This window comes from Zophobas morio, unplaced genomic scaffold, assembly GCF_036711695.1.
Source record: "Zophobas morio isolate AGI-343-1 ecotype UQ-CSIRO unplaced genomic scaffold, CSIRO_AGI_Zmor_V1 ptg000375l, whole genome shotgun sequence".
Classification (NCBI taxonomy): Eukaryota; Metazoa; Arthropoda; class Insecta; order Coleoptera; family Tenebrionidae; genus Zophobas; species Zophobas morio.
This window is the reverse complement of record NW_026972479.1, coordinates 15,490-82,474: the sequence shown is the minus strand read 5'-3', so window position 1 is coordinate 82,474 and position 66,985 is coordinate 15,490. Positions and strand designations below refer to the sequence as shown.

At 31.5% G+C, this 66,985-nt stretch overlaps 9 protein-coding genes and 4 long non-coding RNA genes across 18 annotated transcripts in view; 6 read left to right on the top strand and 7 right to left on the bottom strand.

The window, feature by feature from the left end:
- Positions 1–3,527: 3,527 nt before the first annotated feature.
- Positions 3,528–7,266, bottom strand: LOC135120324 (uncharacterized). Its single transcript, XM_064044636.1, has 9 exons — positions 7,256–7,266; positions 7,063–7,129; positions 6,885–7,002; positions 6,194–6,258; positions 5,875–5,997; positions 5,252–5,409; positions 3,934–3,994; positions 3,719–3,878; positions 3,528–3,655 (listed from the first exon to the last, which is right to left on the bottom strand). The coding sequence occupies exons 2-9, from the start codon at positions 7,126–7,128 to the stop codon at positions 3,528–3,530; spliced, it is 879 nt and encodes a 292-aa protein (XP_063900706.1). The 5' UTR covers position 7,129; positions 7,256–7,266.
- A 3,319-nt stretch (positions 7,267–10,585) lies between these two features.
- On the bottom strand, positions 10,586–11,085 carry LOC135120327 (uncharacterized). The gene is made up of 3 exons (XR_010278571.1): positions 10,991–11,085; positions 10,786–10,899; positions 10,586–10,725 (listed from the first exon to the last, which is right to left on the bottom strand). It is a non-coding gene; the product is annotated as an uncharacterized LOC135120327 (long non-coding RNA).
- A 365-nt stretch (positions 11,086–11,450) lies between these two features.
- On the bottom strand, positions 11,451–12,147 carry LOC135120328 (uncharacterized). Its single transcript, XR_010278572.1, has 4 exons — positions 12,078–12,147; positions 11,875–12,003; positions 11,694–11,776; positions 11,451–11,531 (listed from the first exon to the last, which is right to left on the bottom strand). It is a non-coding gene; the product is annotated as an uncharacterized LOC135120328 (long non-coding RNA).
- Positions 12,148–23,279: 11,132 nt separating this feature from the next.
- Positions 23,280–24,170, top strand: LOC135120322 (uncharacterized). 2 transcript variants are annotated; one of them, XM_064044633.1, is made up of 6 exons: positions 23,280–23,437; positions 23,510–23,591; positions 23,644–23,775; positions 23,844–23,901; positions 23,969–24,003; positions 24,063–24,170. In XM_064044633.1, the coding sequence occupies exons 1-6, from the start codon at positions 23,331–23,333 to the stop codon at positions 24,135–24,137; spliced, it is 489 nt and encodes a 162-aa protein (XP_063900703.1). In that variant the 5' UTR covers positions 23,280–23,330; the 3' UTR covers positions 24,138–24,170. The 2 variants fall into 2 exon arrangements, with proteins under 2 accessions (XP_063900703.1, XP_063900704.1); XM_064044634.1 differs by having other exon boundaries at positions 23,280–23,459; positions 23,518–23,591.
- A 1-nt stretch (position 24,171) lies between these two features.
- LOC135120321 (uncharacterized) lies at positions 24,172–26,433 on the top strand. The gene is made up of 4 exons (XM_064044631.1): positions 24,172–24,209; positions 24,284–25,805; positions 25,865–26,237; positions 26,350–26,433. The coding sequence occupies exons 2-4, from the start codon at positions 24,613–24,615 to the stop codon at positions 26,392–26,394; spliced, it is 1,611 nt and encodes a 536-aa protein (XP_063900701.1). The 5' UTR covers positions 24,172–24,209; positions 24,284–24,612; the 3' UTR covers positions 26,395–26,433.
- Positions 26,434–27,899: 1,466 nt separating this feature from the next.
- On the bottom strand, positions 27,900–29,003 carry LOC135120326 (uncharacterized). The gene is made up of 6 exons (XR_010278570.1): positions 28,914–29,003; positions 28,689–28,806; positions 28,460–28,515; positions 28,324–28,401; positions 28,126–28,229; positions 27,900–28,033 (listed from the first exon to the last, which is right to left on the bottom strand). It is a non-coding gene; the product is annotated as an uncharacterized LOC135120326 (long non-coding RNA).
- A 1,296-nt stretch (positions 29,004–30,299) lies between these two features.
- On the top strand, positions 30,300–35,852 carry LOC135120323 (uncharacterized). The gene is made up of 8 exons (XM_064044635.1): positions 30,300–30,329; positions 30,906–31,073; positions 31,150–31,394; positions 31,591–31,666; positions 31,721–31,807; positions 34,590–34,682; positions 34,753–34,868; positions 35,714–35,852. The coding sequence occupies exons 3-8, from the start codon at positions 31,162–31,164 to the stop codon at positions 35,850–35,852; spliced, it is 744 nt and encodes a 247-aa protein (XP_063900705.1). The 5' UTR covers positions 30,300–30,329; positions 30,906–31,073; positions 31,150–31,161.
- Positions 35,853–36,722: 870 nt separating this feature from the next.
- On the top strand, positions 36,723–38,455 carry LOC135120312 (COP9 signalosome complex subunit 5-like). Its single transcript, XM_064044614.1, has 10 exons — positions 36,723–36,836; positions 36,924–37,003; positions 37,160–37,304; positions 37,366–37,438; positions 37,495–37,620; positions 37,690–37,755; positions 37,814–37,881; positions 37,947–38,058; positions 38,120–38,241; positions 38,308–38,455. The coding sequence occupies exons 2-10, from the start codon at positions 37,000–37,002 to the stop codon at positions 38,453–38,455; spliced, it is 864 nt and encodes a 287-aa protein (XP_063900684.1). The 5' UTR covers positions 36,723–36,836; positions 36,924–36,999.
- Positions 37,378–38,208, bottom strand: LOC135120314 (uncharacterized). Its single transcript, XR_010278566.1, has 4 exons — positions 38,153–38,208; positions 37,954–38,104; positions 37,528–37,889; positions 37,378–37,475 (listed from the first exon to the last, which is right to left on the bottom strand). It is a non-coding gene; the product is annotated as an uncharacterized LOC135120314 (long non-coding RNA).
- Positions 38,262–41,779, bottom strand: LOC135120311 (uncharacterized). Its single transcript, XM_064044613.1, has 17 exons — positions 41,601–41,779; positions 41,411–41,551; positions 41,210–41,309; positions 41,055–41,142; positions 40,917–41,004; positions 40,587–40,654; positions 40,412–40,525; positions 40,228–40,361; positions 40,052–40,162; positions 39,836–39,981; positions 39,525–39,767; positions 39,402–39,468; positions 39,091–39,323; positions 38,950–39,030; positions 38,757–38,899; positions 38,592–38,692; positions 38,262–38,527 (listed from the first exon to the last, which is right to left on the bottom strand). Exons 1-17 carry the CDS (start codon positions 41,763–41,765, stop codon positions 38,412–38,414), a joined length of 2,139 nt encoding a protein of 712 aa, XP_063900683.1. The 5' UTR covers positions 41,766–41,779; the 3' UTR covers positions 38,262–38,411.
- Positions 41,780–45,294: 3,515 nt separating this feature from the next.
- On the top strand, positions 45,295–48,893 carry LOC135120310 (aconitate hydratase, mitochondrial-like). The gene is made up of 23 exons (XM_064044612.1): positions 45,295–45,359; positions 45,418–45,493; positions 45,581–45,650; positions 45,703–45,774; positions 45,826–45,919; positions 45,967–46,046; positions 46,103–46,169; positions 46,221–46,262; positions 46,322–46,462; positions 46,532–46,630; positions 46,689–46,844; positions 46,895–47,013; positions 47,073–47,175; positions 47,225–47,298; positions 47,358–47,491; positions 47,559–47,644; positions 47,704–47,814; positions 47,875–48,058; positions 48,115–48,196; positions 48,261–48,372; positions 48,437–48,547; positions 48,609–48,731; positions 48,784–48,893. Exons 1-23 carry the CDS (start codon positions 45,350–45,352, stop codon positions 48,891–48,893), a joined length of 2,256 nt encoding a protein of 751 aa, XP_063900682.1. The 5' UTR covers positions 45,295–45,349.
- A 9,511-nt stretch (positions 48,894–58,404) lies between these two features.
- LOC135120317 (uncharacterized) lies at positions 58,405–61,299 on the bottom strand. Of its 5 annotated transcripts, none has more exons than XM_064044617.1 (21): positions 61,263–61,299; positions 61,031–61,152; positions 60,903–60,970; positions 60,792–60,822; positions 60,592–60,731; positions 60,391–60,531; positions 60,266–60,334; positions 60,110–60,176; positions 59,945–60,050; positions 59,839–59,893; positions 59,703–59,767; positions 59,616–59,653; positions 59,487–59,550; positions 59,372–59,430; positions 59,273–59,322; positions 59,149–59,202; positions 59,001–59,086; positions 58,873–58,938; positions 58,722–58,815; positions 58,576–58,665; positions 58,405–58,523 (listed from the first exon to the last, which is right to left on the bottom strand). In XM_064044617.1, the coding sequence occupies exons 2-21, from the start codon at positions 61,096–61,098 to the stop codon at positions 58,435–58,437; spliced, it is 1,500 nt and encodes a 499-aa protein (XP_063900687.1). In that variant the 5' UTR covers positions 61,099–61,152; positions 61,263–61,299; the 3' UTR covers positions 58,405–58,434. The 5 variants fall into 5 exon arrangements, with proteins under 5 accessions (XP_063900687.1, XP_063900689.1, XP_063900690.1 ...); XM_064044619.1 differs by having other exon boundaries at positions 59,001–59,059; XM_064044621.1 differs by lacking the exon at positions 58,405–58,523 and having other exon boundaries at positions 58,576–58,670.
- Positions 61,300–66,236: 4,937 nt separating this feature from the next.
- The window catches only part of LOC135120316 (ribonucleoside-diphosphate reductase subunit M2-like), a 1,202-nt gene continuing 453 nt past the window's right edge, over positions 66,237–66,985 (top strand). The window contains exons 1-4 of the mRNA XM_064044616.1: positions 66,237–66,346; positions 66,422–66,548; positions 66,608–66,907; positions 66,966–66,985. The exon at positions 66,966–66,985 is cut by the window's right edge and continues 453 nt beyond it. Of these exons, the coding sequence (XP_063900686.1) occupies positions 66,266–66,346; positions 66,422–66,548; positions 66,608–66,907; positions 66,966–66,985 (528 nt within the window). The 5' untranslated portion in view covers positions 66,237–66,265. The remainder of the gene's footprint in view (positions 66,347–66,421; positions 66,549–66,607; positions 66,908–66,965) is intronic.

The window sequence follows — 66,985 nt, the reverse complement described above, 5'->3', positions numbered from 1 at the left end:
AATAATTGGCACATTGGCCATTTCTACCTCTTTCTTTAAGATTTCATTGAAGCGAAAGTATAACCAATGTTTTTCACTCTTAGGTACTATTACTAATACGAGAAGCAAAGGGGTTCTGTTCTAATTATATTTTCTCATTCTGATAACTTCAGTGGGATGGAAGCCTTGATATCTCAGTTCTCTTTTAACACCTTTTATATTTATTTTAAGGAATATACCGAGAAAAACAACCTTTAGTAGGAGATAAGTGTAATACTCAAAGGTTTCTGAAGCTAAAAGAGGGGTTAAAAGTATGTGGTCTTGCTCACCAGCGATTAAATCCTAATAATGCTTCCAATTATTCGCTTCAGAGATTTCAATGGAGTTTATTTTATTATTAAAGCTACTACTACTAGTACCATTATTATTAGTTGTAATGTCATTATCACTATAGTTATTATTACTTTTGTTTTCGGCTAATAGTATTACTATCACTGGTTTCATTAGTATAGTTATTATTATTAGTATTATTTATGTTTATACATCTGTTATTACTATATTCGTAATTACAGCGGTTATAAGATTTTAAGTTAGTTTCCTTGCTCATAATACTATTTGTAAAAAATTTTTTACTATAAATATGGTTATATTTCTTATTATCATTAGCAGTGTCCACAAGACATCCAACATTTCGTTATCCTCTACTATACTTGTTTCATACGTTTCCAATCTTTCCAAGGTTTGAAGGGAAGTATATGGGTTAGAACCAGTAGTAACTATGTTATTATTTGACTAAGCAGATTCTTCTCGTCCTTAATACATTTTTTATAACCCCTTTATTGCCTTTCAAACAGCCTTAATTTTGTTTTAAAAACTTCTAGCTCCTTTTTAAGTCCCTTGTTTGCGGAAAACAAAGCGGCGGTAAGTTCTTGTTACTCGCTGCGAGTAGAAGTGAGACCCGTGGGAGGAAAAAACTAAGAAAAAAAATAATAAAATAAAATTATTAATATAAAATTAATAAAATAATAATAAAGATATTAATAGCAATATTATTGAATAATAATTGGATAATAGATATATAAATAAATATATGAAAATAATAAAATTAAAGAAAAGCTTTACTGAGGAAGTTGAATGTTTAGGTATAAGTAAAATTTATAGTAAGGCAGGCATTGTGAGTTGCCACTTTAAAAAAAAAAGCGAGTATTATTTCTCAGATTTTATCAAGTTTTTAAAGTATTTACATATATATATATAATAATGATAACTTATGCCTTGAAAAAATTAACTGTTTAAGGCAACTTATTAATTGCTTCAGGTCTTAAAAAAAGTTGTTATCCGTACACCTCTTCGATGCTTACGTCTGAGCGTAGAATGCATTTTTTGTTGTTATTGTTGCGGTTGCTGGTGAGTCGTGTTCGTGTCCAAGAGAGCGATGTACTAGCTTATCGGAGCTTCGTTAAAATAAATGAACGTTTAAAGCATTTTTGGAGCGATTTGGTAGCGTGTTGTAGACCTTTACAGCCGCAATAGTGGATGGTTGTGTACTTCACCGCAAGTTGCATCAGGACCAAAAGCTTATAATAACATGTAATTTAAAATAGTCCTAAACATTTTAATTTTCTAAAGATTTAATCAATTTTAAGTAAAACGGCAATACAAACTTGGAGTAAGGTTAACTCCCTAATTCATTTTATTAACCCTATCCACATTTTAACGCACTGGGAGGCCGCAGAGCAGAAGCTCCCACTACGCCCGAAGGCCTGTCCAATGTGGTTACTTTTCGTAGCTTCTCCACTTTAATCTGAAGATGGAGGACTGTCTTCAACTCTAACAACTTTTGAACCTCGGTATATACTTGCTTTGCGCGTTTACCATTAGTTACATCCTCAGTGTACAGCTGTGCCACACGCAAAGGGAAAACGAAACGCCTGCTTGTGCCCCAAGGCGGGGCATCGTGGTCGCAATTGTCATCGCGAAAAACAAACTGGGAATATGGACAGGTAAAATGTGGTAGCGCTTCATCACGTTTAAAAGATGTGCTTGTCAGTATTCATCTACTATTGTCGTTCCCTTAACCCCTGTTCGTGAACTTCGGGACTCGGCTCCGTTGGCTTGCAAAACACGGCGTTCACTTTAAGCGTGAGGGGATCTCTCATAATGGTACTAGAAGGTTAGACAAAATCTGATGCCTTCTGGACCTTTTAATGCGTCGCGCTTTATTCAAAGTTTAAATTTATAATTATAATTAGGGCTAATTAAGAACTGACAGAAATAAAATTTACTTAATATCTAGTAAAATATTTTCTCTTAATGTCTTTGTTTTAAGCCTGCTTGTATTTTATAAAAAATGTTGCTTATGTGGTACCTATAAGGCCGCATTATCCTCATACGCCGATCCCATCAGACGCGCGTGCGAAATGTGCCGTCAAAAGGAGGTTATTCAAAAGCATCGAAAAGCAAGACACTTTTTAGCACGAGGGAGCTCTCTGCTCGAGCAATGACGCTAGAAATTAGAAGCTCAAGTACTCGAAGTTTTTGGACTCAGCTAAGAATACTCTTTCTATAATCTAATATTTTTTAATTGAGATTTTCTTGTCGGCGAATGCAGAAAAAACCAGATCAGCAAAAAGTATGCATCTTAAGTCAAAACTTTAAAACGTGTAGTAAAGTTAAATGTAAAGCGCGCCCTAAACGTAATAGTAAAAAGACACCGGAGAAGGTTTATTGAACTTTGTTACACGCAAATTAAATAAAAAGTAGTACTTGATTAGGGTACTCATATCTACAAATGCCAATATATTATTACAAGTCGCCCCAAGATTAAAATACATCTTTCTTTTTTGTAGTTGACTTTCATCTTAAGGCAATTTTTGACTGTTTATACTTTGTAATTGGCCTATACATGACATATTTCGCTCTTGTCAAGAGCAGTGACAAAGCTTTATTTTTCTGGCTTATCTACAAATTTTTTCCTTTTACTATGGGTTTAGAGTAGGTAATGGCCTCTCTTTTCTTTTTCTTAATCTGCTATTGTTTGACACTCCACCCTTGCTTGTAAGTAGCTGCGGAAAATTAAAGAGAATCGGCTGTTACTTCGGTAATTTACCAAATTTTGCACTGTTGTAACTGTTGCCATAAACGTTTTGTTTAATAAAAAATGTTTACTTCCTAGCTTTTATGGATCAGATTATCGTATTGCAAACAGTATTAAGCAATTAGGAAAACAAATATGAAAAAATATATTATACTGGCGTAAATATTATAGGTTTATAAAACCATTACTTTTATTCTAAATTTATTGTGTTAGGTACTTAAACTAAACAATTACAAATTGATATATTAACTTTAATCCAATGAGAAGTGATAAATATATAATTGTAATTTAATTAGAAAAAATCTTTAATGGTTATACGAAAAAATAATACTAAATCCTAAACTTAATAGAACAATATATAATTATTTAACACAAGGTATAGTAGATAGATCGATGCTAGTTTTTCAATAAGTAATATAATAAAGTTTATCTTTATTTTAGTAATGGGGCTTCAACAGAACTGATTTTTACTTAAAATGGGGAGTTCGACCTCGATTTGTTGATCCCAAAGTTTTTTTCTGATAGGTCTGGTACGATGCATAAATAAAAGATGTGCCAACTCGTAAGTCTTCATGCGAGCTATTTTAAATAAAACACTAGTTTTTTAACTACCAATAAAAGTGTTAGTAGTATTGTTATAACCATCAAACGTTATATTTCGCGCCCTCAACTCTGCGAGAAGATCGCAGTGCTCCAATTTAAAGCATTCATGATGAATGGATCCAATTTCTTTTGTTTTTTCCCATCTAATTTTATTTTCCAAGTTCACCAGTCGATGTATGTAGCCATAAAGATCTAAGCCCTATAAATATGTAGATTAACGCGAATTCCTTACTATACTATATTTTTTATCACACCTCAAAAGGTCCCTCGTCCCCAAGAAGTTTTAAGCGAGCACGAACTTCGGGGATGGTAACACTAAAAAGTTCATTATTAAATTAAAAATTAAAGTGTGGTTGAGCTTTGTAAATTTTATTAACTAAGCAACGCAAAGGTAGGACCCTCCTTTACCTTAATTTTGATATCAAACGAAGATATTTGGAATATCATGCACTTTTAGTTACCAATCTTTTATAACGTTAGATAATTATAACTTTTACTATTTTTCTATTAAATATATAAATAAGAGGTACTAATAAATAACTAACAAAAAGTCACATTTATATTAGAATTTATGTTAAACTTATAAGCAATCATTCAATGTTTCCTTGTTTAAGGAAAACACACTTTATTAAAAACGTTAACGTTATTGTTAATGTAAGTAATATTTGATTGAAGAAAGTAGGTTATGTGAAAGCAGCTCAATACTAGATTTTCAAATACATAAAACACGTCAATAAGTTAAGATTATAAAAAGCTAAGAAACAGTTATAAAAAACAAGTAACTGTTTAAAGCTTGCCTATTAATCAGCACAATTCTCGTAGTAGGATTTAACACATGATAAAACCTTCAACTCTTTTAATAAACCCAAAAAAAACCTAAGAATTACTATTTTTGAACAAAACAAGTGTGATTAATATACTAAAACCCAGGCTCCCTCGAGCGCTACCACATCCCCCGTAGCCGAAATGAACAATAAAAACCTCAAAACTTCGACCAAACCCAAAAAACTAACAAAAAACACCCGCACTCTTCTGAAAAACGCGAAGAGAAAGGGTGTTTATATACCTTTCGAAAAATACACAATAATGCGAGACGGAATACAAGCATATGCAATCCATATGATTGAATCATAATATTGTACGTAGGTTACGTGATACTTTTTTACTGATAAAACAAACCGCTTAACATTTTTTAACTAAGAAAATTTATTATTCTCCTAGCCTAAAAATAGGGGGTGGAACGGACTACTTATAAATGTTTACAACAATTTTTATCTAAAACTTATATTATTAAGTAATTTATGCGTTTCACGATCTAAATATTATAGTGAACAATAAATAATTTTTGTTTAGTAAAGCCTTATTTAAAAAAAGGAATATGTATTATTAATTTTAATTTTAATGTCTAGTTGATAAAAATAAGTATCACTTTTTAGTTACTAGTTACAAAATAACTATTAAACCATTTATTAGTCGCTGTTAATATTTTCATTAACGCTGCAATACAGAAACAATTTATTTCGAATAATATTATTTATATAAAGTTAATGATTATAATATATATATGCAAACTTCTCTGAATTCAGTCGGACTTGCTCTTTTAAAATTGAGCTTGTGGGCCCCGAAGCCCAAATTTTTAGCCGCGGATTTCTTATGGCCAGATCTTTTTCATAAAGCTCATTGGTTGTTGTAGCAAGCTCTAACATTTTTTCTATTTGTTCTTTATTAAGCTAGATTTTAAAAGTGAATTACAGACTATATATTACATTGTTTATTAATTAAGAAAAGTAAAGCATTATATCTACATAGCTTAAAAAAGTACTTTTTGAACATTTATTGGTATCTTCAATTGTATCTACCGAACAATATTTTTTTTTAAGTAGCTCGCCTTAAAAAACATTTTATAAAACTTTTTTTAACACAATTTACTATTTGAAAAAGTAAAACACTATAATTACTAATTTAGATTTAAAATAAATCCCGAACTTTCAGGAAAGACTTAATGTATTATAATGCATTTAAGATTTTTTTTTTCTTTGTACTCTTTACAGATATAACACAATTTTATTACTTAACAAGTAAAGCACTTTAAAAAATACTTAATTTTAATTAGGGAAATTATGAATTACTAAGTCAATGATGGCTACTATATATAATTTAAAAAATTTTAAATTTATTTTGTAAGTAGAGCCCACCTGATATGTACAAGTTTTATTTTTAAAAATCATTTCACAATCATGCTCGAGCTTTGCAAGAGCCGCCTTGATGGGATACCGGTAGGCGGGGTTCCGCGGTTCGGATAAAAGAAGCTTTGCAGCCTTAATTAGATCAGAGCAATTCTATAAAACAAAGAATAAAAACTGATTTTTATTGGAAATACATATTTTTTTCTTAAATTCATGAAACTTTTTTTATCACATCTTTATATATACAATATTTATTTTAAGTTAGAAATGGTCCTTCATAGGTTAAATCTTTGAACTCCTTGTAAATATATAAAAAAGTCAGTTGTACTTCCAAAGCTGAAGACTTGTGCTTTAGCAATATGGGACCGGGCTCTGGCGAACTTTCAATGCAAGCTGAATATTGTAAAAAATAAATAACTACTAACAAAAAGCGTTTAGTTACCTTTAGAAAATATAATAAACCTTAAAATTTAGTAAAAATTTTGTCTTAAGGCATTATTACGCTGGTAAAAGAGTATATCTAGGCAAATTTAGGCTTAAACTACTAATTTACGGCCTACTTTGGTAGTTATGCAAACAAAATTATAATTATCTTCATATGCTGACAAAAAAGAAGTAAGCCTTTCTGACTATAATAGGCTAGATAATTATAATCTAAGCAAAAATCAAAACTAAATTTTGGTATGAATATATATGCTAAGGCACGTTAATTATTTTATTATTTTTAAGGCTGACTTTATAAAAAAAAAGGTAACTGTTTATTAAAATTAGAGTAAAGAAAAATCAAAAAGCATGTTTTTTGTTCTTACTTATCCAGTGGTTTATTGAAAATAATATTTATATTTTATAACAATTATTTTTTTGTTACGCTATTGTCTCATATAGTATCTGAATTTAGGTTAGTTGAAAGGAAGTTAAAAAGATGGCCCAGAACTGTTAGTACTAAGAAACCTTGCTAAGTAAAACTAAAACAAGTCTTAAAATAATTTTATAATAAACACAAAACACCGATAATATACCTATTACCACACCAAAAGCTTCCACTAATCTTCTTACATCAAAGTTTATAAGAGTATACGTTTCAGCAACTACGTCTTCGATAATTTTTTTTAAACGAGAGCGGACTGAAGCCTCTAGCTGTGGATCAATAGCAAAAGTAGAAAATAGATAATTAAAAATTATAAAAAAGTTTATTACTATATCCTTGAATTTTTTTTCGTCCTTAACACAAGTTAAGCTAATAACCGAAGAGTACGAGCTCATTCTATTAAAAAGATTACAAATGTCATCCGTTAAAAATTTTAAAGTAACTTATTGAATGGATATAAATATTCGTTAGGACATAAACAAACGAATTGTAATGTTTATAAATAATGATACAAAGATTTACCTAAAAATTGACTTTCATTAAACGCATCAAAAGTTAATTAATACACTTATACTTAAATTGGTAAGGCATGTTTTTCTACTTTTGGCATGGTTTAACTTATCAGTTAATTTTATTTTGTTTTTCTTAAAACTGGTTTGACAGTTAAAATAGCAAGGTAACCTAATATTTTGAAAATTTATATAACTAATCATTATACTCTAATATAGGTAGTTTAAAAAATGTAATTAGATAATACTTCAGATGTTTTAGATATTTACACAAAAAATGAAGGGTTATTAACCATATTAGTTACTTAGTTTATATAAATTAAAAATATGGTAAACCGGGTGTTAATGTATACTTATAAATACATTTGTAGAGAAAAAACAGGTTGAAAGTACTTTGGAGTATAAACACTTTTACTTTCATGTACTTATCAATTTTCTTATACTTAAGGCTATTGTATACAGAAATAGTATGTGGTTAAAAACGGCTGGACTGTCTTGTAAGAGCTAACTTTTGTAGCTTTTATTATTGTCTTCACCTGATGAAGCGCATCCATTTTTTTCAGTTAATTATCTAAAGGTGTTATGACTAGTTAAGGTCGATGAAAAGTAGAGTAAACGGCAACTGATTAGAAATTATGACAGTAGTAAGCTATTGCTATAAATTTAAAAAATTAAGCGCTCTGATATTTATTAACCACTGTTCTTTAAACGAAACTTTTATTTAAAAATATGAGCAGTTATATAATATTAATAACTTTTTTAGAAGCACTTTAAAGTTTATTTTATAAGAATAGATCTAATTATTTATTTAAAATACTAAGTATACCACTTAGATAATAACATTTAGGTATGTCAATTGTAGTACTTTTAATTGTGGCTTATATTAGCTTTAATACAATAACTTTTACTTAAGATATGAATAAAATATGATGGGATCGGCATCGTTTACTGAGGTTAGTTTCATATTAGCTAAAGATTTAAGCATGCTAAAGTTTAACTTACTCTAACTTCTTTTTATTATCTACCTGTTACCTTAACTACAACTTGACGGATTACGGCCACTATCCTTTTCTTTTACAGTCATTATAATGTTGAGGCTTATGTCAGCGCGTTGTTACCGCCTTTAACCGTTATTTTAAATTCCTAACTTAATTTTTCAAATTAAATTAAGTAATTTTACCAGATTGTAAAGGCATTCACTTAAAAACTCTAATTTCCTCTCTATAAGTAGGTAGTGTTTTGATGTTAAGGTATTGGATATCTGGTGAACATCTTTTATATTTTTTATTTGATTGTTGTTCTTTATTGATGGGTCAGTGCTGATTTGTAGGTTAGACACCAACCATCTTTACTTCAGCAGAAAGGAGGCAGACTCAGCCTAGCTGGGGATGTGCGAATTTTATACAGAAATTGGTGGGTGTGATAAAGCAGAATCCGTTTTATAAAAGGGGACACAAGCTAATTTTTTATAAGAACGATCAGAGTAGGGAAGAAAACGTTACAATATGCAGATAGTGTTGTGTATAGTTTAAAAGTTTTGGTACGTAATAGGGGAACTTTGTCTTTGATACAGAGCCTTGTTCAGAGGATTAAAATGAATGCCAATTATGAGAAATGTTATGAAACTTGACCTTTCAAAGTAGTTTTATAGGGTAGCGACTTACTAATCTTGTAAAAGTATGGCGTTAAAAGTCCTTATATAAAGATTCAACGTTAAGGTAGATTGTTACTTGAAATTGGGTTGTTGAGGCTTTGTAGCAATTATGGTTGGTATATATAATAATAAGGGGCTAGTAGTTTAACTAGAGCTTGAGAGCGCAAAAAGTGGAATGGCTAAAGTACCGAAAAAACTACTTAATAATGCGCGATGCTTTGCTGGGTTTCAACAAGAAGGTCGTTTTTAAAAAGAAAACATTACCCTAAAGCTATTAATTTAACAGTTAGAGATGACAAGTTATTCTGTATTTTACACCATGTTAGTTTTAGTTGAAAAATCATACTTAAAGATTAGATAAGCTTACAACTAATGATGTCAAAACGCTCTTTGTGTACCGACGAGCCAATCACTGCAATACAAGGGGTATATCCACATGTAGGTTGAAATTGATTTTGAACAGTAAGTTTACCAAAGAAAGTAACGAAATGCAAAAACTTTAAAAGTGGTTTAGTCGATTGTAATTTTGTGAAAAGCATGGTAAAATGGTTGGGCAGTGCGTTAACCGATCCAGTGAGCGGAAGAGTAAAGTTGGAGTACACGTGTTTGAAAAATGAAAAACCTTACACACAAGAATCAGTTAGCATATTTTTACAGTTATATTTATTATCATAATGGTATTTCCTGGTGATCGATTGGGTCAAAAAATCAAAAACAAGCACGAGCTCTCAAAAAGGTAAACAACGTCAAGCTAGATTCAAGCTTATGTAAAAGCAAACCAATATATACATGACTTTTTAATTTTAACCCTAACCCTTAATAATAATAAGGCACAGAGAATAGAGCAATTTGCAGACGTGTTTAAGGGTATAAATAGTAATTATAATTTTAATATTGTTAATAGTGATAATGGTAATAATGAATTAAGGAAGATAACAATTCCGGAAAAAAAAGAAAGTAACTGTTTTCCATAAAAAGCTGTTTCATGCCGGTATAAACAGGTAGGCTGCGTTATTAAAATATAGAGCGGATAAACGAGTATGTAAAATGGGTGAAAATTTACTCGGCGCCGACTTTTGAAAATGTCATCCTTTTGGGAACTGCCTGAAGACCCATCAACGGTTCTGCCATAAATATTAAGGATATGACACGAACGAAGAGGAGGTCTGACATCATAAGTGTTGTATTAACTTATTTAGAGACCTCATATATAGTAGTTGAAATATATGGATTTTTTAAGAGCTGTGATACGAAAAAAGTATTGGTTACAACAGGCCTTGATTAAGCAAATAAAATGGTCGAAAGAGCGTTCTAGGCAATTAGGAAAAGTTATTCAATAGGCGTTTAGGATAGAAGAGTAGGAGAGAAAGAGCGTAAAGCTCATTATACCTACTGTTATAACAGACTGCCACAAATGTGAGGAGTTAACCCATCTAGAGGTTGTTAAAAACATTAATGATCGGTTTTGCTGAAAATTTTTCTTTCTGTATGCAACTCTTTTTAACGTTTAAAATTTAATGGTTATAGCTCTTTATAGAAAAGTCATCTTAGACACTTCTGTGCTGTTCTTCCTGTACATCTATCATTTGTTTATTATACTATAATTTAAAAATGCTTATAATAATAGTAGGCTGCACATTTATTTTCAATTTAAAGAATTTTATTTTAACTCAACTAACTGGGCACGGTACTCCAGGCGATCGATGTGATTTTTAATTTCTTGTCCTTCATGTAAGCTCGTTTTTTCTCGGACATTTCCACAAATGTTAACTCCATAAAAGAGTCTAAAGCATATATCATCGCAGTTGACTGAATTGCGAGTTGCCATACTATATAATAGTTAATTTAGCGCTTTATAGGGAGTATAAAAACTTTGAAAGTAGATTAACCTATAGAAGAAACTGCGGAACGAGCAACAACATAAATAATAAAAACGAGAGTAAGGACAATGGTGCAATATATTAACGATCGAACGTTTGTATAAAAATCAGAAAACTCTGTAGCTAAAAATGTTAGGGGTAAGCGTATTATAAATATTTAGACTTAGTTAATATAGCATATAATTATAAATGTATATCAAAATACTATGCAAACCTGCTCCTCTACATTTGTAAGTGAAGTAGCCGATTGCAATAGAGTAAAAAACCGGTATTATGGACATCGAATATTTTACTTGGACTTTTTCGGCAATTAAGCCTTTTGCTGAATATAAAAGGATATTAAATAAAACTTTGTAAGTGGAATCTCTTATTTTTTTTTTGATGCAAAACTTTTTTTTTTTAATGAAAATATGCATAATAAAAGTGTAAACTAAATATTATATATAAGGGACTATCATAAATTCGTATTAGCAAGTTTTGGTAGAGCTATAGGAGATACATACTAAGTGAAATTGATGAGTGTTATTATAAACATAAATAGTGTAAGTACTTCACAGTATAAAGTTACATTTTAAAAAAACAGGAAGAGTTGCAGCAAGGCAAATTAATAAGTCAACCGCGTAATATTTAAAATGGTTTAGTAGAGGGTGAAGCTTCGGTTTAAGTAAAAGCGAAAATGTTTCATAGATAATTCTCATGCGAATTGCGATAGCCGAAAAGAAATTTATGCACGAAAATGCAAGGAAAATGGCTATCTAAATTAAAGTAGTATATGTTAATATATACTTAATATTATTTTACATAAAAATTGCAAACTCATATCAGGCGAAAAAACGACTTCTATAAAAAAAATATAAACTTATACTATTATTATATGTTGAGCATACTATCCGAACAAGTTGAACTTATTTAATTACTATGTAGCCATCATTTCTTGCTGCTCTAGGTTTTATTTTTAAGACCTCATCGACTTGAGATTTCGTATATAATATAGAGAGTGCTGGTAATAAATAACAAATATATAAGCTAGCTGCAACACATATAATAGTGCCCACAAAAATTGTATAACTGTAATTAAAAGTAAAACTACTATAAAACCTATGGCAAAAATCATCGATAAACCCAAGTGACACAAGAAAAAAGGTCCTCTACTGATTACAGCCCTTGTCTTTCTATGCCATATAATGACAACTATGAGCATGATGAGCAAAAACAGATGAAGAAGTCCTAGAAGTTAAATAATGAAAATTGCAAGCATAGTAATTCAGTATGTTTTCAAAATAATTATATAGATGTGTCACCTAAACCTAAGCACCCATAGTAGACAGACCAAAAGTTACTTTTATTACTTTCTATTAAATTTTCTTTACCTGTTAGTAAAAGAGTAATGAAAGTCACAACCTCACTTCTAAGCCTTATATAAATATGAAGGATACATACTATACTTCACTTGAACGTAAACTGCAAATGGTAAATTCATTATTATAACAAACAAGAGTATTGATAAATAACCAAAAACCCCTGAAAAATTATCTTGTAAGTACTGAACGAAGAATTTATTATTAAGGAAGATATTAAAGATGACAAGCTCTAAAACATTTTAATTTTGCTAATTAAAATATATTTCTGCTTAAACAAGTCATTTTTTTTTGTTGCATTGCTTAGCATATAATCAATTTAATTTGTTAAAACAAAAAAATATAACTCACAAACCGTATTTTTCTCGGTAGCCCCCATAATCGTTTTTGTAAGCAGAAAAACAATCCATTAAAAATATTTTGCTACCTTTGATTATTAATCTATTTAATATAAGTATTAAATAATCCTGTTATAACAATAGTTATTGATAAAGTGGGCATGGAAATATTAACTACCACTGAAATTGCACTAATAAACGTGACTGCTTACAGTACAGTTATATTTCCTATACAGATTATTATTCACCAATAAAACATTATAAACTTGTTTATAATAATAGTAGACCGTCAGATAAGGAAAACATTTTAAGAGCGTTATTTTTGTCAACCATTCAATAATTTTCATTGAACTTATATTTATTAAATGCAATGGGTTGCACGTATTGCCTGAGAATTCCACGATAAAAAGTTTTTGTTTTTCTTAGAGAGATTTGCTATTAAAAGCAATAATATATGTATTGTGGTAAACTATATATTTAACTACGCAATTATAAATTCATAACCAGTTATGTCCGTTTATTTTATTTACAAAACATTTAATCGTAACACTATACTTTTTTTTTTATCCTTGGTGAAAAAAAAAATATTCCTTAGTATTCATTTAGCCTAATTTTAGAAATTCCATTAAGATAAGAAGGAATAAATTTGTAATCAACTAAAGTATTGTCTTATAGCTTAAGGCCGGTACTTACTCACAAAAGTTAACTTTTCTTCTCAAACTATAAAATAACTATTATTCATATTGTAGCAAAAAACTTTATGGCTGGTTTTTTTAACTCCTAGTTTACAACTTTATATAATTATAAGCTCATTTACATAAACTTGTAGGGCTAAAAGATGCGAAATTTATGAAAGTATAGCGTACAAAACTTTTGCTAGGAGTTCTTTAGGGTGACCAATAGTAAAAGGAAATTTCTCATTATGGCGCTCAGCACTTCTTACTGCTCTCTATTAAAAAAGATTTCGTTAACCTTTATTACATTTTTGTTAAATAAATCATATTGACAAATTTATATCTATTTATTCCAATGACAGAAGCAGCCATTATTAAATGTGCGGACGGAGATAGTTAGGGGTCCTATCTAATGACTGTGATATAATACTGAGTTCATTAGCAGTAGCTTTAGCAACTTTTCTGGCATAATGAATTAGTTGATCTAGATACGTTGTGGAGCTTACGATTGTTTATCAATGAAAAAAAAACTTTTTATCACCTACTTAGTGCTTTACATACGGCCACATATTTTATATTAAGTTTCCAGTGAAGTTAGTGGTGGCTAGTCCTTTTTTTGTAAAAAAAAAATTTATGCCACCTGTAGATAACCCTGCATAGCCTTAGGAAATGATTATCCAATGCATGAAATCCTCTCCGTAACGCACATTTTCCTATATTTTTATCATTCTCTGATAATTTGTTTACTATATATACTACCTCGCCTAAATCATCAAAGCAAAATATTCATGTACGTGAACTTTTGCTGCGTGTTTTACCCATTTTTACTACAAAAATGTCTTTCTAATAAGAGAAATCCTTCGTCTGTAAACAATTATCGATAACTCTCTGGGGTGCTTTGCTTTACTAAAGCAGACGTTTTGTGTTGTCTTACAAGGTTAATGGTTTCTTGATGTCGTTTTAGTGGAACGCCGAATCCTATAAACAATTTATGTGTTAAAAAATTAAGTTTACTAACTGATCTGACTTGCGCTTGGCGAAACATTTCTGTAGCAGTTGTCTAATTTAAATTATCGGGCTATTTTTTCATTAATTTCTTTTTTATATTTTTAAAAATTGTTTACGACACTATATAACACTGTGCGCTTTTACCTGCCCTTTAAATGTCAACACGTTTTTGTTGAACTTACTGTTATCCTCTAAAAAGTAATTACGAGAATTTTGTTTTATCTAGGTTGTACTTTTACCCTGCGAAGCTAGCTTCATTACTTAAACACGCAGCTCCACTCAATTCAAATTATAAAACCTCCCTTATTTATTTTAAAAGTGAATGTAAGTTTGTACAAAGAGCGCTGTAATAGAGCGATTTGAAAACCTTTATAAAATATGTGTGTAAGAATTTTATTAGTTTACAAATCCATTAAAATTATTTATTGGCTGTAAGCTAAATAAATTTTTTTATAGTCAACAATGAAGCTTAAGGCCCAAAGTAATTGCATATACGAATTTCTTACAACACTAAGAAGTATCTAAGTAGAAAACTCGCTCAAACTTGCTTTTTTTTTAATTTTCACTCTTATCGGTCAATTAGCGAGCCGTGGAAGGATAGTCTTTTAATAGAAAAAGAATAAACTTTAGGAACTTTTATTAAGAAAAAGTTCGGATACGATATACTTGCTTTGCAACCAATTTAATTTGGACTAGAAATAACGTAATGATGCAAAAATAGGTCTTACTATTTTAAATTTTTTAAAAGGTAGACGGGAAAATGTTCTATGGTAAAAAAATTTATCAAAAAACTGAAATTTGGTTTCAATTTCAACCTATAACAATACTACTAAGCTTAACTTAATATATTAAACAAAGTGTAAAAAGTATTCGCTATGAAAAATATTTTTATTTTTTCAGTAGCTTTCTAACAGCGATTATTTATGGCTTTAAAATAACTTTCATAGTAATGGTAGTTCAGTAACAGTGATAACGTATTTAAAACTAATTTATCAAATGGGTTGTAACTGAATTTACTTATTGCCCTATCTCTAGGTGTGCTACTGTCTACTTTTAAAAAGTGCTACTACGGAGACCTTAGGAACAATAAAAATCATTTGCACCGTACATACCGTAGACAAAATAAAAAGAAGCTATTTTTAAAGGGTACTAAAAAAGTTACCTTACTAAGCTGAGGCTGAATAACAATCTGCTCCCACTAAGTGGGACGTGATAAGCGAAAGTTACTAGTGAACTTGTAAAAAACTATCCTATTAAAATAAATTTGTTGTAGTATAGAAAGTTAACGAGTTCTAAGTAACCTGCCTACACAGAGTTTTTAATTTAATAATAAATGAAACGCGCAACAAGTGAGTTCATTTTAAAATTGATCGCAGATACTTCCATGACTATTTTATTATTTAATTTTACATAAATTTTAGAATATTATAATAAACTTTCTTTTTAACCACAAATATATATATATTGCCTTTATATTAATAACAATGTATTTTTAATCATTATCTTTGATTTTTTGTGAAATTATACTGCACAAAAACTCCACTATCTTTTTTGTGTTAAATTAAAATTTTCTTCAAAGGTTTTTTAATTTGGTAGATGGATATATATTCCTTTTAAACCAACAGGAAAGCAAAAAAACAAATTTAGATGTGCGGAATGGCATCGTCGGCTAGGTAAGTTAGTTTGGAAAATAATTGCCCACTTAATTTATAAAAATCTTTGAATTGTGGTTTTTTTAAAATTTTTATATAACCTCTGGAGATGAAGAGAAAGACATTAATAAGAACAATTTTCAAAAAATCCCAAAAGTGCGAGGCTCTTGAAATTGAAATTGTTCATATAAAAAAACTTGCTTGTTTCCTTCACTGGGCTTTAGAAAAATAACTTAAAGTCAACCTTTCAGCAATGAGAATAAGCAACATTCTCCTAAAGAAATTTGTTTGTCTCCATTAAACAAAGATTTTTTGGAGTGGAAAGCCTATTGATTAAAGTAATAATAACGATTTTATTAAATTTATAAACAAAATTTGAACTGTCTTAGGCCACTGTAGTGATAACAGAAATGGAAATAAACATTGTTTAAATAGAGAAGAAGAAAATAGCAGTGGTAATGCTATAAATATTGATTTAACTGAACAAGATAAAGGTTGTCGTTTCATCAGTAATTATAGGAAGGTTACTATTAATACTATAGATGATAACTTAAACATCAATTGTTTGTGTTAATAAAGGCTTCACAATCTTAAGGAATTATATATTTGGCACGAGGACAACGCTGGCGAGGTCTTTGAATCCTTACTAAAAAACCCTTTTACAAACTTACTTTCCTCAAACTCTGAAGGCTCTTTCACTTCAACTCTTCAACATTCTTCCAAGCTTTTTTTTAGAGCAAAAAAGGTAAAAGTTCCAAGGACCAAGAAGCTATAAAAAGGAATAGTGAAAGCCTTAATTCTGAAATTCTCTCTGAACCACTTAAAAGTTCTTCCCCGTTTAATCCCTGCGTTTCTTTTAGTGGTGACGACCCACCTGCACTTTTCTATAACAATTCGCTCTGCTCTTATTTCACTTGTCCTGCCCTTCTTTGTGTCAGTTCTTGTTTAGAAGAGGCTTCTAGCTCAAATCCTTCTAGCCTTGTAACAACCTATTCGCTTCTTTCTGAAAGTTTTTGTGGCCAGTTTCTTTCTCGCAACTTAAGCAATAACAACTGTTTTCAGAATCCATTTTTTTTAACAATCTCGAGGGTCAAAATAGTATGCTTAATTTTAGTTTTTATAGAAATGTCTGTGATTTGAGCAACAATAGTAAGAACCCTTTAATTTGGTAATATTATAGTCTACTTTCTTATAATAACCAAGTTAATTTTTATAACCACTTTTTGCTACTGGAATAGCTGTTGTGGGGGGGCTAATAAATTCGCCTTAAATCTATAATAAAAATTGTTTAAAATGTTTTAAAAGGTCTATTATCGAATGTTTAGCGACGCTTAAAAGTCGGATTTTAAGTCAGTTAACGAAATGTGAAAGTTGGTAGTTTAATATTATTTAATTAATTTCTGTGTTTACTTTTTTTTTTAAAAAGCTATAAGTTTGTTGCAAAGAAAATTATCTTAAAGATACCACAGGTAGAGAAGTATAAACAAAGTTGTCTTTATAGGCTTACTCAGGAATTTTAAATATATTTAATGACAACCGCTTTATTAGCTGCTTCCTTTCTTATACTGCTAATTTGGTCTCGTAGATCTTACGTGAATTATTAAAAGCTAAACATTTACTATTGATTTAGTCTGATTTCTCAACAGGGTCGTTTAACTCTAATTATTCTTCATTAACTTTTTTCCCGCAGATTAAATACTTTACTTTTTTACCAAACTTTTTTATTAAATTCTAAAAAAGTTTTTGAAACTAATTATTTTATATATGCACGGCTTGTTAACGAGCACCAACACATTTAAGAGACTCCCTAACAGTTAAATTTTATATCTTAGCCTGGTCGCTAAAGATAAAGATTTTAAAGAATGAACATAAAATTGATATTTATATCTAGCCTAAAAACTAGGAATAATAAAAAGTGGGAAGCTTATTAGTGCAGAAGGTGATAAAATATTATTTAAAATAAGAGGCGATAAATTATTTTGAGAAGATAGACAAGTTTACAGCGCTTAGATCCAAGATTATCAAACTAAAGAAAGGTCATATAGACTGCACTGTAGAGATTAAATATAAAAAATATATGTTAATATTTAATTTCTATAAAAAAAAAAGGTTTTAAAATTCGGGAAAAGGTAAATCTCGTAGCCATAATATTGGTGAGCACACACTTGCTAATAAAAGTTCTTATAAGAAAGGCTATGTCAAGGGTAAAACAGCGTTAGAAGTTATACTTTCAGAGTTCAGACTATAAAAGTTGTCAATCCAGAGGTTAAACTATTAAGCAAGATAATTTTTAGTTTTTTATTTTTATGTAATAAAGTCCATCTTAAAGTTTTTAGGCTTCAGACTTTATATATATTAACTAGGCTATAAAGTAGGGCGACTTCGAAGGTTTTTCATGTATAACTTGGCCTTGTGCCGTTGCACTTGCTTCTTTGCTGTGGCAAAAGCGAAAACTTTTTAAGGACCAAAAAGTTTTTAAAGTAAAATATTTTTATTTTGATTATCAGTGTTTTTTAAATTTATGTAGATTGTATTAACTATGAGTAGGCAACTTTTTAGTTTTTATATCTTTCATTTTGCCTATTTCGTTTATTTATATATTCGCTCTACTCTTTTGCTACTAATTAATTACAAGGAATTTTACTCCGAACTCCGTTTTTTTGTAAAGCGTAATAGTTTGTGGAGGTCTCTGCCATCTTTTTGTAAGAACTGGTTCAAGGGTTCCCTGTACTAGTAAAATTATGTGAAAAATAACTAAATTTTACTTGGTACATATGTTTGGTGAAAGTAATATATAATAAAGTAAGGAAGGTCATAAATTATTATAAATTATCGAAGAACGGGATATAAAGGAAAACACAAGAAGTTTTTTTAAAAGACAAAAAAGATCAAAAATATTCTATAATAAACTTTAACGAAAGTTAACAAATAGTGAATTTACCTGCTGCTATGCAGGTGTGGCTAATGTTAATCTTAAAGTTTGCCATAACGCTAACTACTCTAATAACCCAAGAGCAGCGATTTTTAAGTCGCACTTTTAATTTTATTGCGACTCGCCTTCATTTTCTAATCCACCTGCTCAGGTGAGCGCAGGCACTTCTGTGCCCGGCACCCTTGAGCATTTTTTATAAACTGCCAAGTTGTTTTCTGCATCCTCATTCGAGGAACCTGCAGTTCAGCAGTGTTATAAGAGTTCTCAAGCTAATAATTCGGTTTTTCTTACTTCCTTTATATATAATTTTTTTATATTAACAGTTTATTTATTTTTAAAGCATTTGCTCTTCTATTTTAATTTTTTTTTTCAGAATTACTTATAATCCCTATAAAGTGGTGTTGCTTTAATAACAAACATATACAAAAAATTACCTTTATTTGATACCACCTTGGCTGCCGATATTTTGTACGACAAAAAAAGTTTTCGTAATAATTTTTTTTACACCTACTTTTATCATATATGTCTTTTTATAATTTTTATTTATATATATATCAAACTATATTTTTACTTAAACTTTCTTGTATGCTGTAGTTAGCATAACTATGAAGTGTTATTTACCTATTCTCTAGATGGTTTAGTTTTATAGCATTGTATATTTATTTATCATATTAAACTTGTATAAAGATATTGAAAATTTTTTTGTAACAGTTCATTACTTTATGAAAGAAATCCGAATCTTATCTGTTAATGACTTATTAGAACCGAAGGTTTCATAAATTTTTTATTCTTACTTTAGTAAATGTTATTAACATACTTTTATTTTTCTTCTATTTGTTTTCCACTATTTCTGGTAATAATATTTTTTGCTTATAATATTTTAAATATATAAAAGACTATTTGTTGAAAGCTTTGTTTTTTTACAATATACAAAGTTTACTCTTTTCCTACATAAATTACATATTGTATTATTAATTTTATTTGTAAATAAATATTTCAAAATTTTTAATTATCTTGCATTTATTAAAAGAGTTATGACCATAAAATAACAATTTTGATAAATAATTGATAATTTGAACAATCAGCTTGTTTATTTATGAATCTAAGTTCTTAAACTGTTTTTAATGCAATTTATATCCGGTTAACTATTTTTAGCTAATTTTTGCAATTTTTTGGCGCACTTTAGAAACTATAGAAGTTTTTATACCAACGAAAAAACTAGTTGTTGCGTATGTATTCCCGCTGGGTATGTTCTTACTGGTGCGTATTTATATATTTTTCAATGTCGGTTATATGGATAATTTTATGAATTTTTAAAATATACTCTGATAGTAATCGAAAATTAAATATTTTTAGTAAATATTATTTTTGTTGGTTAAATTCTAAGATACTTTTTAGCTTATGCTGTAGCATGATACTATAGATAATGATACACCTTAACTTACTTTTTACATTGAAATAAGTATTAATATTTTAACTGCCATGTCTGTTTTGTAAATAATAAGTATAGGCGCAACCATACTCACTTTGATTAAGTATTTATAAAAGATAATGACTGAACATCGGTATGCGTATTTTACTGTGGGAATATCCTTAAATCCAAAGGGTTTAATTATTATTTATAAAAAGGTTGTAATATTACTTTTTAAAAGTTAACTTTTCCCTTCAACTTTCGATCTTATTCAAAATAATATTTACCCCAAGAATTAAGAAAAGTCTTAAATTAAATCGCCGTTAATAATAACACTTTACCTTGAAAAATAATTCTGCTAACAAGTATAAAGTATGAATTTCCCTATAATGTTCGAGAGCGTTCGATAACAATTACATTTTTTATAAGCCCATAATACTGCATCGTTAATTGTTAAAATAATTCTTCTCCTTTAAACCTTTTTATCTTAAAATTGAAGATAATATTATTTTAACATGAACAATTTATAACTCATTACACGGCGCTTTTAAGTATTTAAGAAACTTTCTTTTTTATTGAGTTTTTTTACTTTCACTAAAGAGCATCTAGTAACGAATTTTTTATATGCCCATCACGCCAGTTTTTATTGTTAAAGAATTTTTTCACCATTCATTAAACTGAGCTATATTCTGATAACAAAGCGTATTTAAAAAAGAAATTTCCATACTTTAAATTTAAGAATTATAGTTTTACTCCTATAATCAGATTAACTAGTGTATTAAGTTTAAAGTATAGTTTTCACTCTTAGAAAGTTATATCTTTAGATTCTTTAGTTAATTTTACTTTTTTTCTGAATTTTATACATATAAATCGTTATCAGAAGAAAAGTTGTAAGATTTTGAAAATCCCCTTTTTAACTCCCTTTATAGAATAATGGAGAATCAATCCGTTGTATTTTATTTTTTTGTAACGAGAAATAATAAAGGATAGAAATTAATTTTTTATACGCATTGCGTAAAAGATGAACAAAATATGTTATATTGGTTAAATTAGTAGAAGAAATAAGCGTTAACTTTACTATGGTTTTTTTAAAAAGGTTTATATACATTTATCTTTGTATTTTAAATTAAAAGTTATTTTACTAATTTATAAATTTTAATTAATTTATATTTAACTATAAACTATATCTTTTAATTAAGTTCGTCTCGATGGGAATATATAGATTACTTAGTAAGCAGATGGGGGTCTACATCCTTTTGCTCTTCAATACTTAACGAAAGTTTTTAGTATATTATAACTAATTTTGAAAATAAGCACTTCCGAAATGGGCTAGCTGGTTCTCTTTAAAGAAGTATCTTTTTTTTTTCCTTGTTAAAAGATATGAAGAATCTCTCAAAAACCATAGTAAAACATTTTTGGGATGCTTCGAATAAGATTTTTCTATTGATGAATAACTATTACATAATATATATTTGTAATTATAAGGTAGAAGTACTTGTTAAGTCAAAAGTCACATATTTTTATATAGTTGTATTCAAATTATAAACTTATAGAGCTTACCCTAAAAACAATTTCTTTAGATTAACTTAAATATATATTATAATAAATTGTACCTCTCACCAACTCTTGTAAAATAATTCTTATAATTACGATTTTTGATGACTTGCCGTGACACTTAGAGAATTTTTTTTCCTCTTAAAAACAAGTGTATTATCGTTTAACGAACAAACTCCGGCAAAAGAAGACTATCATATTTATCTAGTTAAATTTAAGTTGTATGAATTTCTGATTAATAATCTTGGCTCTATATAAACTAGTTTATATATTTACTTTGTTACTTAATAAACCTTAACAAGGAGATAGTTGTAATATCGAGGCTAAAGAACTTTGTCGGATTGTATCATTGTATTTATTATACTTGAATAACCTATGCCACTAACACTACTGTTAGAAAAATTTTAACTCTCTTCTAGATAAATATTTACTTTAGAAAAACGAAATCCAGTAGATATAAGTTGAGCCCTTTAACTTCCCCCTTTTTTGTTAATTTGTTATAGGCTACAGTGAGACCTGAGCCCTGTTGCACAACGCCAAGCCTTCCTCTGCTTATACTCCTAGTCCTTAACTTGAATACCATTAGACTAATTTTATGTGCATAAATAATTGTTCATTTGTTAAAAGTGGTCAGCATTTCTAATAAATGGTGTTGTTCTTCATAAATTTATTATGGAAAAATCTATTAAATAAATTGTTATACATATTTATATACCAATTAAAAAGATTATTTATTATTTGACTAAGTTAATTAGTTTCGGGTTTGTTAAAAACCCAATTTGTGTTATAAAAATTTATTCACTGATATCTCCTTATTATATGCATTCGCAATCCATACAATTTTATTTAGATTTTACTAAGTTACCCTTTATTAGGGGGTTAAGGTAGGCTACAAACTAATAAATTGAGGAATGTAAAGTTGCCTATATTTCCTCTATTTTAAAGTTAGAACCCTTTTCCTTTATATTAAAGATTGTAATTACTATAAAAAAGGAACTAATAGTTTTAAGCTTACACTGCTTCTAGGAAATTTCAATATAGGTAGATTATAGCGTCTATCAAGGAATCCGGTCGTTATATAATATACCTCGCTTGCTAGCACTCCCGTTAAATTTACTAGCCTTAAACAACTACTAAATGTTAACTTAGAAGTGCATATTAAAAATGAAGCGAATACTGCACGTATGAATACCTTGTATGCACACACTTGATTAAAATTAAATCTTTCATTTCTAACAATTTTCATAAATTAGTAACAAAATTTCAAGTTAGCTAGGAGCAGTTACGTTGTTTAGTGGTATGTCAAGTATCTTATTATAAGAAGCATTTATTAATAGTAACAATAAACATACATAAATTGTTTAAATGTTTATGTAAAAAGGCGTATATTTAGTGCCTTTTTAAACTTAATCAGGCACGATGGAAGTATCGATTTGTTATGGATTTTTTAACCAATCATGTACAATCCATGCAACTTTAAGAAAATAGTTTTACTTACGCTATACGAGCCACTTAAAAAGAGGTTTTCCTTGAAAGTTGAACTGAGTTTTAAAGTCCGGAAGTGCCTTTAATTCCTTTATGTTTGAGAAATAGGACTTGGTTGCCAACTGATTATTTTTTTAGCTTAATGAATAAAAATGCACTGGGAAGGATATCGATATATTCACAAGACAAGGGAAAAGTATGTGGCGAATTATTAATTGTCGAAGAAGAACCGCTTTTAACTATCGGAAGGTTAAAAGTTTTGTGACTCTGAGTAAAAACTTCAATTCAGAAAACCTTAATATTTGGTTTAATTTATAAAAGCAATATAGAATGTGACATAAGAATTCAGCGTCTTGATGTCGGTTACTTGCACGCCCGCCTGCTTATTGATGAGCAGAGAAATGTTTTACTATATATACAATATACAGTACTTCTCATTTATAGTTTCGACAAAGATTTGGTTAGAACAGTTAGACGAGTCCAAGTCAACCTTCCTTAATGGAAAGAAAATGGAAGGACCAGTTTTACTTAAAGACCACGACTTGTTTGTCATTTCTAATCGCGAGTTCAGATTCGAGCTTTTAAGGGTAAATGAAAAATGTATACGACTACTACTGGCGCTATGATAAAAGCTGTTTATACGCATTTTTAAAAGGATACACAACAGATGGCCTTTTTTAATTCTACACCTTTACAATTCCCTGAAGAATTCTGTAAGAATTGCGACCAGTCCGTCCTACTTACCTTTCTGTATTATTTTTTAAACCGTATATACCACAGACGATTGTTCTTTGGTGAGAAGGAGAAGTTCACTGGTATAAGTGATTTTTAAATTTTAAAGTTGTTAATATGGCTAAGCTTTGTATATAATAAGAAAACTCCCTTAAAAAAAATCTTTGAGGAAGTTTTGGCAGGCACCCTTTTTTATCATGATAAGCAAAACGTTTAAAATTTATTTTTATTATCATTCACATCTTAGATTCCCCTAGCGATCTTTTCAGAACATTTTCCTACAGTGAAGGTATCTTTATTTCAAGTTCTTATAAATTTGTGGTGCTTTTTTAATTCTGCGCTATTACTCTCTTTTTTTTATAGGCATTTGCGAGTCTTTGATTAATAATTCCTCATCTCCCAAACCTTTAACTCCTCTCTCGGGGAATTCTCCTCCATCCTTAAGAACTAATTTATTGAATGCCTATAAGACTTCTGTCGAAAACCACAATAATTGCACCCCCGCTTTGGTCGAATCACCTTCTAAAATTCAAAAGTTCTTGCAGTACTCAGACGAAGTGGAGAATTACGATCCAAATTTCATTCGCAAGGAGATTCAAAAGAATGCGGAGACTGGTTCTCAGCCTAAAATCTTTCAACTAAATAAGACTTCTAATCAAAATGTAGTGGAGGCCCTAAAATACTTTTTTAGCATGCTTTTCATTCCAACTGTGTTTAGAGAATTTAATTTAAAGGAGCTGCATGGAAATAATCCGAGTAGATGCAGTATGGAAGACATTTTAAAAACAGCTTCTGTTAAAATAAAGAAACCTTTTTCCTTCAAAAACCGTAATTTTTTAAAGAGTGTACCAGAAAAACAATTTTTAGTGCTTGATGAAAGATCTAGCTCGAAAGCGAAGCCAAACATGTTTCGTGTCAATATAAGTGAATTAGAAAGTGGCCCTTTGGGTCATACAAGCGTTAACTTTCAAAACTTTAGACAGAAAATTTTTAATGAAGAATACAATAATGCATTAAAAGAACAAAGCTCCTCCCAATTCCCCTATGCGCAGGAAAGTTCAAGTTGCTGCGGCCTTGGCATCCCCATTTACAACTCGCATCTTGGCATGATTCCAACTGCAGTGCCCACATTATACAAAGATAACCAGTATGCATTACAAAAGAGCCATATAAATTTGGTTTGCGACCCATCGGGTGTCGGCCTTATAGATTTTGGCCTTGATAACCTTACGGAACTTATGAAAGATGAGCCTCCAAACACAACCTTATCGAATATACTTGAATTTAAAGGTAATGAACCGGAGGGGTCAGAGGGTAATCGATACCCAGAAGATAAAAGTTTACAAATCTTTTGCGATAAAAACATTAGCTACGAGTTTCCTTACAAAGAAAACAATAGTCAAAACAACTTTGAGTCTCTGAACGTTTCACCATCTAACCTAATAAATAAATCCTGGGAAATAAACAACTTATTATTAAAAGGGATGGAAAAAGAAAAAAAGAAAAGTTTTACTCCAAAGTCTTTGCGAAATAGTGCTTGCTTGACTCAAAGTCTTGAGAGTCACGATCTTGAATTCACCTTTAACAAAAAAAAATTACCCCCGGATAATAAAAAATTAGACACCACTTCTGTCGTCCTTACAGGGATTCACGGAAATGCAGAAGTTATTAACAAAAAAACTTTACTATCGGACTGTGACGTAAAAATTGTTCATGAGAAAAATAAAGATTTGGACACTGCTTCCCTCAACTTAATTGAGATGGACAATAAAGATTACTCTGAAATTGCTACCCCAACCAACTCTACTTTGGACACTCAAAAAGGTAATATAAATACAAAAAAACTGAAGAAAAAAGTTGTTCTTCCAGTAAAAAATAAGTTAAGGTACTTTATTTTAATATCATTGTCGCTGTTATGTAATCCTATTTTATGTATGAGCGCAGTATAATTACGAGAGGCGTTAAGCGGCGAGCCCAAATGCAACTACGTTCTCGGTTAAAGAGTAAAGTGAAGAATAATTTCCAGCACCAAAATTTCAGTAAAGAAGCAATGAGAACTTGTCGATTACACTGCGTATTAGTTAATTCGAGATCCAAAGCGGGTAGCAGTAAAATGTTAAATTCAAGAAAAAATATAGCAGATGAGCCCTTAAGTAACTTATTAACCAAAACAAAAGAAAAAAGATGGCAACTAAGAAAAAATACGAAAGACAAGTACAGTTTTGTAAAGGGAAATAATAAACAGCCAAATAGAAGCAAATTGAAAAAGTCTACAACTGGTCAGCGGCGTTTGGTAAAAAAAAATTTAAGAAAACAGGTAGAAGTCCACAAACAAACAGAGTTTATTTCTCATGTTCCTTTCGTATAAGCTTAATTTCTTGTGTTGTTTTACTATTTTTTGTTTTTACTTATTGTTTTATATTTATTAGAGAGCAAACAAAACTTTTAACAAGCGTTTCGAGGTCAAGCCATAAAAGTCTTGTTTCATAAAAAGTGAAACTTCAAAATTCTTGCAAATTAGAGTTTATAGTTTAATAGAAATAAGTTGCTTTAAAGCTAGCAAATTTTATTTTAAAAAGTAAAACCGTAATTGTCGTAGCTACTATATATTTTGAAATTATATATATTTTTATATACTCAATTAAAAAAACGATATTGCTCCATTTATTTTATTTACGGTTAGAACAATAGAAGGTGCTCTCAAAGACTTTTGACAGGGTTTGTATTACTTTTTTTAAGCTGATTGTAAACTTCTTCTTTTAAACGAGCAGTTTTAACAGACAAAATACTATGAATTATTTATCATTTAGGATATTTAACAAGTAAACTGATAAAAAAAATATTTAAAAAAAAAGTATGAACCTCGATCCATTATTATATTGGTAATGCCTTCCGACTAAAAGTTCTTTTACTGCTTTTACTACACCATTTTAGGAAAATTAGTGGGTTTTAAAAATTATTTAAAAAATTGTTACCCTTGCAAACCTTGTCAACTATAAATTTATAAATTTCTTTAGGCATTAGAATAATTTAATATTATTGTTAGTAATAGTTTTCTCAAAAAATAGGATCCGCATAGGTTTATACTCTTATAAGCATAAAATACCTTTTCAATTACCGTATATATATTTGAAAGGTCGTCAGCCTTAACTAATTTAGTAAAGTTTGCTATTACGGGAAATTTCAAGATATGAAAACTAATCTTAAGTTGTGAAAACCTTTAATTTCAAGGTAAAGGCTTACAAAGATATGATGCGTCTAAAGGGAATTACTTTTCTTTTCTTTATTTTTAATTTATTCATCTTTTTGACGTACTACAGCCTTTTTATCTGCCATAACTTGAACTAATTTTAATTTTATTATCGAGAGGACCAAGGAGGGTGGTTTCTTTACAAAGTTAAAGACCTCAAGGGCCATCTCCCCATGACATGAAGACAGCGATGTTTTTAAATACTAAACCTTTAAATTTTCTTTCTTCCTTTTTTCCCTTATAGAAATATATACATAAGGTTGTAAATGTTCTAAAGCCATTGCGGTAATCGTTTTTCTAAAATATCCTCTTGAGCTTTACTGTCCCTTTAAAAGAGCGCTTTATTAATTTTTGCAAGCACTAATAAATAGACGGCTAAAACGATATATCATTTTTTAACTTAGCGATTGCAAAATTCATTGTTCCGAAGTGATAGCCTAAAAATTGGTAATAAAAGCAAAGGCATCCTGCAGAATTTCGATTAAACTCAAAATCATTTAATGGCTTTTAAAAACGCCAGGCGATGAAGGTGAATTATAAAAATCAGTACACCTACAACCATTCATACAAGTAAAAAAAACCTTATTTTTGCCTGCAACTATAAGCAAAAAACAACCCCAGCCCCTACGGAACCCCGAGCTCAAGAATCTGGGAGGTTCTGAAATGCCAAATGCAAAAAGAAAATTAAGTTTTTAACTGGAAAATGCAATAAATTGCCACTACAACTGTTTCTATGACTTTCTTATTCTTTGCCGCTGCACCGCTGCAAGCGAGGGTTGCGCAGCTTTCATAAGAGTTAACACTAGATCTCGGCGTATTGATCTCCTTCGAATGATTCATAGTGCTAAAACTTTTTTTGAAACCTATATAATTTAGAAATGATCAATTTCAAGCACTGCGGCTAGAGAACTGTAAGCTCATCAGGAGTGAAATGCGATGCCTGGGAAGGGCTTACCAGATCGAAAGTCGGCATAGAAGAAATTTGCGTTTAAGCGTTCAAAAGCAAGTTAAAAAACTACTGGAGTAGTCGCCTCTCACCATTCTGTAACCACCCAGCTGCTGGGTAGGTTAAAAATAAAATAAAATTTGTGAGGGGTGGTGAGCAAGATTATCAATTTGGAAAATATGTGTCGAATATATTAATGGCTATAACTTATTTTTTTAGACCGTGTCAACGTTGTATAGAAAAAGGGAGGTGTCCTCTTACAAAGATATGGAGAGACCGCTTGTACTACATAGCATTTGTGAGTACAAAATTATATGAAGCTTAAAAAAGAGTATAGCTTAACGAATATACGGAGGCTTTGTCGCTTGGTCCACTAACAATCCAACAGACTTCTTTTATCTAAGTAAAAAAACTTATAGTCAAAGGAGATCATAAAAGCCTACTTGGAGTTTATGATAAAGATGTTGAAACTGTAAGGGGAAAAAGCATTTAAAGAGTTAATCATATATCGAGCAATATTTAATGGATATTGAAATACAAGACTGGTAAAAATGCTATTATTGCAAGTTTACCACCAAGGCTCCAGCTGATGAACATTTAATTGTAGAACAAGTGAGCAAATTCACGACAATTAATTTCTGGCGAGGAAAGGAAAGGAAAGTTTTAATGTTTGATTGGTGATGGCATATCCTACGATTAATAGTCAATGTTATCAACGGGTCTGCATACGTTAACTTTTTAGAAATAAGTATATACTTCCTGGGAGAAACTTAAATTAATTGATAGAGCAGAAGAACCTTTGGAGCGTTTAGTGGTTGCTATGAGGATAATGCCGAAAACACACGAGTGTAATTTTGAGTAAATAAAGGTTTACGGGCACTCCCCCTTCAGAAGGTTACAGCAGAAGGGGTGAAAAACTGCCTTAAAGAGTTGTCTAAATGGAAAGACCCCTCTAGAGAGTAATCATGATAGGAAATCGATTTATACGGGTAAGGTCACATCTCGATTTCTGGTTTAAAAATGTGTAAGCTCAGTTTGTAACTACAAGCCATCACCAGGCAGTGGAATGGTCGAAAGGGTATTGAAAAAAAATATTTTGCTAAAAATGTCTGCTGTCAAAATTTGAGGTTTGCAATTATAGACTACATATACAGACTTAGCAGAGTACCAATTGTGCGGAGCGTAAGCCTGTCGTTGATTTCACAGAATGGTGCTTGAGTATGAGCTAGCCACTGGCTCTAAGCACGCTTAAAGGTTAGGGGTATTAGAACTTTATAGGAGGATTTTTTTAGAACAACCAAGCTTGAACTAACGGCGGGCGTTAAGTTAGTGGAAGAGACATGTCTCCTTTTATTTTAGATAATCCGTCATGCCTCGGTTGTCCTTCGAGTAGCTTTTCTTGGTCTTCCAAAATATACTATTATCAATATTAACTTAAAATTTCGGTTTTGCGTCCTTGACCCCTCAGCCTCACAGTTTCCCTTCCTTTTCTTATAAAGGGAAGGTTTGCCCTTCACAGGACCAAACTGATTTTGCCTGGGGCATTAAGTTACTCTCTCTGTTTTGGCTTCTTAACCAATAAGTCTTTCAGATTCTTTAATGAAATCAGATTCACCGGAGAATGTAGTATTGGTCTAACAGACTTGTTTGCAGGGTTGTTAACCGTCCTCTTTCTGTCTGTTGACTTAACTTTTGTCAGACGATTTTTTTCTGTGGACATCGATGCAGTTTACAAGGTTTCAATGTTTCATTTGCAACTTCTAAAAGTTTTGACATATATCCTTTTTATCCGTCAGTAACTCCGCCTTATTTATTGACGGTTCTGAAGTCGAGTGACTTGCAAAGGTGTTAACCCTACTGCATCCATCGTTAAATAACATAACAGCCTCGTCCAGGCAGCATTCACTGTCTCCGGTACACCAAAGCCCGGATTATTATCGGTAAGAGGGAAGCCTGAATAAAAATTCATACTTTCTACTCTTAAAAGGAAAGCAGATTCTGCGGCTGTGTTGTCAATTTTATTTTGAAACAACTTTATTGCAGCTTATTATATATTGATCGAAGCATCTAGGAATGTTTCCAAATCTCGTCTTTTTAAGGGAAACGTTCCTCCTCTTTCATTATAACTTCGAACAAGTTGTTCTCAGTTTAGTTTATACTCTGGAGCCTTGTTTCGGAAGCATAAAATTTCGAATGGAACCTTTTTTCCTGAAGTAGGGAGAGTTTTTTGAGAGTTTTTATTTGCTTAAAAAAACAAAAAGTAGATATCGACTTCTGTAGTTTATTTCATTATACAATTTATACTTTTTAATAATTGTTCTAAATCAAAAAATATAATTCTGGTTAGATAACTTTTTATTTTATCAAGTAGTTTTCTAGTTTACTTCCCTATGTCGAAGATCTAATTATCCTTGCAAAGTTTATGCTATCATAAAAGGATTTACTCTTAAAAAATTTCTGAGAGTAGGTCTTCCGACTAAAATCTTAAGGCTGTGAGAAGGCGATAAAAATATTATTAGCAAAAAACTACAAAAAATTATATATTCCAATAAAGTTACTTTTGTTAAATAAAATGCTCCCTTTAAAAAATGTAGAAAATGTATTAAAAAAAGATCTGTAAGTATAAGGCCGTGGATCAGAGAAGGAGGTGTAAGGCTATAATTTAATCTCTTTATTATATAATTATATGTTAAAATAAAAATTTTTATAGTTAGATATACCACCAGCGCTTTTTTTAAAAAAAGAATATGATGTCCTTCAAATTTTTTAAAGATATACATTGTTTATAGGAAATATTACTGGCTTTCGGGCGACCTTAAGTTCTAACGTTTATTTTTTTCCTGAATTGTGGTTCGCTGTGCACAGCAAGAGACCTTCAAGCTTGAGTGGGGCTTTTTGTACTTATTATAAAAACATATAGTAGTATGTTTTATTTGTTGTTAAGCTACAAAGAAAGGGTAATTATTTCTTAACTTAAAAAGTATCTATCACTTTTTCCTTTAACTTATTTGATTATTTTTTTATGTTATAAAGAAATATTAAAAGATGTTAACCAAAAAAAAACTTGGAGTGTTCAAACAGCTCCATCCTACTTTAAGAAGGTGGACTACTGGTGTCAGCATACTAGAAAAAAAGTTTAATAATAACACTATGAAACCTTCTTATAACTTTTCTGAAAATAATAAAGTTGTTTTGTTGGAATCACTTAATTCTGTTTTATCATCTTTTAACGTGGAAGATTTAATAAAAGTAAGAGCGCATTATGGTCATCACAAAAGGCATGCTTTTTTTTTAAAAGCTTTTACATAATATTCATTTCTGTTTTACTATAATGCTTTTTTTATACCTCTAATAATAATCTTTTACTTTATAAAACTGATTGTTCGGTTTTTAATATTTTTTAAAACCTTTTGCGATTTTTACAAAGTTAAAGCCTTTTATATAGGAATTTAAAAAAAATTTTTTAAAATTTAGCTGTTGGCATCCTGCAATTAAGCCTTTTCTTTATGGAACGCGAGAAGATATCCACATCATTGATCTTGATCAAACTGTTTTTTTATAGTTACTTCTTTATAAGATTTCTAACAATATTTTTTTTTTCAAGATTGTCCAACTCAAGCGTTCTTTGACTCTCCTAAGGACTTTAGCTTATAATGATGTTGATATTTTATTCACCTGCGCTCGAATGGAGGTTGTTTAGCGAAAAAATTAATTTAATTTTATTTTTTAAAGGTAAAAATACGTTATTTTATTTACATTACATTTTTAAATTTTTTTTAATTTTAAAATTTTATTGGAAATGTTTATTAATACCTTCAATTATTTAATTTAATTCTAAATTTATTAAATTTTCTACTTAATATTTTTTTTTGGGAATTATGATCTACTTTGCCACTGGCGAACAATATGTTTAGCAACTTATGAATTATTTTAATTTTGCGGAGTTATTGAAGATTGAAGGAAATTAAAAAACTTTCAATTATAAAATTCTGTTGTTTTTTTAACGCAAAAATTATTTAAAGTTGTAAATTAAAAATTTTTTGTAAATAAATTTTATTTATATTTTTATAATTTGAACAAATTGAATTCTTAAAATTTAAATTTATATAAAAACTTAGTAATTATTATAATAATTTTCTAATTAAATCTTTTTGAAAGTTGTTGAAGTAAATTAAATGGAATTATATTAAAGAGGTTAACTATTAATAATTTATATAAATTTTATTATAAAAGTTTATTTACCCAATCAAATTAAATTTTTAATAAAAATTAATTTCTAGTAAAAATTTTCAAATTTAATAAATATTTTTAAAAATTTACTTTTTTGTAGAAGTTGTTGAAGTAAATTTGATGGATTCATATTGAAGACGTTAATTTAAATATTTTTGAATAAATTTTATTTAATATTTTCAATTTATCAACATTAAAAAAAAATTTTAATGTTGTTAATTTATTTTTATTAAAAAAATTTTTTAATAAAAGAGTTATAATTATTTTAAAGTTTATACCGTTTAAATGATCTTAAAATTTTTTGAAGTAAAATTAAAGGATTCATATATTTTGAAGATGTTAATTATAAACTTTAATAATTAAATTTTTTTAAAAAATTTAATTATTCCGAAAAAGTTGAATTTATAAATATAATTTTTATAAAGATTTTTAAATTAAATTTTTTCTCAAAAGTAAAAGTAAATTTACTGAACTCTTTTTTTTTAATTAATTTTTTTCTTAATTCAATACTCTTGAGATTTTTTTTTTTTAATTTATTTTTTTTATATACTTTTTCAAATTCTTAACCTTTTTTATTGATTTAAGCGAAATCTTTTTTATTTATAACTAATTTGTAAAGTTTTAAAGATTTTATTGTACATTAATTATTTTTGTTAACTTTTCAGGGATTTTATTTTTTTTAGATTTTATTACTATTTTTATTTGGAGCAACTTTTTATTTTTTTTAATTTTTTAGATGATTACTACTTTAATTTGATCAACTTTAAATTTTTTATTTTAAATTATTTTACTTCATTAACTTTTTTCATTTCTCAAATATTTTTTTTTAGAATTTAATTATTTTTTTTAATTTAATCGACTTATTTTTACAATTTATACTTTTATTATTTTTTTTTATTATTTCGCTCAACTTATAAATTTTGAATAATTAAATTCATTTCTTCTGTTTATAATCTTTTTCTATATAAAGATTATAATTTATTTAATTGTCTTTAACTTTTTTATTTGTCTTTTATGGATTTCGTGAGTCTAAAAATTTATAAAATTGAATGCTGAGTAATTTTTTAGCTCTTTTAAGATCTTCATTTCAATAATTCTTTTTATAATTTTGAGATTTTTTTTAATTTTATAATAATACTTTTTCTATTATTTAGTAGCTTTCTTATATTTTTAATAAAAATATAATTATTATAAAGATTTTAAATTAAAGATTTCTTCTTTTCTATAATTATAAGTTTTTTTAATTATGTAAAATTACAATTGTTACTATTTATATATTTTAGTAGCTTTATTATAATTTAACAACCTTAAAGAGATTAATAAACTTTTTTACTCTATAATCTTTTTTAATTTTTTAATTTCTCTATAATTTTAATTCCATTCTGAATTTAATTTTAAAATTGGGTTAAAAATCAATAAATTAAAAGATTAGATTTTATATTTATTCAAATTTTATTTGTTAACTTCAACAAAAAGTGAAAGCTATTTCGAATTTATATAAATTTCAGAGAAATCTGATTATAATTTATGGTTAAAAAATATATATTTAGTTTATAGAAATTATAAATATGGAGGCAAAGGGATCTTACAAGTTATAGAAAAAAATTTCACTGTATTTTATTAATTGAAAAAATATTTAATTATAAGAATTTATAAATTCGAAGAGTGAAAGGATCTCAAAATTATAAAACTATAAAAGAAATTCGATTTTATTTATTAATTAAAAAAATATTTTTTTAAAGGCCACCAGTAAAAGAATTTATAAATTTTAAGAATGAGGCATCTAAACTTTGTAACTTAATAAATTTCAATCCTTTTTTGTAATCAAAAAAAAAAATTTTATATTAAGGCCACAAGTAAAAAGATTAGAGTTAAAAGGAATCTCGAAATAATAGAACTTTTAGGAAAATTTGGGTGGATTTTTTAAAATTTGAATGAAGGGAATCTCAAAATTATAGAACTTTAAAAATTTCAGTGTAATTATTATATAAAAATATTTAATTATAATAAATTATAAATTTGAAGATTGAAAGGAATTGATATACAATAAAAATTTAATTATTTTACTGTCTGTTAGTATCAATTACATTTCTTTTATGTAATTACTAATCAAATCAGGTGGCAAATTGTAATTTCTAATCTTTTATTATTTTTTCTCATATATTAAATTAATAAAACTTTCATTTTAATTTCAATAACTTTTGTGAAACAATTGAATTATTTTTTTTTAATATTTTTTTTAGTACGATCAACTCATTCGTCACGCCTGCCACAAGCACAATATTTTCTACGTGACTCGCCGTTGGATTCCTGGAACGTTAACGAATAGCCAAACAGTAATTCTTATCGTTAAAAATTTAGTAAATTTTAATCTAATCTATAATTTAATTGGATTCTCTTTTAAAGACTATTGGCCGAACGGAAAGACCCGGATTTATGGTGATCTTTTCAGTAGAAGGCAATCGCGTGGCAATTCGCGAAGCTCATCAAGAATTTATCCCGACACTGGCCATTATAGACACGTTAGGCACCTTTTTCTAATTTAATTAACAAATCCACAAAACGGCACTAGAAAAAAAAATCACCAAGAGATTTATATTAATTTACATATAGTCAAGTATGACACATCTAATCTTTAATGAGTATATCTTTTCAATAGGCATTCGAAAAAAAAAATTACTGAAAAAAATGTTAATTTCAGTATAACCGAGTAAAACACTAATAAATTACTTAAGGGAGGCAACTAAAGAGACAAGAATTATAGTAAAAGTGTTGGTTCAGTAGGAATAGTTACGTAAAGCATCTTAAACAATTTAAATTATAAATCGAATCCGCAATAAAGTTACTTAAGAGAAAGAGACTTTGATTGAAATATATAAAGTTGACTGTAAAAAGAGGATGACTATATAAACGTTTGAACTATAAAAATTTATGAGAATTTCCAAAGTTAATTCAGAGTTTTAATTAGAAAAGTGTTAAAAATAATTCATGTTAAAAATAATTCATTGAAAAAATTTTATTATAAGAATTTTTAAGAGTATATAGTAACAAATAAATAATATTTATATGTTAATAATAAATATTAAACATTTCAATATATTGTGATTGCTAGTAAAAATTAAGTTTTTTGGCTACAAAGAAATACCTTTATGAAAAAGTAAATGTGTGTCGAGTTCTCCTTGCTGCCCCTAAAACAATATATAAAACTTAAAAACCTAACACTAATTGTACTTTGTCAAACCTACTTTTAAACATTGGCACATTATCAAGATATCTTTAATAATAGTGTAACCTTTCATCAAGTTAATGAGGACATACAAAATTATAATTAATTATTTGATAATTATTAATATTCCCTTTTATATAGCAATATTGATCCCCGGATTGTCACTTATCCTATTGTTTCCAGCGATGACTCTAAAGAAGCAATTGAACTTTATCTGAAATTGATGTGTCAAGCAATCGAGGAGGGGAGATCTTGCAAAAAGTATAATACCCCTCTATAAACATTCGAAAAAATAAGAAATAAAATCATTCACTTTTCAAAAATTATTTTTTTAGTACAGCCTTTAAATGACCTTACCTAGGTTATGGCTTGATTTTTAACATATGTAGAAGGCGTAACAACAGTGAGATTTCAATAATAATAGATATTCCCTGGTAAAGTGTTAACATAAAAGCCAACTTGGTAATCGGGTAAAGCTTTTAATCTTATTCAATGTTATACCATTAAGTCGAGCTATATTTTTAATTATTTTATGCTTTAGCAAAAGACCAACTCGTAGCATAAATTCCTTAAAACTTCCCTTTACTTCAGTTCTTTCAGCTTGTAATAAAAGTTAACCACGAAAACGAAGGAAAAAATGATCCAAACCGTTTAATACTGTTTTCTTTATAAAAAAATATTATATATTAACAAAAAGTGCGAAAAGAATTTCAGTAAGAACTAAGTTTTTATCTAACTGCTATAAAAATATATAATAGTAAAAAGTGAGATTACCCAAGTATATATATAAATGCAATGCTTTTACTATCGTTAAAGAAGTAATAACAGTAGAATTTAAAATAAGGTAATTAAAATTGAGATACTTTAAACTGTTTTCCACACTACGAACTGTATAAGCAACCGCAGCTTCAATATCTTAACTATAAAGTTGTAGGCTTAAAAAAAAGGTTTTAAGTTAACGGTAAGATGGTTAAACATATAAATAGAGTACAATACGTGGTTTAGCCGTAGGCTTTCATATCTAAAAAAAAAAAAATTTAACCCTCAAACGCCTCAAAGTTAATAGTTTTTGAAACTATAACGACGTCTCGAGAAAAGTTTTTGTAAAAAGTTTCAAAAGCTCCCTTGAATATTTCAGTAGAAAGCCTAATTTGCCAGACTAACCTTCAAATCTCTTTCTTGTGTAACCTTTTGAGAAACAAAATTGAACAAAATGGCAGAGGAAGATCTCTCTTTCTCTTTCTCTTCGGAAATCAATACCGAGGTTTCCTATACTTTATTCTTTAGTAAACAATATATTTGAAATCACCCTCTCTTTACAAAATTTAAAAATTTGTTCTTTAATGGTTAGGAAACCTCAGAAACGCAACTGTTTAATTTTAGCGAAACGGAGTATGCCAGCTTAGTCGCGAAAGCTCCATGGAATAATGAGTAATTTTAGAATGCTACAATGTTTGCATTTGACCTGTGTTTGCCCGTAAATACTTACTTCTAGTCCTTTATACTTTAAAAAAGTTAAAATATCTTCTGTGGCAACAATAAAAATGGTATTTGTACGCCTCGCACTTATTTAAAAACCGGCAATAGCAAAGTTTATTTACTCAAATGAGGCCACACATGCATTTGCAGGGGGAGACCAAGAAATTATGGGTATTCTGGTAGGAAGAGTTAAGGATAGGAGTTGTGTTGTTTTCGACTCCTACCCGCTACCCATTATAGGAACAGAGACGAGGTCCGCCTAATTATAGACTATAATCTTCGTCTATTTTAAATTTAAATTTATTTCATACAAGAGTAACCGATATGAGCTCGGATCCCGTCGTCGGGGAGTATATGTACTTTTTGCTCGTCACTGCTGCTGAGAAGGTTTTCATCCAACGGCACTCTTATAAGAGCTAGGACTCTCAAAAAAAACTAAATAGCTAAATAAAAAGGAAAAGCTTATCGGCTGGTACCACAGTCACCCCGGTTTCGGTTGCTGGCTGTCTAAAATTGACTGCGGCACTCAACGATGCTGCCAGCGTGGGGGCATGCACGTCGCTGTTGTTGTAAGCAAACTGCCTTTATATATTTTTTAAATTGGCCAATTCCTAACAAACGTCGGGCCCCACGGGAAGGTCGATCCGCACCGAACCCTGGCCGATGGCCGCTTGGAGCTCGGAGCGTTCCGGTGCTACCCACAAGTTGGTGCCCTCCACGCATATCAACCCGTATAGGCAACTATGACCAGCTACCTTGCAGGACTACCGGCCCCCTGGAAAAACCGAAACGCAGGAAAAGTTTCTTAAGTTTGGCTCGTGCGCAGAGGAGTAAGTCTCTAGTAAAAACGGATTACCGAGATTGCTTTTTTTTTCAATACCGCGTTGCTTGCAAGGTACTACCCACTGGAGGTGGCGTACTTCAATACCTCCTTTCAACAAAAAATACTAGAAGAGGTTAGTTTGGGGCTTCAGTCAAGGGCCGTCCCGTGCTTGAGTTACGACGTGGTAAGTAAAGTTCAGTCATAAATCTCTTTTTAATAGTATTCACCGTCTAGTTTTATAAAAGAGAAAGAACTACTTGAAAAAAATGGTTGATGACCTTAACAATAAGTTTGCGTTTTGCGATGCAGACGATAAACCCTGCACACAAGAAAACGAGCTGTTCTTAGAAGAAATCAGCTGCGAAAGGTCCCCATTCCCCCAGAAAAAAAAAATTTACGTGCTTTATTATTAAAACAAACAAATACTATTTAGTTCGAGAATAGCAAATGAAGTTTCCAGCGGATTGGCTGATAATGCTCTACGAAACGTTCTAACTTCCGCCAAAGTGAATGTTCAGGAGAAGGCGGCGGTTCCTACTACCACGTGGCGGGGTCTGTGCCGTGGTCCAGAAACCAGATGACAAGGTTGATGCTCAGCGCCGCAATAAATATACCCGTGATTATAATTGGCCCTCCGACCGTGTTGTACGGGCCTGTAGCATTTAAATAAAACTGTAATGCACCAATAATTACAAGGAAGTAAAAAGCGCTACGAACCGGGAGAACGCCGACGGATCAGCTGGTCTCGCCAAAAATAAGTGTACAACGCATAAATCAGGAACAGCAAAGAAACGGGAATAATGGTGAGCCCAGCAACTCTGCAGCACAAATGCTTTAAGTCGGCTGTGCGCCAAACCAGCCATAAAAAACGCTGGTACGCACATGGAAGAGCGGTTCTTTATAGAGGCTCCGTCGTGCGTGCTGACTCCACGTGGGCCCAAGTTCAGAAGGGCCAATCCGATCGTAGACATCAGCACTGATGTGTGAAGCCAATTCAAGAAAGTGCGCTCATTGGCGAAAAACACCTACAAGGAGCTCATGACGTGGACGGCACACGTTAATAAAAGCAATGAACCTTCGGCTCGACTCGGACGGGCAGTGCGATGGGCTTCGGCTGCCTCGAACTGCTGGCCACGGCAGAGTCCAATACCACGGGCTGCTAGGCAAGGCATCTATGAGCCAATCGGGGGCATGCCGTATGGAAGGGCTACGCCACCTCGTTCAAGCGGAGTTTATTTCTCACGAAGGCTCCTCCCTTCGTTAAGCATCTTAAGAAGTTCAGGTTTTTTCTTCGTCTCTTTCGCAAGAGAGCCGTGGCCTCGTCTTCGCTAGAATCTTCGTGGTTTAAACTTTGGTCTTCCAAGTCAAGGACTTCTCCTTTAAGAGTTCCAATTCGCACAACAGCATCATTTCCGCCAGAAGAACACGTGGAACCCCAGGGGGTGTACTCTTCACGTGAACAGCCCGTAAACCAATACAGCCTGTAATTACTATTCGAGTTGCTATAATAACCAAAAGATTTTTTACCTAAAAGTGTGGACGACCTTTCCGCACTCTGCGCGCTTTGTTTATGCGGCGGAGACTTGCGGATATCCTAAAACGGCGAAATGCCTAAAAAATGGAGTGCCCTTAAAGAAACGCGCAACGAACCCTTTCCATTTGCGGGAGCCAGAAAGGAAGGAGGCGGACACGACTCTCCAAGAGCGTGGCGCAACCATGAATAAACTTTGAGAACTTTGGAACGGGCTCTACCAAATGCGAGTTCACGAGATCCGTAATCCACGCGGGCGGAGTCGCCCCAGCGGCGGTTTGCAGCTTGACCTCCAGTATGGCATAAGGAAAGCGGTGGATGTCCGCCTCGTCCAACTGAGGAAAGGGCCAATTAACACCGACCTGACAAGACGGAAGAGGCAGGGAGTCGGGCTCGGCGTCTTCGAAAAAAAAAAGGGCAGCAATCCAACCTCTTTCCTGCGCCAGTTACCACCGCAGCGGTCCGCCTCCCGGATCATCGCCAGCTGAACGTCTAAGCTGATCCGCACTTCGGCGGTGTTGGGATGCTGAAAAGCCGTGCGGTTGTAAAACGTGCGCAGTACAGGCTCAAGCCCCCCTAAAAAGTTGGTAACGGAGAATTCTAGGCAGTGCCAAGCACAGCGGAGCTAACAATCAAAGAAAAGCACGCGAAAGGATCTGGTGCTGGATTTCAGTAGAGAGTCGCAACGTCGCCTCGCACTCGTCTAAGGGCTTGACTTCTTTCCACTTTTCAACTTTTTTATCGAGCGTGTACGTGCCTGCCACGTGGAAATTTCACTATATAGAACTACAAACATTAAGAAAACGGGCGAATAACGCACACCTCGGCAGAACTCGTTCACGTGCTTTTCCTTAAGGGAAAATCGTTCCTTCACACTAAAATCACCCGTCCAGTCTTCGTGGTGAATTTTTCTCTCAATAAAAACTTCGTTGGAAGATTTCCCGTACCAACGGAATCTAATTCCAAGCCAAAAAAACTCTATATCCACGTAGCAAGTAGATACTACCTAATAGCGAGTGCTTGCTCGACCTTTTCGATGCGCTCGTGGTACAAATCTAAATTTGAATTATCAAAATAGACGGAGGAAATGTAGGGACTCGCATCGCTCCCTTCACTTCGCCTAGAGAAAAAAGAGTTAAAAGCCGTATAGAAAATTCAAGCAACGCAATCGCAGAGCGCACCCAAAAACGAGGATAGGCAAATTTTTAATCACGCGGCACTTTACTTCCATCACGTTATCCTCGTGGACCTTCAAAAGAAATTAAAACTTGCCATAAATAAAACTAATAAAAAGATTTAAAAGTAGATAATAACAAATAAAGAAAAACGTAAAATATAATTTTTTTTTTATAATAAATTTCAAACGCTTCGTAAGGATAAATAACTTTATATATAAAAAAGTATAAAAAATTCATAATATATAATAATAACAATAAAGTATGTGCAATAGTAATATTACTATTACTATTCTAAAAATCTACTAAAAATAAAATTTTTAAAACAAATCGGACCCAATATTTAGTCGTCTTGCGAACAAATACCGTCCCTGAAGATGGCTTTGCTGCAGGTCCTTGAGGCTTCAAGCAATCATAAAGTTCACTTAGAAGTTCGTAAGAAAGTTAATATAACAATTGATAAAATAAAAAAACCTCAATTTCACAATAACAACATCAAAAGTTTCTTTATAAAAAGGTTGAGTTGCTAAGTGAACCATAAATGCGGGCTTCAAAGTCATCCCTAAAAGAGGGGCAATATGAAATTTTCATTTCATTATCGGTGCATAACATAAACTGTACAAATAAACCTGTTGTCTTATCATGTTTCTTTAAAATTTTTAAAAATCCAGTATAGTTAAGTGAATTAAAGCTATACAAATGCGATATTTCCTGTGCTATCAAGTCCAGCTAACCAAAAAGAAAACGTTAAAAAATATTTAAAGAACTATCTGGAAATTTAAATACAAAAGATACATAAAAGATTTTAGAAGTAAAAAGAATAAAAATACTTCAGCTAAAATAGAACTCTTTCTTTCGCTATCTTCCACTTCAAGACTTCTTTCTTCTAAGGAATTAAGAAGGAGTTCTTTTTCAACAGAGGCAATGTGGCGCTCTAATTCCTTATACTTAAGAGCTTCAAAAGCAGAAACCTAGCTTTAAATAAACTAAATAATACTAACACTTAAATAAAACAATAACTTTTTTTAATTCTTCTCCTAGCATGTTAATAAAACATTCTTCATGATTTGTACTCCAGTTAGGGGGTCTGTTTGCTTTTAGAAAGGTTTTCAAACTGTCATAATCTATAAAATGAAATCGCCAGGCAGGCGTTATACTAGCTTTTAAATGATGCCCAAACTTCATCAAGTTTTCTTTAAAAAAAAAAAAAAGAAGCCCACTCCGCCTAGAAAAAATAGTTATGAGCGCTATTAGTTTTTTAATAACAATTGGTCTATATTTTCTTGCACGCAAACTTTTAAGAAAACAGTCTATTGGCTGATTACTTTTACTATTTGTTTATTTTAGCTAATGAACAAAGTTGTTTGCAAAAATGGTAACCGTTATTGTACTACAGTACATGTAACTATTGTATAGCAGCAGATAATTTAGTTGTTTTTCAAGCTTTACTTAATTTTAAAGTTTGATAAATACACATCAGCTAAATTTTACAAAAAAAATTAACAAAGCTTTTAAATTTTTATAGTATAATTTGTTAAAAATTTCGGGATTGAGCACATGTTATTACCTCGAACACTTAGTTTAAAGAACCCCGGGGGGTTAACTCTTAGATAAAAGGAAAACGCCCGGTAGAGAGCTTCTTAATTCTTATATTCTTTATAGTGAAGCGAGTATTGCCTCTCTTTTATATGATTTTGGTTCTGATTTTAACCTTCTTGTTTCCTAAGTTTTTTTCTTTCTAGGTTTATTGGCTAATTCCTTCTCTTTTTCATATATAATTATTGCGTTTTATATTAAAATATACATAATAACTTATTTTATACTTTTATTATTCTTTTATTTTTTCAATTGTAATTTTGGCGAGCTTTATTATCTTCATAGAACTTAACGACTTTTACTCATTCGAGGGCTTAAATAGCAAGGAAAATAATAAAAGTAAAAAAGTGGTAAATAACCATAAAAGATTCCATATAAATTAAGTAAGAAAAAGATTTTTTTAGTAAAAATACATTGTATAAGGTTGGATTAAGCGTACCGAAAAAATGACATATATTAATTTATAAATCATTATAGCAAAATAAATGAAATAATTTTTAATCTATAGTTCTTAGGTTTTACTTCTAGACGTTTTTAAGTATTTGAAGCATCCAAGTGCTTCCTTTATGACGTAAAAATTAAACTGACTTTTAATTACTTTTAATCGAGCATAATAACGTACTTGAACAGATAAGAACGATGTTTTACTGGCAAAACTTATTTGCAATTATTTCGATCTTTTTGAACTGTACTGTAATTATTTACTTTAAGGAACAAGGGTTTTAAAATGCATTCCGGCCAATGTGTCTATTAATATTAACAACTAAATTCTTTATGATGTAGACAATAGATGTATTTAGTAAACTATTCATGCTGAAGGTTTATAAGAACTATTGCTGTAGAAAAAATATTATTCTAGGTTTTTATCAAATGCTTGTGTTTGTTACATAGAAACATTTCTCTTCCTTATTTTCTGTTCCAGCATTTTTTTTTATAATATTTTAAGTTTCGGCATTTTAGTAGGTAGAGAGAATGTTGTCCCCTCAAAACTAATTACCAAAGGCTTTACAAATGAAATTCGAGTTAATAAACATGGACGGTATAATTCTCAGTCGCTAGATACTCCAGTAGACAACCATCAACGCTAGTAAAATTATTATAAAGTATTATTCAGTAGCATACTTTATATTAATATGAATAATAGCAGAGATAAAGATTAAATACGAGTACAAAAATTTTTCAAAAAGGAAATGCAGAGCTAAGTTATTCGAATTAGGATCTAAAGACCCCAGCTTTAGTTACTACTGACTTGTGATAGATATTAATAAAGCCCTTTGTATAGAGTGGACACTTAGCAATTGCTGAAATGTGCTGGCGTCAAATGATTTAATATAAAACAAAATTTTTCTTAGACGACCAACTAGCACTTAGTTAAGTATTTTGGTAAAGGAGGGTGGTTCACGTCTAAGTTAAAAACAAAACAATTCGCTAAAATTACATTTAGATAGTATTTTCTCTTTCTATATATCATATATATTTTAAGTATTCAATAACTCTATTAAGTATAGAATAGTAATATTAGTCTTAACTATGTTAAAATTTATATATTATTAAACATAGGAAAAAAGAAAAGGGAAAAGAAAGAGTGGAGAGCTTTAAGCAGTCTTAGGAAAAATTTTACTGATTAATATATTATATTCGCTTTTCCGAGGGGTTAGGGTGTAAGCGCCCAATTATATTGCCCTCATGAAAAAGTATATCAAGATGGCCCCAGAAGACTGGATAGAATGCCCCCGACTCACTTCGTTGGACTTAAAGTGGTAGGGAACGAATCCTCGCTAATTTCAAAGTGGACGCCCATCTCAATGGAACAGAAAGCCAAACATTTATTGCACTGGTATGCTACAGTAATCATTAGTGTAAAGTAAAACTGTTTAATATTTTATCCAAGTGAGAAGGTTAATAAAAGTTGTCTTGGTGCAGAAACTGCCTTCAAAAGTTTGAAGGTTAAGTACAACTCTAAAAATTACAAGTTACAAGTAGATATTTGCTTTTATTTAAAATTTGTATTTTTCTTCAAAGCCGTTTGCGAATTAGAAAGGAAGCTACAGAAGAAAAAATAAGGGATTAAAGGTTAATATACGATAATTATGATTACTATAAAAGTAAAAACACGAGCAGCTGACGATATTCGCCCTTTTTGTGCTTTAGTTGTGGTTATTACAGTTATAGTTACAACTGCCTAAAAAGTGGTTTAAATAAATATAAAAGTAATTAAGGTTCAAAAGTACAGGTAGTTCAAGTTAATTTTTTATGCGATATAGCGAACTTTTTAAACTTTGTTAAACTTGAAAATAAGGGAATAATTCTTGCTTTATAAATTTGATCTTCCTTTGATGTACATATTGTGCCATTGAGTAAATTGCAAGCAACACAAACCCTCATCAGACTACTTTAAGGACCCAAAAACTCATTAGTTGAATACCAGACTAAAATAATTATTTTTTCATCTTTTTATTTCCGTGTCAGTTTTCGGCATTCTTCCTGTCGCTGCCACCTTGTAGTTCACTGTTTTAAGCCTTACTCATTAAGATAGAAGAAAGAATGCCTAGAAATAGTTTTAACAGCCTTAACTAAAATAGAGCCTGTTAGTCCAAGATGTATCTAAAGTGCACTAAACATTAGGGATTAAAAACGAAATGTATAAAATGTAGAATCGGTGAACTGTCGCTTAAGCTTACTAGTTAAGGATAACAAGTTTACAAAAAAAGAAAGTAGTAGAGAATATCCTTTAAAGCGCAACAAGTGAAACCCTTCTTAATTACTCAAATTCTTACTTACGCAATGATGTACTTATATGTAAAGGATAGCATACTTAACCAAGCGTTATAGCTCGTGTTACTTGACAATTATAGCCGTTTACACGCTTAAAATAAAAACTTTTATCCGAAAAAACATCACTGAACCAAAGTAGGCAATAGCTCATTATCGTTTACATTTGGTGAGGTTGACCGGGCCCGCCACCTCTAAACAATTATTCACAATTTTAAATAGCTTTACAAAACTTGCTCTTTTTGCCTTTAAGAAAGATTATTTCGGTAATTTCTGCTATTTATATGAATCGTTAACCTTTTTTTAAAAAAAAAATTTTTTTTTTTTCGAGGTGGTTAAACGTGATGATCTTTAAGATTGTATGTATTAGTAATATTATTCATTGTCGGACTCTCCGACGAATGTCAGGAGGTTCTACTATATCATAAAAATTAACTATATAAATAAATTGTAACCTACTTTTGTTTAGTCTCTATGAGTAAATTCGATAAGAAAACTATTGATTACGAAAATATGGAAAGAAAATTAAAAATTGTAAAAGACAGGTAGCCTTTTACTTTTACTTCTTAGTTTATAATTATAAAACTTTTTTTAATAACTTTTCCTACCTCTAATTTTATATTGAACTTAAGATTGAATATGAAACCTCTCACGTTATCCGAGAAGATTTTATACTCGCATCTTGATGACCCAGAAAATTCAGTTAGAGTTTATTAAAATTCGTTATGAAAAATCAATTTTTGATATTTGTCAGGAATTAATTAGAGGGAAAAGTTACCTTAATCTACGACCCGACAGAGTTGCTATGCAAGATGCCACTGCACAGGTAGCTATTTCTGCAGTCATAGAAACTTATTCTAAGGTTTTATTTGTAAAGATGGCGATGCTTCAGTTTATGAGCTCCGGCCTTTCAAAAGTTGCTGTGCCTTCTACTATCCACTGTGATCATTTAATTGAAGCTAAAGATGGAGGCAATTACTGATTATACAAGTTGAATTCCTTGTAATAATTTTGTTAGGCACTGATGATTTGGAGCGGGCCAAAGTCTCTAACAAAGAAGTCTACGACTTTTTATCTACTGCATCTTCTAAATATGGCGTTAATCTTTTAGATTCGTAACCTCTATTGCCTACTAATTTTTTATAATTTTTTAGGTTGGCTTTTGGCGTCCTGGAAGCGGTATTATTCACCAAATTCTCCTTGAGAACTATGTTTTTCCCGGTAAAGGGTTTTTAATATTTTATTTTGTTAAAAAAAAAGTTTTTTTTTGAGGACTCCTGATGATAGGGACCGACTCGCATACCGTCAACGGAGGTTCCTATCCATTTTTTAGTTCTTGTATTACCATGATTATTAACTCATACGCGATGTAGGTGGGCTCGGAGCGCTCTGCATAGGCGTCGGCGGCGCTGACGCCGTCGACGTGATGGCCGACTTTCCTTGGGAACTGAAAAATCCCAATATCATTGGAGTCCGCCTGACCGGAAAGCTACAGGATTGGGCCTCCCCAAAAGGTATACGCCCACTCAGTCACAGCGACGCACCCTCTCGTGTTGCTAATGAACACGTGACCGTCTCGTCAGACATCATTCTTGCTGTTTGCGGGATCCTCACAGTCAAGGGCGGCACGGGAAACATAGTGGAATATTTTGGCCCGGGAGTCCCTTCCATCTCCTGCACTGGTGGCTATTACTATTGACTTCTCTGCGTTATTCCGACGCTCATGCCAGCTCCGTTCAGGCATGGGCACCATTTGCAATATGGGGGCGGAGGTGGGGGCGACAACTTCTGTATTCCCGTTCAACAAGCGTATGGCGGACTATCTGTCCGCGACGGGCCGTGCTAACATTGCTCGACTGGCCAAAAAGCACACTTTCTTGCTTCAACCAGATGAGGGTTCTCCCATGTGATCGTGAGAGGCACGTGGTACTTAGCGTTACTCTCAGGGTGCGAGTACGACCAAGTCATTGAGCTTGATCTCTCCTCCTTGGAGCCGCACGTAAATGGCCCATTTTCGCCAGACTTGGCTCATCCTCTTTCTAAATTCAAAGAAAACGTGCGAAAGGTTACTTGAGAGCACCTGCACTGGCGCTCTGGGGTTGTAAACTAACCTGTGCGATGTAGAACGATTGGCCGGAAAAGATCTGCGTTGGTCTTATTGGCTCCTGCACCAATTCCTCGTACGAGGACATGAGCCGCGCGGCCTCCGTGGCGCAGCAAGCTTTGAGTGCGTAAATCCCGCGTGTGCTTTACTAGTCCTCTGATGTTGTTCATAGCGAAAGGTACAAAATTCAAGTCCAGCTTCACAGTGACTCCCGGGTCCGAGCAAATTCGGGCCACCATTGAGAGAGTGCTTCTACTTTACAGCTTCTTACTGCAATTTACTAACGCTACGGTCAACCGCGGTAGGACGGGCAGGCTCAGGTCTTTCGCGACGCCGGCGGCGTGGTCTTGGCCAATGCCTGTGGGCCCTGCATTGGCCAATGGTCACGATCCGATGTGAAAATGGGCGAGAAGAACACTATTATGACGTCATATAACCGGTGCCTTCCCGTTCCCGTTTTTTACTGCCCGCTCTTTTGATCAAATTAAACTTCCTTTTTTTTTTAGAAACTTTTCTAAGCGCAACGATGGCAATCCCTCCACTCATGCTTTCATTACTTCTCCTGAACTCTGCACGGCTTTCTCATTAGCAGGTTACCCTCTTTCCAGTATTCAGGACTCTGGTTGGCCTTCTCTTAGCTCTGAATTACAGGGACGCTTCTGTTCAATCCCCTGACGGATAAACTCATAGCCGCTGACGGCTCGGAATTTCTTTTAAAACCGCCCACGGGCCACGAGCTTCCTCCTAAAGGCTTCGATTCTGGCATGTGTCAGCTTCCTTTAGGCCTTATATCTTTGCTCTAAATTTGGCGCGACTCTTAAGGGGAGGACACCTATCAGGCACCACCTGCTGACTCCTCCGACATTGAGGTCGTCATTGATCCCCAGTCCCTCCGCATTCAAGCCCTCAAGCCCTTTGAGAAATGGGATGGCGAGGACTTTCGATCGTGCCCCATCCTCATCAAAGTCAAGGGAAAATGCACCACAGATCACATATCAATGGCTGGGTCTAGTCCAATTTAACGGCGCGCGCCGTCACTTTACTCAAGAAAGTTTTTTCTAGGCCTTGGTTAAAATATCGTGGCCATCTCGAGAATATTAGCAACAACATGCTTATCGGCGCTATTAATATTGCAAACAACGAGGTTCTTTATTCTCAGCTGTACCAGCGGTGCTTTTACTTATCCACTACACCCCTATAAAAAAAAGGCCAATAAGGTGGTCAACGTCTACACCAGTGAGGTTGATTCAGTGCCAGAAGTCGCCAAGCAGTATAAGTCCGCAGGGCAGAAGTGGGTTGTGATTGGAGACGAAAATTATGGTCTTCTTATTTTCGTGTTTCCAACTCGCTTAAGTGTAGTATAAGTCATCTATATTCTTGCAAGGTGAGGGGTCTTCCCGAGAGCATGCAGCTCTGGAACCTCGTTTTCTAGGCGGGGCTGCTATAATAGTAAAAAGTTTTGCTAGGATTCATGAAACAAATTTAAAGAAACAAGGTATCTCTTATTAACATGGCCAATCTTTAAGTAACGGCATTACCAAATTACCAACCGTAAGGACTTCTCCCACTCACTTTTAAGAACCCCGCTGACTACGATGCTATAAATCCTACCGATCGCATTACGTTATACGTGACTGCTCTGAAGCCGGGAGAGCCCTTGAAGGCCACTATTGAATCGGGTAAATTAACTTTTACATAAGATAGCAATAAAAAACTTTTTCTTTTTGGCAGCCGACGGAGCTACTAGAGACATTTTTCTGAATCACACTTTAAATGAGAATCAAGTAGAATGGTTTAAGGCTGGCTCGGCTTTGAACTACATGGCCTCTAGAAATAGATAAAAGGGCTTTAATAAAAAGTGATAGCTTTTATATAACTTCGTTGTCGAAAATTTTGGTTTTATTAATAAGGTGAATAAACTACCAAAGCAAATTATAATGATGCATTTTCGGGCAACTTGTTATAGAGATTTAGTAATCAAATTTTTAATAGTTGTAAGATTTTTAATTTCTATATTTGTGTTACTCGGTTGGAGTAAAAGTCAAAATGTGAATGTAAATTCCGTAACGTTAACAGGTTCCAACTCACTAAAATACTATAGTTTTCATTTGGATAATAAAAATTGCGGGCTATATCAGATTAAAAACTATAAAAAATGAACTTTACTTTAAGAGCAGTAACAACTTGTACTAGATGCTTCATAAACTAATAAGATGTATAATACTCTACGTGATTCCTAAATGTTTTAAGTCGTTTAGGTTACATATAATCGCTCTAACTTTTTTCTCCGAAATTTTTGAAGATCGATAACTCCAATGTAATTATTTTTATCTTTGTCCAAGTTAGCTTTTTCATTTATGCAATCTCGGTTTTTGTGCCTGATGAGTTAAGATACGGCACTCTAGTAGTGTGCATATAAGTATTTTATTAAAATATTTATATTGTGATCTTTACTCCTTTATAAACATTTATTAAATCCATAGGCACAACTATACTAGTATCGTTCAACAAGTAGGTGTCCGTGTCAAAAAAAAATTCACATCTGTAAAGCACCTTACTATTCTTTTTGTATCTACTTTATAATTTTATTAGATCAAATACTTGGTTTCTTGTATCTAAAATTGCATCTACCTTACCGCTATAGTATTTTATATTTAACATATAAGAATACTTTAAGTTTTTTATATTACTACATTCCCAAATATTTAACTGCATTGCTGTACAGTTAGTTATGTAGTAGTATACTTGGGTTGACAATTGCTTCTTTGTTACTTTCAACTAAAAGTTTAAATGAACATGTTTGTACTAGACGTTTTTTAAATAAGCTTCATATAAAAATGGTGTACGTGGAAATGAATACCTTTTTATAAATAAATTGTTAAAATCACTTCACCACACAGTTATTAGTGTTAATAACTAAATTACTGTGTCGATCTTTACTTCTAAGTAGCGGTATGGCAGAGCAGCAAGACTGGATTATTTTGTTTTACCACTTTCGAAAGCTAAGCTTTGCTGCTCTCCCTTTATAATTATTGAAGTGCAACCATTTTAAACGTGCTTGCTACCATTCTACGTTCATTTATGCAGTTTCTGCCTTGACTAAGTTAAAAATATATACTTTGCTAACAATTTTTATTTTTATTACTGCGTAGTTCGGATAATATTAGTGGTGTCTTTGAATGTGACCTGCGCACCCCTACTTTTACTACGAATTGACTATAAATATCTTATTTATTTACATATTTATTACTACCTCTATTTCTTACTAAGGATTTGCTAAATATACTAACTAATCATATATATACATATATTAAAATCTGACCAACAGAAGCAAAACTTTTCTGCAAAAGTCTAAAATGGGACATTCCGAAACCGGGCGATACACTCCCGAGCTTGGGAAAACTTATTGCCTCCGTCGAAGCATTAAAAGAACAATTCGCTCACAAACAAATTTAAAAGAATCTTATCAGAAAATAGACTCCTATGAAAAACATTCGGTTAAATGTGATACTTTTAGAAGGAAAACTGTTAAACCCCCCGACACTTCCAGTGCGCGAGTACTTACCGCTCCCAACCACATGGGCAGTTTCTAGTACTGCACATCAGAATTAAAAGTGTAATTACGACTCTAAATTTCGCGGAAAAGACAAATCTGTTAAACCCCGCTGCGCGAATTGCTAAGTGGAACACACAGTCATTTCTGCACGTAATGAAGCAAAGAGGGAAGAACGAAAAGTCCAACCAGATATCTCTATGTATAGTTGCTGATTCTGAAATACATGAAAGGAAACCGAGCCATGGCAAATTTAAAAGGCTCAAACTCGTCAATGAAATGATGGGTAACTTTGTTTCCTCATTAACGACAGAAATTGCAAAATCATAAATAAACTTTATATATGACCCATGAGTTTTACCCAGGGTACACAACTTTAAGATCTTAGTCTGGAGTGCTGCTCTCCCGCACCCAGGATACGCGAACTCCAAGAGCTGGCCATGAGGTCAGGTATTGACATAATTTTAGCCTCAGAAACGCACATTAATCAGGGTGATAAAATACACGCTGCCAAGCTATCCATTGTATAGAAAAGATAGACCCAATTCTGGACATGGCGGAGTAGCTTTATTCATAATAAAAACACATGCTGCACTTTCCTCTCGAATACCAAAAACTTTTTTCGGTCTTGAGGGCTTAGGTCTTAAATTGAAACTTAATAACCATGGTATGGTTCATACTTTTTTTTTCAACCTATAAACCTTCCGACAAAACATTTAAAAGGAGGTATATTATTGCAATATTCTCTGGCTCAATCTCAGTAATTGTTGGTGGGGGGCTCAATTGTAAACATCCACTCTGGAATTGTACTTGCGCGAGCCCAACTGAGGTCATAGAAAAACTTGCAAAAGAAATAGGAATCCTTCTGATAGGGTCCCCGTGGCCCAAATCATTTTGCCACAACTTACACAACCGGTGTGCTCGTTATTGTCCTGATGAAGAACATTTGTGCTTCAATTTCTATAACAACGTTTTTTGTTGAAACTGTTTTCTGACCGCAATCCTGGTCTAATCACTCTTCATCATACTCCCTAAAATTTAAAATGGAGGATAAAATAACGAATTGGTCTAGTTTTAAAGAATGTTAGGAGGACGACCTTCCTTTTTCGTGGCTCCTACGTTGCCCCTCTGTAACCTCAATGATGCATTGACGCGCTTAGAATCCGTAATTCTTGAGTTCCCACAATCGAGCAATAGAACACAAAACCTACTTGTTTTACCTCTTATACTACCGGAAAAGTTGAAACGCACAATAACCAAAAGGAGATGTATGAAAAGAAGGTACGCGCTTACTAAATCCCCGAGCAACAAACGCCTTTGAAACCAAGCGAATTATAGGGTTAAAAGAGATTACTTATTTTTTTCAACAAAACTTGAAAAGACAAGCTTAAAATCTAAAATCCTCTTTATGGAAATTAGCAAAAGGGTTTAAGAACAAATAAAACCTCCCTACACTCATACATAATCCACCACGCAGTTCACGCAATTTATTTCCCGGTAGATAGGCTAATCTGTTTGCAGAATTTCTGAGCGCCACTCCGATTCCACTTCTCAAAGTGTTAATTGCTCTAATTTTTTGTTTTACCGCTATTCCTTACACCGATTAAGAATGTACACTCGTTGATTCGCTAACGCTTAACACACTGGAAGAAATTACTGGAGTGATAAGAACACTTACCATGAAAAAGTGAGCGGTCCAGAAGGTATAACTAATCTAATGCTTAAACAGGTCCATTAACTGCACTCGCCTACATTGTTGAAAGGATTTATATGTTTCCTCTAAAAACGTTTCCCCAACGCTGGAAACCTTCCTATGTTGTCATGATACCAAAGTCGACCACCCCCAAACATTCGCTCAAAGATTATCACCATAGAAGCCTACCAATCTTACCTCGGAAAAATCGCAGAATTTAATAAGGTTGCAGAATTTTTTGGAGAGGGAGTCCATAATCCCTAATGTACTGTTTGGCTTTCAAAAAAGTCATTTCTCCACTGAACAGATTGTGAGGCGTTAAATTATTAAATAGATACAATCCTTGTAGGAAGGAGTCTTTGATAACATATGGCACAAAGAATTAATTTTGAAAATGGCGAATTATAATATTCCTTCGTACCTAATTCAATTATTCGGGCCCTTTTTAAAAGATGGAAAATTTAGTGCAGATAGAAACCCTAATTTCCTATTCGTCGTATTCTCCTTCTGCATGTGTCTCACAGGTCCCTTTTGTTCCCTCTGCTGTTTTCTATCTTCACTTCAGGTATCCCAACGGCGGTCAACACTGTTTCCCTTGCGCAAGTATGCTTATGCTGATGACACTGTGATCCATACAAGTTCTAAATTAGACCCGTTGGGCGTAAGGGATATGCAATCATACTTAGAACTTTTTGAAAGCCGGTTTGCATCTAATAATCTTAAACACTTAAGCCAACAAAATGCAGGCCTTACTGCTTCGCGTAGAAGGAAACATCGCCCGTGAGTAACTTCCAAAATTTAATAAAGGTATCCTCTGATGCTCGAAGACTGAGTATCTTGGAGTAGTTATTGACCCCAAGTTCAAATGAAACTCACACTTAGGCTAGTTAACTAACAACCTTGGAACTACCTATACTCATGTGTGCGCCTTCCGCTTGGATCTACTCTTCTATAAGACACTTAAATAGGTTCTAAATCCAACAAAATAATTTTCTTCGATTGTGTACTAAGGCCCCGTGGTTTATAAGGAAAACCTGCAACTGCACCGAGGGTTTAGATTGAATTTATCGCCCAATTGATTAAAAAATAAAGCAGAAAAATACTTTGAACAGGCCAGCACTCACTAACAAATTGCTATCTATGATAAAAACTTACGATTCTCATGGTATACCAGATTTAGGAAACCTAAGCACCTGTTAATCCTACCAATCTAGTAGGTAAACATTTGTAATACTTCCATCTCTATTTTTACCAACAATAGTAATAGTAATAATAATTGTAATAATAATTTTAATAACAATAAGATTAATACTATTTTAGTAATGATGACATTAATCGTAATAATAAATGATAATTTTAATAAGTACTACTTAAATAAAAACAAAAATGCACTGTGTGCTCTATTAGATTGTAAAAAGTCATTTTTCCCTACCTCTGGAGTGTACTCTCCGACCCTTTACCGTAAAGGAAATGAGGGTTAAGCAGTAAAAAGAACGTATATTCTTTACTTTAGTACCCAACTTCATAATAAATAAATGAAAAATATTAATAATGCCTTCGGTTTACGAAGGTTAGCGTAAAATTTATAACAGTCTAGCTAATTTTTTCATTAAAAAATTTGAAAGCAAAATAGCCTTAACGTGAACACTTGTTTTTTTATAGTTTAAATCTTTAAGTTAATATTGTATACTAATAAATAACTAATGAATTACTTTAGCTGGATCTATGGTTAAAATTATCAACAAAAAAGAACACAAAATTTGCAAATTATTAGATCTAAGCTAGGCGAATGCGCCTCGTGTTTTTAAAAATTCAAGTTTCGGTTGCGTAAAAAAATATATATAGTTGTGCTGCCTTAACATATAAAAATATTTAAACACAACACACATTTTTTAATATAATTAATAAACCTAAAAGGAACTAATCAACTTGTTTCATCTATTACTTAAAAAAAAAGAGCATTTTAATAAAATATTAGCTATATTTTTATCATTTTTCTTTAATAAAAAAAAAATGGAGAAAAGTAAACATAATACTTAACTGAGACAGTAATAACGGCAATAATGCTGATCAATATTTTTTTAAAATATTCTAAGCATCTTAGTTATGCAAGGGCTTAATAACTTTACAAAAAATTTGCAAATGTTATTTGTTCTCATAGTTAAATCTATATTTACCATATTTCACTTGATAGAAATGAGAAATAATAAAAAAAATTACAGAAAATACATAACTGAGGCAGTAATAAGACACTATAACCTGAGCAATATACACTCGAAGGGTTCTGAACCTCTTTAAGCAAGGGCTTACCAACTTTACTTGAAGTTATTGCACATGTTAAATTAATTACTTCGTTTAAGGCAAGCTAACGTCCTATTGTCGATAGATAAATAATCTTTTTATTACTTAAACTGAACATAAAAGGTGAAAAGCAATGTCAGAGAACTCTCAAGTTGAACTTGAAAAAATTTTAGAAAAAGAACTACAGTTGTCTCGCTTTAAACTGAAGGCTTTGGAAGTGACAGAAAAATGCTGGAAGAAATGTTTAGGTAACAGCAAAATATTCTATTTTTTCTACAATATCCTTTAAAATTATATACTAATAGTTAAAATATGATAAATATATACAATAGCTTACATTAGCAGCGTAATATATATAATTTAGCTTGTTAGCTATTTTAATAACTTATCATGTTTAGTACACTTTTCAGTTCATACTTACAACGTTCATTGTGGAAAATTAAATATAATTACTAAATTAGACACTCAATAGCATTGTGACAATTTTAAGTTACTATTTAAGTTAATCAAAAAAAATTTTTTTGCTTCTTTTATAGTTGTACATATTCTTACCAAAACTATTATATAAAATAATTACGCGGTCCCACTGGTAAACTTTGTAACAATACGTTTCACATTTAATTAATTTTTTATTTAAAAAACATTTTTTTTAAGAATTATTATTTTATAAATAAGAAGTTAATATTCGCACTATAAATTCTATTTACTTTCTACAATTTACCTTCTAACTAATTAATCAAGTTTTATAAAGAGTTTTTGTACTACTTTATAAGGCTACTCCATTTAGTTTATAGAGCAGAAAAACAATACTATTTTTACTAATGCATAAGGTATTATTAATGTTGTGCTAAAATTTTTAAATTACTTTTTTATTATTTAATAAATTTTTCATATTTTTTAATTTTTTACAATCTTTTTATTTGTTAACTTTATTTTTAAAGCTTTTATTTTTTTGTTTATACACTAAACTTTTTTATATTTTCTAATTAAAAATTTTTAAAAAATAACTTTTTTAATATTACTCCTTTAATGATGTAATATATATTTATCATATTTTTGTTATAATTTAATCTAACACTTTTTTAATATATTTTTTAATTAGTTTATAAATTGATTTATTTCCTGATTATTTTTTTACTATAACAATTTTTATATTTTACTAAACTTTATAGATCCGTCCACCAATTTCACTGTGAAAGATTCGGAGTGCTTAAAAAATTGCATCGACCGTTTTTTTGATTCGTCCGCTTTAATTCTCAGACTTTTGGAGTTGAGGAAGCAGAATTTTTAATTTAAATGTTTCAAATTTTCTATCAATCTAACATTTAGTGTTCGAGGGCTATTGAATTTTTTTTATAAATATTTTTGATTCAGAACGCTTTTGATTAATTAAAGATATAGGCGCTTCTTTATATGCTTGTATGTAGGCTTTAAATTTTATTTAGGATAAACTAATTTGTTTTTTATAAAATTTGTATCTTGAATTTTTTTTATAAATTTAAAAAAAAAAATTTATACTTTCTCGTTATCATCAAATAGAGGAATGGTAATACTTTTGATAATGATCTCTTGTTGTAAAGACAAAATTTTTAAGGCGTGTTAAAATAAATTCAAAATTTCGACTTTTGTAAAATGGAAATTGTTAAAAAAAACGTTTTCAGAAGATCACGTAAAATTTTTTGATAAGTTAATTTGAATTTTGTTGGTAATTATTTAATAATTTAAATTTCACAAACATTCTGTTTTATATTGTTATAAAACCACCATTTGTTAAAAATTCTTAGTTCAAACTTTTAAAAAATCCACATTTGTACTACTTAGTAAAGCAAAATTTGGGATGTAAAATATTTTAATAAAAAAATTTAAATAATAACACAGAGCGATACCGCAAGGACTATCCTAACGTAACAAAAAACTTACGCACCGCTTAAGCTTTATTTTATGTAAAGTCAATAACTTATTTGTATCTTAACTCCTTAGTAGTCATACATATTCATATGACTTGTTTAAATTTTTTATTAAAGTAACACAGTGATAAAGATTTAATTTTTTTTAATTAAGCTAATTGCTGAAATCGTAGGAAAAGAACTACTCACTTAAATTAAACTAAATTAACTATAAAATTATTGCTGCTTTATTTTAAGTATAATTAATTTGCGGAAGTCCTATTACAAACGGGACCAATAAAAATTAACTAAAGAACCCTAATTGAAAATAAAGCACTTGAAAAACTTTTAACTATAATAAGATTTATGATTTTAAAACGGTAGGCAAACATAAAAGTAGACTAAAGATAAAGACTTGGTTAAAAACATGAGAAAAAACGTCTAAGAAAACTCTGTAAAATAAAACTAAATTTCTTACATAAAAACCTTTGGTCAAAAGAGTATTTTTATAAATAATCCCAATTTTTATATTAATAAATAATAGTTAAAAAAGAAATAAGTGTTATCCAGCTTTTATTGAACTCACTTTAAGTAATAATAATAATAAAAAAGAGTCTGCAGGCGTTAAGCAACAAAGTTATACATAATTTATATTTTCGCTCCGCCTACAACTGTGGAACACAATCCTAATATTTAAACTTCAATATCTTTATTATTTTAAAGAAAACTTTTTGCGCTGCCTTCTTAACTGAAATCTTACTCACTTTGATGGAATTGCTAAACTTACTAAAAGTTTGCTCGCAGACTAAAAACAACGCTCTTTACGAACCCCGTTTTTTAACTTAATACTTTTTAAACTCGCCGGCAGGCTTTCTTTTACGAGTGTACACAATACAATGCTAGGTCTTTTTATATTAGTGTGAAAAAAGGTTTAAAACTTTTTTTGTTCTCTTCAAATTTATTTTTTTATTGATGGGATCTTAATACTAAATAAAACTTTGCGACTGCCTTTTACAGAACACTAATACCGAAAGTTTATAAAAGACACCGCCTATAAAGAATTAAAGAAAATAATATTCACAATTCAAATTTTATTACGGACAGCTTACTCCTGCATTACACTTGGTTTATTTTGCGTAGATTAGTATCCCAAACCTGCTTTTTATAAATTTTCACAAAACTATTATGGGCTAAAAGGAAAAAGTAAGGCAACGGAGGTAAACGATAACTTTTGTCAATCTCTAAATTTTGTAGCAAAAAGCACGGTCTTTACTTTCTGAAGATCCACTAGCATTTTTACTATTATTATATTTACAACAGCTTAAAACTTTAAGTCAGTGTTAGTCATTAGACTCTATTTAATTTTATTTAAACGCTTGCTTGGGGCGTAAAGAATTAGGTGGAATAAAGCGAAGAAAATTAATAAAATTAACAATTAGCCTAGTTCTGCTTTGTCTACGCGTCAATAAAAATTACTCACGAATTTTTCCATTCAATTAATATTGTCTTATTTTTTTATTAATAAAAGATTGGGCAAAGTATATACTAAAATTCTGTTTATTTTCTCAGAACACACATATAGTCGTATATTAACGACGTTTATCGTAAAATAATGCGCATTGTGACGAGAATAATAACAGCTAATATGAAAAACCCCATAACCACACAGTTATTAATTTAACAGTTGCCAGTGCAAATAACGGAACTTTTCAAAGCTTTGCTAATCGACATTATTCGTACTACGTCCTTACTATGTCCTTTTTAAATAATTTTTTCTTGAGTTGACGATGCTTTAATAAAAAAGTCTTTAATGGTGTGTAGCTTAACGTTATTGACTAAAGCAGCAGTGTCTGCTGCTTTTCAACGCTAAATACCAGAACAAAAAATAAAACACAAGCGATTTTTTTATTATTATTAATCGCTTTGACGTTCGAGTAGTATTGTGGCCTTTACACTTTGCTATTTTCTCGCTTTAAACGAAGCAGAATGTTTGAAATTGTTCTTTCAACTCGGCTCCTTAATTCTATTGTTTTTATTTCTTGAAAAACAATTAAATAATTTATTTAGTATACTTATAAGACACTATTTACCTGTCTTTGTGTTTTTTTCACCCATTTTCATAACTTTTGTAATGTACGTAGCGCTCGGGTGACGAAAAAGATTTATGAAGTCTCCGATTCCTATACTTTTTACCTATAAATAAACGCTTTTGTTAGCCAGTTCCTTTAGTAATAACCGACGGTGGGGACGATAGTAGTGTTGCCGGTGTAAGGTTGATCCAATATTAATAGCAAGGAAGCTATGAAATTTCCAAAGGCGAAGGCCTTCAACTGCAATCGCAAAAAAGTTTTACTACATACTCGAGACGCTTACTATCAGTAGAACACCTGAATAAGCCTTCTTTTCAACTCTAGCAGGGTAACATCCAGAGCAGAAGGGAAAGCAAGCTTAAGCTACTTAGGACGCAAAACCAATAAATATCTTCCAGCACCACTACATTTTAACGAAATACAACCTTTTGAAAGGGGCTGGAAGGATGCACGAAGGGAACGATGTGGGGATTTACTTGAGAAACTATGAAATGATCAATGTTAAACAGTTCTGTTCAGGGAATAGACAATGTTATCGCTTTAAAAGTTATGCAGGCCCAGTGGGAAAGACACCCGAAAGCCGTGTGGAAGGTATGTCACATTCTAAAGACCCGTCACTCCAGTACTCTGCACGAGCCCGCAATCAATCAATAAAAATGGCGTATCCCCCTAGGAAACACCCCCCCCCCTTTCGTACCAGCAAAGGGACAGGGAACCACCCGGCCCCCATTGATCTTTTTGTGCAGTCTGCATGAAAGCATTAAATAAAGGAAAGGGGTAGCAGACAGATTACGACCTGACAGGCCTATAAAAAGCAGGAAGTGCGCATGAGGCGCAGACGGCACTCCATATGACCTAGAGAAGCAAATACTCAAACAGCGAACAGCAGCACCTCCGCCAAAAGCACGTGCAATATTGGGGGCGGTCAAGTGATTTAAAAGTCTGGCTCGTCCGTGCTTCCCTGCGCAAGTAACGCTACAAGAAGAAAGCCGTGTGGGTCCAGGTGTGTAACGGGTTTAATAATTAACAATTATTACTACCTAATGTTGAGGATGCGCCCAGTTAGGTAATGCGCTTCCTAAGCGTACTACTAATATTGAATTGGTAACTATAATAAAGTATCAAACCAAAAAAGTTAAATCTTCGGTGTAATAACGAACTGCGGCCCTCAAATCTTCCTGATCGGCTAAAGCTGTATTTAAATAAGTTAAAGTAACACAAATTCTTTAAATAAATTTTTTTTGTGTATTTAAATAAGGAAACCTCCCTCCTGAATCAACCGCTTTAGCTTTTCAAAGTAGAAGTTTTTATGGACTTTCTACTAAGATTATTACAAATAACATATTTACTAAGTGTTTTGAAGATGCACCTTTTCAAAAACTCTAAATTCGAAGGCGTTTTGTTTTAAGAACTTTTTCAAGGCTTTGTGCGTCTTTGTACAAATTATGGCCGCAACAATTGCGCCGGCCGAAGAGCTAAAGGCAGGAAAAAGTATTTGGGAGGTAATATAAGTTGATAAAGAAATATAATCTACCCGGAAATCACTTTTGGAAGTAGGCGCTTAAAAAACAAAACTTTAACTACGCCTACATGAAAAATTCCTGAAAAAACGATAAAAATTTTGGAGCCGATGAAAATATTCTTAAAGTTGCAATTGGCCTTATTAAATTAACTGCAACCCGTCACTAACCCCAAAGGCCTCCACCACTTAGCAGCAAAGCGCTTCGACCACAACGCAGCCGAATATTTTCGTAAAAATCTGTTCAAATATAACGTCGCGAGTATCTTCCTGAATAATACTGGAGGTAAACGGACTTATTAATAGATCTCGGGGGCAAGAATTGCTATAACTAAGCTCTCGTAGTAGAATGGAAACTTTATCAGTGTACTTCAAAAAATTGTTTTTAGCGCAATTCAAATTTGAATTTCCCATACTTCTGAGCAAGTCGAGGAATTCTCCCAAAAAAATTAAAACTCTAAAGAAATTAGATTCTACTCAATTACTGTAAAGTTTACCCGTTTGCAAAAGAAAACAGAATTTTGACAAATTTTTGTTAAGGTGTGCTTCCTCCAATTCTTTAAGTGTTGCCTCCAAGTGGTCATACTCACTGGTGTAAGAATTTATAGAAGCAGAAGAGGTTTGAAGTGCAACTTTTCTTATCATTTTAATATAAAACTTAAGTTATTTATTAATAAGTATATTTTAAATAACGCACACAACTTCGCAGTTGCTAGGGGGAAAGAGGTCTTTTATTAAGAATGACATTTTGTTGTTTGTATAACTATTATAAAAGGACAAAATTATTTCAAGTAAAGTAAGGAAAGACCTTTAAGAACTCCAAAAAGTTGAAAAAAGTTAGGCGTTAGAATCTTTAAACTTTTCACTGCCCAAAATCTAGTCGCGGAAGACAAAAGGTCAGTCAATGGAAGGAAATTATCAACTCCCGTTTAGCACCTTAAAACATTATAAAATATTTCAAAAATTTCTCGAATAGTTAACAACGCTGCGGATTCCTCTAGCATCAGATAGAATTAAGCATAAAAGATAGATATTGTTTTGCTGTCCAGGTGGAAGTCCTTTGTAAGTACATAAAAAAAAAGAAAAAATAGCTAATGTCATAATAGCTTATAAAACTTAATTTTTCTTGCAAATTCCTCCAAAGTTAACTTATATTTATATAAATAACCCTTTTCTATGCAATAAAAATCAATATTTGCCTCAGAGGAAGGGCAGGGGAGCTATCTCCAGCGTTGTTCTCAAAACCTCATTTAGGGTTGGCCATAGACACGAGAAATATTTATCTGAAGGGGTTTTTAAAATTTGTTAACCAGGTGTGCAACGCACTCACTCGACAGTTTAATATCTTGGGTGTAGCGCGAGGCAACTCTCTGTATATAAAGTTGATTTATTCTCTTTTTATTATTATTTAAATAACGCGCTACAGATTAATTGTATGAAATACGCGCAGTGGGTCATACTACCAACACCAACATATAAGGAAAAATTAGTATTTAAATTTAATTAATTTGTCATGTTATAATGAAATCAACTCTGCTTCTAACCTTATTTTTATCTCTAAAAGCCCTTCGGCGACTAGAGAAAGGGATAAATATATAAAAAATGTTGATTAATGATCCAATTACAGTGCGCAGTTAAAAAAAAGGGTACATTCCACATAACTGAGAGTACCGTTCTTTGCATTTATATTTATTTTAACTGGTAGATTTAACATATCAATTTTTAAGTTGTGTATATACATTCATTTTAATTCAACAAAAACAACAATCGAACTTTCGTTTGGGGCATCTTTTCAATCAAAGGACTGTGAAGAAGTTTAGCTTTATTATCTAGAGTAAATTTAGTATATTGTTTTGGACTATAGGGTCGAACAAAGTGTTGTCAGTAACTATCTACAGGATAGTTTATTGGGAACTTAACGTCTATAGGGCGTGTGTACTATTAAAGGAGCCTAAAATCATAAAAGGAACTTTGAAACAAAAGAAGATTAAAAAAACCCTTTATTGAACACTTCCACACCTACAGTCATATCTTAAAGCTAGAGTTCTGCTTTAATGCCTCCTCTTATCCTCGTATCCCAACCCGAAAAATTATTATCTACCTTACCATCTGCCTGTCCTTACCGGCTGAAGTTTTCAATAAAGAATTACTACTTACGCAGAGAGAACTAAAGCAGTGAGGAAGCTTGAGGAAGCTTTCTGTCATTAAGCTGGCTTTCAACGACGTAGTTATTCCGCAATGTTCCAAGACAAAATGGTTACTGGCCGTCATCGACAAAGTGATATGGCGGGCGCACATAAACTTCGATTTAGAGGAGAAGGCCCTGCGGTGCTTCAAGAGTTGTATTATTTGTAGTATGCCAAGAGTGCTCTATCGTGTGTCCAACTAACCTTGACATACACGTCTGCTCTCTGGGTCTATAATTTGTTCATCAAGAGCTTCTTCTCGCTAAAGTGAGACTGAGTAAGCACTTTTCTTAGGGGACAACGTTTCTCAAGGCTTGGGCAAGTTGACTAATCAAAGGTATTTAAGATTGACTGCTAACAAACGAACTTACTTGCGATTTATGAAATAACGCATGCTACTGTCGTTCGTATACGCAATTTAAGTTTTTATTATTTTTAGGGTAGAGGAAAGCCTGAAGCATAAAGATAATAGTCGACAATAAGAATTTACCTCAATTTATGCGAAACCTAGTTAGTCACTATTACCAATTAAAAAGTTATTAACATTAAATTATTTAACATAACTAATACTGTAGGAAGTAATGAGTTGGTAGTAGCAATATTTAAAACCAGTTTTTAGTTCGTACATTTAACCTAGTTACTTGTCACTGCTGGATTAATATTGTATAATTAAACAACAGTAATCTTTCTTTTTTAAATGTACTTGTTAGTACTTTAGGGATTCCTCGGTAACCAATCTTAAAGGCTTAAATTGTAATTACTATGCTGCCCTTTTCATATTGGAAGATTGCAAATGGTAATTAAATTAAGCGTTTAATCTAAAAAATGTATGATTATTGCAGAAGCAGACCATATATATATACATATACACCTAAAAGATTTATTTAAATTTTCTCTTAGTTGGCGCTTCTTTTCGTTGTAGCTATTCGTTTGTCTTCAGGAATTAATAATCAATTGAAACTCACACCAAAACCGACGACTAAAACTAAACTAAACAAAAACAAAATTAGAATCTGGAGGGATACTAATAACACTCCAATCATTATTTATTAAAACAGTTAGGCTACTCAAGCGATTTACAAGTTTTAAATATAAAATTTAAAGTTTATTTACTAAACTATTAAATGGTTTTTTATTAATTATTTCTGCTGTAGTAGATTACCTAATGATTTCAAAAAAAGTACTGACCATTTTTTTAATTTACCTGTTTTTATAAAATTTCTGTAATCAAACAAACTATAAAATTTTAATTCTATAATATGATGAGAATTATACTAATTCTGTAAGAGTCCGACGAATCGCTTATTTAAAACCGCATAAATCATCTTTTTAACTCTATATAACATCAATATAAAACGATAGACAAAATTTATTTTCAGGCTTTTTTAAACAGCAATGTATTCTCGACATTAAAAACTGTTAAGGCTACAAATCTCTCAAAGATTGTAACAAGCTATCCTTAATGCAAAACTATTTTAAAAGCCATATAGTTTTACCTTTAAACGTAGCCTAGTTCAATATTACCCAATTAAAAATAATTTATAAAATGACCTTAACTCTACTAGAGAAATTCAATCAGTTATAAGCTAATTTTGAACTTACGGGATCTTTTACATTGATTTTATCTAAATTGTAAAAATAATAGATTTTTGTAGCCGCAGTCTCATTTCTGAATAATTTTTTTGGCGGCTACTAACTACTTTAGGCATATAACGGGTTACCAAACTCAATTTACAAATGATCGTAAGATCTTTTAAAACTACTTCATTAAAATTTAATGGTTTATAGGGCTTCTATGTCAAAATAAAAGAGTAAGTAAAAACCAGAAGTAGATCAAGACAAACCACAACCAAAGCACTAAGCTCGTAGGGAAGTATCTAATTTTAGGTGGGCAAGAAAAAAAAAATCATGGGACAATTTTTAACAGTTCGGAGCTGTTTAAGACTACCAAATAAAAATGTGGTACTAAGGCGCTTAATTATATGAAAATTTAAAAAAGTTGTTAATTTTTAATTATTTAAAGTTTGCGCAGAAGCTCGACAGAATCGAGCGCAGACTGCTTAGTTTTTCTAATAACCTAAATTATATAGCGTACTTCCCATTCATTTTCCGCTCATCTTTTATATATACGCGCACAAATAGGTGTGTAGAGGTTACTAACAATAACTGTGCACTTAAAGGTCGTCGTGAGACCGTCGGATGCGTGCGCCTTTTCAAAGTTCTTATTTAAGTTCTCGAGGCTAATGTGGTTTGAATATCTACTAATACGTTCAAATAAAACAGTAGCTGCATTTTAAAGTCATCGTTCAACGTGTCATTGTGCACGGACTAATATGCATGCACCAGATATTAGTCGCAGGAGTTTTATTTTTAAGGTTATGCAACTGATGGGTAGGCAGTATGGGGCGGACGCACCTTCATAGAACTCAGAATATTGCGTAGGTGCATTTCTGCACACAACAGGGGGTAGGAGAGTGATTTACCGCTTTGCTTTAACCGCAAAGAATTCTACTTATTGGAGCCAAGTTAACCGCTTATTGATGATGAGGCCTAAGTACTTGGCCTGAGAACACCATGGGGTATTAACACCATACAGGATTAAAGGCGAGGGGTGGCGTACTGCATCGTTTGAGATGAGAATTGCTTTGCTCTTCTTTTAGTTTATGACTACTCCCCACTACCGGCACTGATTGGCAAAATTTTTCCAAGTAACGTTGTAGATTTTGCCATAAGAGTGAGAGGCTTTTTGAGAATGGATAAACCGCAGTATCATCGGCGTTGAGTGCGAAGCAGGAGCGAGGAATCGCAAGGACGACGGGAGGAGCAGGTGTAAGACCAGACAGCCTTGCGGAACGCCAGCTGTTAATCAACGATATGAACACAAAGGCAGTGCCTATTCTAATTCGAAGGTGCGTTCGCATAGGAACGAATGCGGGTATGTTGTAAAGGGTAACAGAGGACCTAATGCGCGTAGTTTGCGTAGGAGCCCCTCGTGCCTTGGCGAGCTGTTAACTGCAACATAGCTTTAATTTATTAGCCACCGCTAAGCGGGTGGAGTATAATGTCAGCTTGTAGAAGGTTTACATCAGTGATTTATATTAAAGGCAATTTATTTAATCATTACTTTTGTAAACCTTGCAATATTTAATAGAACAATTAGTTTTATACTAGTAACTAATTTTTATGAATATATCGAAGTTCAAAATTTAAGAAAAAGTGTGTTTTGAAAAGCATACAGAGGGCCAATAATTATAAACTAAACTCTGCTTTTATTTTATTAAAATGAAAAGAAAAGTACTCTCAATATTGCCACTGTAAAAATTAAAAAATTCGCTAAATTGAACACACCATAAATTTTTAATTAGTCCTTAAATATCGTGTATGACAAACTTTAAAAAAAATAATAATCTACGCATTAAAAGTTAACGCAAATAAGGTCTATAGTTACGGACAGTAAAGTATAGGGTAAAATTATAAGTAGTTTATTCATGAAATTATAATGCTTGAATAGAAAGTTTATTTAAAATAGTTAATGACCAGTCGTTTTTATTATTTTAACTGGCATATAAATACATTGATATTAATAAATAAAATATACTTTATTCAAAATATATTATGGTACGATAGAAAAATTTTCGTAAACATATAACTTTACTAAGACGTTAATTGATTAAACGAGCTTAAGTTATTTAATACATTCATCTCAAGATAAACGGTACTAAATATTTTATTTTTCTACTTTTCACGATTGTATTAAAAAACCAGCATGTCACGTACGCCAAAGGTTACTTATTACTTGGTTTAGAGTATATCAGATCCATCCGTTATTCGAAAACCCTGGGCTATCACTCTTTAGCTTTAATAGTTTGTGACTTAATTCTTTTATAAGATTATGCTCGGCTCTAAAGAAACCGAAGACTTTGATGAAACTTTTTTACAAAGCTCTTTTCAACTGAGTGCATCATTAGCAGTAAATTCTTCCTTAATGAACAATCAATGGAAAACTGAACCTCTTCTTACGCCAAATCCTAAACGCTTTGTCTTGTTTCCCATACAATATCCCGAGGCAAGTTCGCCGTGTAATTTTTCTATTGATTTAAGAGAACTAATGGAATATTCTATATCGTTGAGGTAAACATAGATTTGGGAAATGTACAAGAAAGCTGAAGCTTCTTTTTGGACAACTGAAGAAGTTGATTTATCCAAAGATCTAGCGCACTGGGATTCTTTAAATTCTAAAGAAAAACATTTTATATCCCATGTTTTAGGTTTAAATTTATCATTATTTTTTATTATTGTTTGCTACTAATTTTTTTAATAAATGTAGCCTTTTTTGCTGCCAGTGATGGTATAGTTAATGAAAACTTATTGGAAAACTTTTCTACAGAAGTGCAAATACCTGAAGCTCGCTGTTTTTATGGCTTTCAAATAGCAATAGAAAACATTCATTCTGAGATGTACTCCCTTCTTATTGATACTTACATCAAAGATCCTGATGAAAAATTATTTTTGTTTAATGCCATTGAAAACTTACCTGCCGTAAAAAAAAAGTCACTTTGGGCGCTCCGCTGGATTAATAAAAACTCTTCCTTTGGTGAAAGATTAGTTGCTTTTGCGGCTGTTGAAGGTTCTGATTCTAATAATCAAGGCCTTAAACCTTTTATCTATATTAATTTTTTTTGCAGGGATTTTTTTTTCTGGTTCA

What these genes read in the sequence shown, in the direction of transcription:
- LOC135120321 (XM_064044631.1), top strand. Translation starts at nt 24,613, where the DNA reads ATGCTTTTCATTCCAACTGTGTTTAGAGAATTTAATTTAAAGGAGCTG. An exon ending in CCAGTAAAAAATAAGTTAAG is followed by an intron (nt 25,806 to 25,864) that starts GTACTTTATTTT and finishes GTATGAGCGCAG; the next exon opens with TATAATTACGAGAGGCGTTA. An exon ending in AAAAAAATTTAAGAAAACAG is followed by an intron (nt 26,238 to 26,349) that starts GTAGAAGTCCAC and finishes TATATTTATTAG; the next exon opens with AGAGCAAACAAAACTTTTAA.
- LOC135120323 (XM_064044635.1), top strand. Translation starts at nt 31,162, where the DNA reads ATGTTAACCAAAAAAAAACTTGGAGTGTTCAAACAGCTCCATCCTACT. An exon ending in CATTATGGTCATCACAAAAG is followed by an intron (nt 31,395 to 31,590) that starts GCATGCTTTTTT and finishes TTTAAAATTTAG; the next exon opens with CTGTTGGCATCCTGCAATTA. An exon ending in TCATTGATCTTGATCAAACT is followed by an intron (nt 31,667 to 31,720) that starts GTTTTTTTATAG and finishes TTTTTTTTCAAG; the next exon opens with ATTGTCCAACTCAAGCGTTC.
- LOC135120324 (XM_064044636.1), bottom strand. Translation starts at nt 7,128, where the DNA reads ATGAGCTCGTACTCTTCGGTTATTAGCTTAACTTGTGTTAAGGACGAA. An exon ending in AGCTTTTGGTGTGGTAATAG is followed by an intron (nt 6,259 to 6,884) that starts GTATATTATCGG and finishes TACAATATTCAG; the next exon opens with CTTGCATTGAAAGTTCGCCA. An exon ending in GGGACGAGGGACCTTTTGAG is followed by an intron (nt 3,879 to 3,933) that starts GTGTGATAAAAA and finishes ACATATTTATAG; the next exon opens with GGCTTAGATCTTTATGGCTA.
- LOC135120311 (XM_064044613.1), bottom strand. Translation starts at nt 41,765, where the DNA reads ATGAAGTTTGGGCATCATTTAAAAGCTAGTATAACGCCTGCCTGGCGA. An exon ending in GTAACTGGCGCAGGAAAGAG is followed by an intron (nt 39,768 to 39,835) that starts GTTGGATTGCTG and finishes CCGTCTTGTCAG; the next exon opens with GTCGGTGTTAATTGGCCCTT. An exon ending in GATCCGTCGGCGTTCTCCCG is followed by an intron (nt 38,528 to 38,591) that starts GTTCGTAGCGCT and finishes TAAATGCTACAG; the next exon opens with GCCCGTACAACACGGTCGGA.
- LOC135120317 (XM_064044617.1), bottom strand. Translation starts at nt 61,098, where the DNA reads ATGCTAGAGGAATCCGCAGCGTTGTTAACTATTCGAGAAATTTTTGAA. An exon ending in GCGGTTGATTCAGGAGGGAG is followed by an intron (nt 59,768 to 59,838) that starts GTTTCCTTATTT and finishes ATTTAAATACAG; the next exon opens with CTTTAGCCGATCAGGAAGAT. An exon ending in CCGAAGATTTAACTTTTTTG is followed by an intron (nt 59,654 to 59,702) that starts GTTTGATACTTT and finishes TAGTACGCTTAG; the next exon opens with GAAGCGCATTACCTAACTGG.
- LOC135120310 (XM_064044612.1), top strand. An exon ending in CTCGCATACCGTCAACGGAG is followed by an intron (nt 46,263 to 46,321) that starts GTTCCTATCCAT and finishes TACGCGATGTAG; the next exon opens with GTGGGCTCGGAGCGCTCTGC. An exon ending in TCAAAGAAAACGTGCGAAAG is followed by an intron (nt 47,014 to 47,072) that starts GTTACTTGAGAG and finishes TGTGCGATGTAG; the next exon opens with AACGATTGGCCGGAAAAGAT.
- LOC135120312 (XM_064044614.1), top strand. An exon ending in TCGTCACTGCTGCTGAGAAG is followed by an intron (nt 37,439 to 37,494) that starts GTTTTCATCCAA and finishes AAAACTAAATAG; the next exon opens with CTAAATAAAAAGGAAAAGCT. An exon ending in GAAGAAATCAGCTGCGAAAG is followed by an intron (nt 38,242 to 38,307) that starts GTCCCCATTCCC and finishes AATACTATTTAG; the next exon opens with TTCGAGAATAGCAAATGAAG.
- LOC135120322 (XM_064044633.1), top strand. Translation starts at nt 23,331, where the DNA reads ATGAATAAAAATGCACTGGGAAGGATATCGATATATTCACAAGACAAG. An exon ending in CCGCTTTTAACTATCGGAAG is followed by an intron (nt 23,438 to 23,509) that starts GTTAAAAGTTTT and finishes AATTTATAAAAG; the next exon opens with CAATATAGAATGTGACATAA. An exon ending in TCAGATTCGAGCTTTTAAGG is followed by an intron (nt 23,776 to 23,843) that starts GTAAATGAAAAA and finishes CATTTTTAAAAG; the next exon opens with GATACACAACAGATGGCCTT.